This window comes from Juglans regia, chromosome 1 (assembly GCF_001411555.2).
Source record: "Juglans regia cultivar Chandler chromosome 1, Walnut 2.0, whole genome shotgun sequence".
NCBI classification, from domain to species: domain Eukaryota; kingdom Viridiplantae; phylum Streptophyta; class Magnoliopsida; order Fagales; family Juglandaceae; genus Juglans; species Juglans regia.
In genome coordinates, this window is record NC_049901.1 from 35,200,004 (window position 1) to 35,272,092 (window position 72,089).

Consider the following 72,089-nt stretch of genomic DNA (forward strand, 5'->3'; position numbering starts at 1 on the left):
CAGTAACGACATTAAGATCCAAATAAAGGCACCAATGAGAATCTTTAACCTTTGAAGCTCTCAACACGCAGGCACAGCAATGCCCTCTAGCCTCTGACGTTGACCTCAACACCTCCTCTAGTTCAATATCCAGCCTATCACTACGATTGCACTCTACCGTTAGCACATCCTCCAAAAGTGTTGATGCACAGTCGACCTCCTACTCACTCTCCAAGGCCTAGGCCAAAAGCCTTTTCCAAAAAAGACTTCTCCATAGCCAAGGCACACTAATGTTCAGAAACCTTAGCCTTTAGAACGGTGATCTCCTCCTCCTAGACACACAAGTGAGAGCGCAACCGAGAGTATTCAGTCTCCCATTGTTTCTTCTCCTCCATTGCCTAAAAAATGGCTTGTTGGGCGCGTCCATGAAGAATGGGAAGATTGGACTTGCTCCTCCAAACCAAACTGGCAATTAGCAATCCATTGGGCTAAGGAATCTAAACCCTGCGATGAGTGACTAATGTTAGTTAACTAAACATAGAAAATATCACACAAACAGAAAGTAAGGATATGCACTAGAGAAAGAAAATGTTCAAGTTCTCGAGCAATTCAAGCAACCAAAGGGTCAAAGATCTGCCTGCCTACAGGGTGGATGAAGAAGATTGGACAGGAAGGACTAGACTCACCAGGCAAGTATCGAACTCCTGGAAAGCTACACCAGGTAAAGAATGGCATGTCCATTTAGCTGTAGCCACTGGCGAAGCAACTGGAGAGACAGTATTAGGGGATGCCCTTGGGTCTGGCAAGGGTACCATTAGTTGATTCCCCAGAAGCTCAATAGAACCGCGAGCATCCTTGCCATGAGTAACGAAGGGCAAGGACTCACCCACTAGGAAGGAACCCCCTAGAACTTCCTCACCAAGAGTAATGATGGGTAAGGACTCACCCTTGAGGGAGGAAGCCCCTGCAACTTCCTCACCAAAATTAGCAATGGGCACCTCCCCAACAATCTCAAGAGTTTCCCCACCAAAAACATGGCTTGTTCTGACAAGGGTGACCCAACAGCAACCTCGACATCTTTTGCTATGACCTCTAGGGTGACAGGAGTAGGCCCTTCCCCACCAACCTCTAACACCTTAATGGATTCACCTGCCATTGGAGAATAAGACAAAGGCTCAAACCTTTGTCTTGGGCCTCCTTGATTAATTACCCCTCAAGGTGTTCAAGATGTGCCAATGGAGGTGAAGGTTGCATTTCCTGGTTGCCACCAGACGAAGGGACGGCTGGCGACCAAGGATGCCTTGTTCCTCTCTCCAGACTAGCTAGGTCATGACAAACACATGACCCACCACTGATTCCGCCACCTTCAGTGCAAGGTCTCTTTCCTTTAAGGTCAGACGGACTAGGAGCTGACCTTTTTAGTCCTGCCTGGCCTACAACTTGCGATCGACTTGGTGACACCAAGAAGTGATCACAGTTTTAGTGAGGATCATTTCATAATCAACAGAATTTGGATTTTCCTTAACCCATGAATAAATAATATTCAAACACTCTGTCTCATTGTTGGTGAGAGTAACCTCAAAATCATGACTATAAGAAACATGATGCCACGTGACCCTCATTGGAAACTCACGTCAGCCGGCCTCACCAACAGGAAGCTTCTATATAATTCCAGAAACAAGGAAAACTCCTTGTCCCAATTTTTAACATGGGAATACTAGGACTCCAAATATACAACCTTGTAGCCCATCCATTAATGGAAGCTACACTATTTCCCATCATACTGTGTAACGTTGTGGAAATAGAGGAGGAACTTGTGAGTGCTGAGTTCAGGATTCACCTCTCCCCCAGCCTCCAAACAGTAGGACAAAATAATGTTCTAAGCATTTGGTAAGAGCTGCATGGGAGTCATGCCTAAGAAACCCAAAATGTCGCAAACAAGGCCAAAGAAGGGGAGTCTTAACCCCATAAAAAACGTGCCTATGTATAGGCTCACGTGCTCAATAATCACCTAATATTTGAAAATGCCATAGCATGAGATAGGGAGGATCATGCCCTACAAATTGGTGATGTCGTACCAATCCCTCATGAAATCTAACCCCACCTGAGTAGTGGTAAGAGTCCAACAGCTACCCTCAAAGGCAGCTGGTTGCTAAGATCCATCCCCAAGGGACTCGTTCGTGGACCTACGAGAAGACCAATGAGGGAAGTAGGAAGCATTTATAGGAGCCATCTAAGCAAGAGAATGAGATTTGAAAGTGGGAGAGAACGGTTCAAGTAGAACGTGAAGAAAAATGAATGAGATAATTTGAATAGACGCAGAGGATACTTAGAGAAAGAAAAGAAAACATAAGAGCATTGTCATTGGCTTCATCAAAAGCCTAGCCAAATGTAAAATATGATGAATTTCATCAAAAGAGAGTTGCATTGGATTAGCCAAAGAGATAAATGTGAAACTTTGAGCTACAGTAAATGTATAGGTTTTTTCAAATTTGAAGGGCTACTGTTCACTCATCAAATCTATTTTTTATTTTCTTTTAATCTTCAGTAGTCTTTTTTATTCACTTTTAATCTCTAACTGTCTTCTAATAATAATGTAAAAATCAAATTAAATTATTAATTAACATATGATTAGTGTAATTATAAAATATGAAAAAAAATTAATATTATTATTAAAAAAATAATATTATATTATTATTTTGATGAATTCAATAGCTAATTCAATGTGAAGTTATGGACAAAAAAATTTTAAATATATGAAAAATATGTATTATATATTAAAATTTAATAATAAATTTAATAAATCTAATGTTAATACTCTAAGAAGTTCAAGAAAGAAACTCAGACGGCCGATGAATTTCACATTGCATGATGAAGTGAATCATGGGTGATAGGTGAACCGCTAGATAGGAGAAATGCACAATTACTTACGCTACAAGGGCAGGACACGTGTTCAGAAGAAAAGTATCATATTTGAAAGAAAAATGCTGAAGACAGTCGCCCGAGGTAGACGCCGCCCAAGCGGCTGCTGATGTGGAATCAGTGTTTCAAAACGCACCGTATCAATCTTCCGAATTTGATTCAAAATTTTGGTCCTCATCGAAATGCACCGCACCGTTTTGCATCAAGCTCCTCCCTCTGTGTTTTTTCCTTCTCCATTCCCTCCCAGAGCGATTCCACTTGAAGTCGAAGAAGGCGATTCCATCCCTCGAAGCACCTCCGTCGAAGATGGCACGTCCCTCCCCTCAAAGCCACCGCCTTCTCTCCCTCGGTGTCTTGATGGTTCTCTGAGACCCACACTGGTAAGCCCTAAGTTTCGTCGCACCTTAGTTTTCTTTGCCATCGTCTTCAGCAAGGGAGGGAGCACACGGAATGACCTTAACCCTAGCCCCTTCCCCTTTAACTTGAAGGCAAGCATTTCTGAGAACTCTTGCAAATTTTTTTTTTTTTTTTTTGAATTTGTGTTACTGTTCGGATATTGATTAGCTTTTGGTGTGTTTTTGACTGTACGTAGAAGTTCTGCCTTTATTCGACCAAGGACCAAGGAGCCCCACCACCGCACCACCGCACCACCGCACTCCAACTCCAAGGACTGGAAATTGCCGAGTTGACTCAGAACTAGGTAAACCCCTCTTTCTCTCGCAAACTCCTTGGTCCTTCAGCCCCTGCTTTCGATTACTTTTCCTCCGATCTTTCTATCCTCCTCCTTTCATAGTAGTGGGTTTTGATTTTACTTGAGTTTTTACTGTTTCTTGTTGGATTTGGATGTTTCTGGATATGATTTGCCCTCCATTGACAGCCCCAAGTGCACACTACCACATTATGTAGGCCGTGATCCTATACACATTCAATCAATTAAGGCCGTTTAATTTAGCTTTTATGAAAATCTTGAGGTTGGTCAACTTCTCTGTGCCTGAACCCTTGGAACCTGAGTTTAGAAATGTTTTCTAGATAAGCCCAGAAAAATTATTGCCTAACCTTATTCAAGTGCATACTCAATGTATTCTAGGTAAATTATGTCTTATAGAGGTCTCGATTCTTGTTTGGTTGCTTGTACGACATGGGTTGGATGACAAATAACGGGTTTTTATTTTGATTTGCTTTTTTTTTTAGTGTTGGTTTTCTTTCCTAGAAATTGAAACTGCACAAGTTAAGACTAATGATTCCCTTGTTATGGACAAAAAAAACAAAAAACAAAAGATCAGTTGAGAAAATATAGTAGAAATAGACAGTTCAGTATGATGATAGAATTACCATTCTCGATATCTTGAGTGGATCTTTTATAAAGATAGTAGGATGCTAATTTATTTCATCATTATGGTATGTATATTATGTGTAAGCTGTGTCTTTTGTGTTGCTATTAAAAGGTATGACGAATCCGTCTCTATCATGTATATAGTAGAATATGCGAAGTTATATCTGTTTGAAATGTGATCATTATGTTCGCTGGCATGATTTTTGTAAGTTCTAAAGCCTTACTATTAACACTTATTATTTACAAACCTGGAAAAAGGCAACCCCATTTGTCTTTGCCCGATAAGTGGTACTACGTTTTGACAAGTTCTGGAAAAACTTGGTCATTATGTTCTCTGTCATGATTTTTATAAGTTCTAATGTCTCTGGGTGTTGAAAGCATTTCTGTACTATGCTTTCCATGCCCATATATTATAAAAAATAGTATTTGATTTGTTGTTTGCATACAGACACCTTTTGAAGTTCATTCTAATTTCTAATCGAACTCTTTTAAAATATAATCTGCCCAGAAAAAGATAAATATGTATAAACATAGCTTTTGCTTGTATATATAAACATAAAATCTATAAAAGAAAATTTGTATCATTGACTTCTTCAGTTTTTGTTTGTTTGTTAATGCCAATACTAATTCAATGATCTCTGAGGGCAAAATAGATGGCGCGATGAACTCGTTGTTGGACACTTTTGAGGTATTTATTATTTGTGCTATTGTAGTTTAAACTTATGTTTACTTGTTTTGGTTCTAGTCTTTACATGCTTATATCTTTGTCGGTCTTTACTTGCTTGTACCTTTGTTGGTGAACAGGACGATGATGAGAGGAAAAGTTGGGCCTCTTTTCAAGAGTGCATAGCCAAGGCCCTTGAACGGGTTTTAAGGGGACCTTAATCGACGCAGGCCTTGTTGCTACCTATTTTTCAAGCCTTGTTACTGTCCAAATAAAAAATGACAAGTCTTATAACGCTTATGTGACCGAATAAGCATTATTATGGTCATAAGTTTGCTCTAGAAACCTAGCAAACTAATGTAAAAGCTTAATTCCTTCGTAGTTTTCTTTCATTGTCTGCTGATAGTTCTTATTACAAGTGACTTTATGCTCACATTCGCATGTAGAGTCCTTATAATCTGGGCTTCTTGAGTTGGATACATAATATTTTTGCTCTATGTGTATCAATATCAGATTTTAAGTTTCAAGATTTGTGATTAAAGAAGACTGCGTTTGGATTTGGTGAATTTTGCACTTTTGTTCAAAGCTCCAAATCAAAATTGTTGGGAAGAATTCAAATGTTGATGATATAATTTAGATTATGGTGAAACACTGACGTATTTTGGTTGAATATGATATCTTGGAAGCGTTGCATAATTCTGTGTAGAAATTAGAAGAAAAATGCTACTCTCCCGAGGCAATAGGGTAGGATTCTTGTCGTCTTGTTGTGTAGGCTTTATAGTCTCTTAATTTGTTGTGGTTCGTTAAAAGAAAACGTTGTCTTTAAAAGAAAGAAAGAAACGTATTTGTAGCAGTATATGTGGCTTTCATCTTTTTTCTCACGTTTATACCTCCCAAATCAGGTAAAAAAAAAACAAGTAATCCATTTTGGTAAAAACTGTTCAAAGCTTTCTCATACATAGTGCAAAAATCTCAAGTGGGGTTTTTTGAGTCTGATCTATTCTCCAAGATGTTAAATTAATTTTATTGTTTTAATTTTTTCATCATTCATGACTATTCATGTACGTGTATAAATAGATAACTTATCTTCCTCATCCTTGTTAAATGTATTGATCGTAACTGGGTTCTGAATTGTGAGGTCTCTACTACCATGCATTGCCAGCATGGGGTCTCCGCATGCATTTTGCTGCCATGGTACATATCATTGCACTGGTGCCTCTAACAGGTTGGTCATTATGATGCAATTCTTACTAATCAAAACTGCAAACTCAAAACTGAAGAGTCCATTCATCACTAGGAATATGCAATTCTTGCTAATCAAACTTTCCACTCAAAACTGGTGCATTATCACAACAACTCAAAATGTACCTATAACTTGCATATCTTTCTTCCCACAAAAATAAATTACAATTTTCAACTTGTGTCATGCTTTCTTTCTTCCCACAAAAGTAATTACAACAATTAGAATAACTTGCAATCTTTCTTCCCACCAAAAAAGAAAAATTACAATTTGAAACTTGCAAGGCTTTCTTCCCACAAAATGTACCTACAAAAACTATAACTTGCCAAGCTTTCCTTCCCACAAAAATAATTACAACTTCAACTTGTGTCATTCTTTCTTCCCACTAATATTTTTACAAAAACTACAACTTGCAAGAATTCTTCCAAAACTAATTACAAAACATATCACTTGAAAAGCTTTCTTCCCACAAATAATTAGAAGTCATATCTAATGAGAAGTCATATATTTTAATTATCTTTTTTTTTCATGCACATACTTTTCATGCATATACCACAAAATTGAATCATAAGTTATAAAGTTTCAATAAATATAAGCAAAAATTAAAATTCAACCATATCATTACACCGGTTGTGATCCATCCAACCCAAGTTGTAAAGGTTGTGATCCATCCACTCCAAGTTGTATCTGTAAATAATAAATAACAAATATTAATGCGACATCAATATGACTATTAAAAATATCAAAAGTTTAGAAATATTACATGTTTTTGACTCCCAACCATATTTTGGAATCTACTAATTTCAAAAGCTAAGCTGGAACAGTCTAGTGATACATAGATAACAACAAAAATATGGCAAATATAAGTTTATGGCATGTATGTGGCAAATACTTGTCCAAGTAAGGCAGCAATTTTGCAACAAAAATATGTATACCTGCATGTTTTCAGCAGTAAGATCTATCTCGGATGACCCAAATAAATTCCTACAGGTGTTTTGGGCTGGCAAATCTCCTTCATCTCGCTAATAATCAAGTAACAAGTAAAAACTCTATATCAACACAATATTTGCATAAATAAATCAACCCAAATAAACATGTATGTGACAAATATTCTTTTTATTAAAGATATCGAACCTCTTTACGTTTCCCCTTTACATTTGCTTTCTTCGTCCTCGCTTTAACTTTTTGCATGTCTTGCTCCATCCTGGATACTCTCCTCAGAGATGGGAGTCTACCTTTTCCGTGCACAACTCGTGGACTGAGTACTTGTTGCGAACTACTAACTGTACTTGTGTCTTTTGTCGTTAAACCAACATTAGAATCCATTTGGGTCATTGAAGGGGGTTCTTGGCTGCCATGATATAAAACAATCATTGCATATAACTTTTTAGTTGCATCTTCAGTATGCTCTTTTGAACCCGCTGCATGAGTAATCATCCGATAACAAATATTCAACAGACTTGAATATCTGTTAGTATCTTCCCGCTGATATCCTGTGTCATAGGTACTATGGATTAACGTGTATCTCCGTTTGATGTCCTTTCTCCATCGATCTAAAATGTACCTATTTGGCAAATACTTTATCCCGTTACATTTGAATATGGCCAAGACATGCCTACACAGTATCCCCTTCATCTGAAATAATCCACATGAACACTTAACATCGCAGTCTTCCTCATTAAAGTGTACATAATATGTAACATGTTTTGTGAACTCCTCAACATGAATTTCATCTTCTACCAAGTAAGTCTTCTTCACACCATCCCGTCTAAGTAGAGATGGATCCATATCAAGCACACCCATAACTTGCTGTTGAACTTCTCTAAATTTTGCATTCGTGTACAACTCTTGGAATCTCTTTTCGATTGGAGATCTAGATATGCATGGAATTGTAACGCTAAATGAGTTGAAGTCTGAGCTGATTTCATTCTCGATTTTCTTTCTCAAGGCATTGTCAAACTGGTCGACAAACTCTTTCAAATTTGTTTTCGCATGAACATATCCGTCAAAAAATACATTCATACTTTCGCTCCGTTGTATTGTACTCATGCCAGCCCAAAAGTACTCCTTTAGAAATACCGGAACCCAATGTGTGCGCTAAACATACAAACTTTGCAACCAGACATTCTCTTGCAAGTTGTACGTGCTAATTAACTCTTCCCATGATTTCTCAAACTCTTCAATAGTTTGAGTGTCATATATACATTTTATCAGCTGAGTTTTCAGGCCACTTTTGTAGGCACGATGAGAGCCAAGCTTCTCTGGGACTTTTTTTAGTATATGCCAGAGGCAAAATCTATGTCGACTTTTTGAAAATACAATAGAAATTGCATTTTTCATTGCTCTGTCTTGGTCAGTAATAATAGCTGGCGGGGCTATACCATCCATACACTGCAGCCAGGTCTGAAATAACCATGTAAAAGTCTCTGTGTCCTCACTGGAAATTAACCCTGCTCCCAAGAGAATCGACTACCCATGATGGTTTATACCAACAAATGGAGCAAAGGGCATCCTGTATCTGTTTGTCAAGTATGTGGTGTCAAATGTTACCACATTACCAAAATCTTGATAAGCTGCCCTACTGCGTGGATTTGCCCAAAAGACATTCTTTAACCTCCCATCATCATCTAAATCCATCAAGGTAAAGAATTTGGGGTTCTTGTACTGCGTTCTACAAAAATAGTCTCGAAGCGCTCCAGCACCACCTGCTCCAAGTCGTAGATGTCTTGCCTTATCGATGTAATTGTGACAATCTTTTTCCAAAAATGGGAGGTTCTCAAATCCTCCCGCGCCCACAACAAGAGATCCAAAACTCTTGTTCATTCGAATGCCAGTCAGGTCGTTAGTATCTAGTACTCTTTTTACGTTCTCACTAACTTTGCGATTACATCGGAAGAAGCAAGATTTCTGTGGACTCAGCCCGTGATTGTGGGTATTATGAACTGTGGTCAACTGCATCTTTCCCTCAACTTTTAAGGCATTAATCCTTGCCTTACAGTCAGTCTTTCCTGTCGGGCATGGTTTGGCGACATTCATTGTCCTATTTCGAGCTTTTCCCCCACGGGCACAACCAAAAGTGACATATCTGACACTCCCTTCGTCATCCCTTTCACTCATTTGTGTCATGGATCCAAACCCGCATTTCTTAGCATATAGCTTGTAATAGCGCATTAATTTCTCAAAAGAATCAAACTCTATCCCCGCTTTTGGCTCCTCAATCATATCACCACCATCCATTCGGTCTAACGGAGGTGACCCGACTGTGCCATTGTAAGTTTCCCCTAAATCTGGCCTATCCTCTTCACCTTGTTCATGAACCCTAGAGGAGGAACATGGCTCTTCAGTTTCCCTACACCCGGGTGTATCCTCTTGGAATCTTTCCGTCGTTCTAGAGCTTGTAGCCATCGGAGGAGTCGAAGGTCACATCCCATATTGAAATGGGTAACCAGTATTATGCTAAAAATGAAAGCAATTAAACTTCCAGAAAATAGGAAAAAAAACAAAAAAAACTAAACAACAAAGTTGCATCACCATTTGAATGTTGTTTGGACATTGGTATGCATTTGGATAAGTGATAAAAGCCAGTGACCAGACCATGTAGACCCTGGTCCAAGGTAACCGTGCATGTAACTCAGAAAGTTTGGAGCAGTTGTTGGGATATCCTAACATAACAATAATAATGATAATTAGTAAGTACGAGATTGACAAACTCCTAACAAATGTTAATAATCATATAACATACTGCGGTTGGAGGATTTGAGCTACTTGGTGTTGAGAGAGATGGATTTTCTTCCCCTTTTCCCATGCTGACATGTTGCATTAAAAAGACGCATGTTGGTGTGCTAAAAGTTGTTGGTGTTAACTTAACAAAGACGCATGTTGGTGTGCTAAAAGTTTCTTATCAAAATAAAGTTTTCTTCTATGACTTTCTTCAGTGAATAGAATGAAATTTCTCAAATGAATAACAAAACCTGTAAGATTCTTTATAAAGATGTCTAACAAATGCACCAAGAAAATTAGTTCAGCAAAGAATGTGAAATAGTATGCTACAGCTATTATTTTAACAAAACTTTTAGATGCAATCTTACACAATAGATTATAAAGAAGAGTGAACAAATTGCCAATATTGTAAAGTTAAATCATAAAAATGAACTAAAACAATTTTAAAAGAATAAAACAATCAGCTATAGACATGCATAATGAATTCATTAAAACCAAGGCCGGGGTACTACTTATCCTAACAAATACTCTGCTATTATTTTTTTTTTACTTTACTTTCACTCTTTTGTTATCTTACGACACCTTATTTATGAAGGGTTTAAGGATTTCAAGACCAACTAAATGGTTAAATATGGAGTTCTTGTAAGAGAAATACGTAAACATTTTATATAGGCCTGAATTTGTGGTCGTGGAAGTTATTGTGTTTGTCTTTGAACTTAAGTATCTAGTACATGTATTACCGAATATGATACCAATGGTCAGCTCGTTTTATGTAGGCCCAATAGGTGCTAGCTAGTGGAGGTAAGAAGGCTAGACTTCACAAGAACCACAAAGAGGAAGTCAGGAAATCATTTTTAAACTTAAATAAAAAATAAAAAAAGGTATTTGTATTTATTTCATTATAATCAAATACATTGGTTCTTTCTGCTCTAAAGAAAGTTACAATTGACAAGAATAGTCCATCACAAGCTTCTGCCCCTGCCTTACGATTTCCATAGATCCATTACCGAACCGAAATGTTGCTCAAAAAGTTAAGCCGTTGAACCCAAAGAAGGATCGCTGGATCATTTTCCATTGATAGGAACAATGTGAGACACGGTTGCAAGGGGGTCTGTGAATGGAAAAGCAAGCTCGTGGGTTCTCGATTTTCTATTTCCTAATCTTACAACATGAGAACAACACAAACATTCATCAAAAAACAATTTTGAGAAACTGAATCCCATTTTTAGACATGTTTTCAAGCTTGAAAACAGAGCTTGAAAAACTAGCTTCAAAACAAAGCAAATTCATTCAATACATTCAAAGCACAATCTAAAATGTGATTTCTTACCACACGGTGAAGAAGAAGATGAAGACCCACGCGGTAGAGTACTGTGAAGAAGAATACGAAGACCCACAATGTGATTTCTTACCGGTTTATTTACAGATGAAAATGTCGATGATTCAATGCAAAAGAAGACGAAGACGACGATCCCACACAACTGAACTCAGTGTTTTTTCCATTTTTTTTTCCACTTTTCTTCAACAATCAAAGCAAGTACAAAAAGTTTTTTCCTTTTATGCAGCAGAACTCAAAATATTTTGAAAAAAGAAACTTGAAGAAAAAGAAGCTAACAGTAGTGTCTTTCCCGCATTTTTGTTCTTTTTTTTTTAATAATTGATGTGGCATTAAAAAATATTATTTAACTCGGCGACTGCGCGCCGTTTGTAAGGGCCAACTGTAACACCCCGTATTTTAGTGTAATTTTTTTTACTGAAGGGATTTTTATTATTTATTCAAAAATTTATCCTTCTATTTTAAAATTGGTTGGATTTTTTTAGTGAGTTTATTTCTATGATTTTAATTTGTTAAATTGGTGAAAATTATTTTATTGTGTGCTTTCTTGATATTTATTTATTGTTATGCATTTAAATTGCTTTTAATATTTAAATTAATCACTGGGTGATTTAATTATTTCAATTTGACTTTACCATTACGTTTAAATTATTTTATTTAACTTATGGTTTTAAAATCGTTTCCGTTGGATCATTTTCGTGACCCAAGTTATGAGGATTGGACCTCATTTCTTTTCCCCTCTTTTTCTTTCCTCTCCTTTTCTTTTCCTTTTTTTTTTTCTTTTCTCCTTTTTCTTTCGGTTTCTTCTCTCCTGCGCGATCTCTCTCTCTCCTCTCCTCCGCCCGTTTCCTTCTCTCCCTCCCAGCACCGTCGTCCGCCGGCGGTGGTCGACACCGCCCAGCCCCTCCGCTTCCCCTGCCGCCGACGAAGCTACCCCTCCATTTTTAGCCTCCCTTGTGCCGCCGTTAGCCACCACGAGACCCACGAAGCCGCGGCACTCTTTCCGCCGCTGCGCCGCCGTCGTTCCACCACCGGCCACCATCTTCCTACCACTTCATCCCCGACCTCTTGGCAACCCAATGGACCCAACCCCAGCTCCGATCCGTCACCGGTGAAGCACAACCAAGCCCATCTCCGATTTCGGCCTTTGGCCTAAAAACACCCCTTGCGCCGCCACCCACGGCAAACCACCACCACCATTGGCTTCACCGACCTCTCTAGGCCCTACCCTATCATTTTGGGGTCTTCGTTTGTCTCCGTTGAAAAGTGGGTATTTGTGACCCACGGCCACAGTGTATTTTACACTGTGGTGTTGCTCAGACGTCGCCTTTTTCAGTTTCGTGATCCTTCGGAAATCATTATATAGCAATGTAAGTATTTTTTTCAAAGAATTCTCGTGAATTTAATGTATTTTTGCACTAGCACATTACACTGTATTTTAATTGCTGGTTGGTTTTGCCGGACTGAGTCCGAGGAGTAACGGGGTTGATTGGATTGGGTGATGGAGTTGTTAGTATGATTGGTTTAGACTATGAGATTTGTTGGCTGTTCGGGTTTAAATATTGGTGTTTTGTGTATGACGTGGGTTGTGGTGGATATTGGTGATTTTATGAAGTAATGATATACTTTGGGATTATGAGGATTTTTAAGTTTTGAGAAATTAAGATAGATTATTTTAGAAGCTTAGGCTTAAATATGGAAATCCGTAATTGGTTGAAAACTTACGGAAATTGTGTGATTATTTTTTTATAGGTGACGATTATTAGTCGACTCAACATTTTTTGAAGAAATTTCTGAAAAGCTAAGAAGTCCAGGTAAGCGGGGTTTATATACTAGTTTTGCATAAAATAAATGAAAGGAGGTTGACTTTGAGAATAAATGTGTTTATTTTTGAAAGAGATGATCTGAAAACAACCTCAAATGTTTATTCTGCATATGCATAAATTCTATATAAGGGAAAATGTTTTTCTGTCATGACTAGTGTAGACATGAGCAAGTTTTGTGTACTTTATTTCTGAACTATGTAAAAGAGCGAATATGAAAATCTGGAAGTTTTGTTATGAACAAATGAGAATATTTTGTTTATGTTTATCTCGAACATGTGAAATGATCTGAAGCCTTTCAATGTTTTGTTTTGATATGAGGTATCATCTGAGAATCTTGGCATGATGTTCTGATTCTGTATATGATTGTAACCGGATTTTCGATGAAATCCGTTCTGTTTCTGTTAAGGCCCAGCCACGGGTATAATGGTGGTTTATAACCCTACCACGGGGGTGAAACATGGAAAATGGCCCAGCCACGGGTATAATGGTGGTTTATAACCCTACCACGGGGGTGAAACATGGAAAATGGCCCAGCCACGGGTATAATGGTGGTTTATAACCCTACCACGGGGGTTAAACATGGTATTGTCCCGATGTGATATTAAATGAAGATAAGATTATAATGTTTCAGTTTAGAAATGTCAACGGATTCTATTTTTGGAATAAGTTCATTTTTCTGAAAATTTCGCTCTAATGTTTTTGTACAAGTTTTGTTTCTACATTCTGAAAGTAAATGTTCTGTTCGGCTTATCAAATGTTATAAATGCTCATGTTTACATGCTAGTATATGCTCTCTGCTTACTGAGTTGTTGATAACTCACCCCGTTAATCTTCATAATATTTCAGATGACATCGATGGCTCAGCTGAAGATCAGTATTAGAGTCTATGGAGAAGATTAGCATTGTTTTGTTGTTGGGTATCTCATGATATTAGTGTTGGTGTTGGAGGTTAATTATCTTTCTTAAGTTTGTTTCAATGGATTTAGACAGTTTATGGATACTTATGTTAATGTTATATTATTTCTAGTTGTTTTTTGAGACATGAAGAAGAGTTGATTTTATTTGGGTTGTTGGATTGAATATTGGATAGAGGAGTTTATTTGATTTATTTAATTGAAGTATATACGTTCGATTTGAGGTTTGGGAAAATGGATAAATTCTTGAATTTGGAAGTACTCTAGCCTTGTTAGAGTTGATTATCAGGTTTTATGAGTTAACTCTCCGGACTCTCGGGGTCGGGGTGTTACACCAACTGCCCGTAAAAGTATTGTATTTGAAATGGATGATTTGGAGAGAAATTAATTTCCACCGACACACGTGCGAAAAGAATCTGTGAGGTGACTGTTAGGTATAATTATGTTTAATAGGCATGGAAGTCGGAAGAAGCCCTGGGCGACCTGGGAACATTGGTACTGATATATCTGACGTTGAAAGTTAAGCAGAATGGTGATGCTTATCACTTATGCTCGTGTCTGAAGGTCTTGCCTTCCTCTGCTTCCAATTCATGCTTCATCTTGCTCTTCTTTATAGACTTCTCTTGAGAAGTATCATTGGAGTTCCCTTTCTCCTTCTGTTCATATAAACATGTTTTTAAGTGTTCTCTGTACATAGTATCATTCACATTTCTACTACATTTTTTGTGATATCTGACTATTTACGGGCTTATCACAATCTTTATATTTTTCGCCAAAAAAAAAAACCTGGGCGACTAAAGGCCATGGTCATGCAAGGTTCACGTGACAGAGGGCGGTCAACAGATCGAATTCCATTAAACACACATGATGGGTCCAAGGATAAAAGTCAACCACTTGCATCCCCATAATATCTGGGCCAATCCACAAGGATAAAGCCTAGAACGGTGTAACCGATATGAAGATATGTCCTAGCGAGATAGGCGCACAGGACAGACACCATCAAACGATCGAATCCTACTCCAAAACGTAATCCCAAACTAGTTGCTGGGAATCGTATCCACAGGGAAGTCTTACCATATTAGGTCACCTCAACCTTATAAATAACCCACCAGGTACGTGCCATTGAGATAGATTCATTGGCAATTGCAAGAGCATAACTCTTCGCCGACTTAAGTGTCAGAGGCATCCCCCAATGGATCTCTCGAGCTCTCCTTTCTGGGTGCAGGTCGTTAGGGCACGTCATAGGCATACTAAAATTTGCATAAACACTCCTCTTCTTGATTTTCTGTTAAAAGCTTGGTAGAACTACTTATACAAACTGGTTTATAGCCACACACTGGTAGTTGTTTAAGTGTTAACAGCTAGTCATCCCAAAAGCCCTTTAGCTAAGAGTAGTAGATACTCACAAAATTGTGCTCTTGTTTTAGGGTTGAAATATATTTCCTAAGTTGAAAGATTCTAGGGCAATTAGCCTGTGCAAATCTATTATGCAAAGCTTACCAAATTTCTGTAGCCATATCCATGAGCAAGATAGTAGAAGCTATATCTTTGGAAATTGAGTCTAGAACCCAAGATATATTACCATATCATTGCACCTTAACCAAGCAGTAAATAAAGGATCGTCTGCATTTGGTTTTGCAAAATTTCATTCACAAGCGCAGTCTTGTTCTTGACATTGATTGTATGAAAACTATCTCTATTAAGCAACTATGTAACCAATAGAATTCCTGGATTTTCTCCATGATGAAGAAAGTATGGGCTCAACGAATCATCACACACATGCTGAACAATAAGAGAATAAATTGATTCTTGGAAGGAAATGCGGAATCTTGAATCTTGGAAATCTTGATTTCTGTATCAAAAGCAGAAGGTACTGCCATGATACCACGACAAAACTTGAATTGCCATAGCAGCAGATCCAAGAAATCGAAGATACAAAGGAAGCTCGAAGAAGAAAAAGGGGAGAGAGAGAGAGAATTTAGGGATTAGAAAATGAGAATTGCAATTCTGTATGTGTATTAATGTTAACTTCTGTACATGTGCAAGTATTTATAGACAGTAATATACATGTGGCTATACGTGTATAGTTGAGTTATGTTATACATGCAAGAGGTCAACTAGTATTTGACTTTTTCTGAAATCTTCCTACATTCTTTATGAGCTAATGTCACTATTATCAAAATACGACTTTAACTACCTACACCAAGATCCGATAAGAGATTTTTAAGCTAAATAGCCTCAGTTGATTCTTCAAAAATAGCAATATATTCAGCTTTCATGGTGATTTAAACAACACAACATTACTCTTACACTCACAATTGATGGTTCCACCGCCTAATGTCAACACATAACCATAAGTAGATCATCTATAGCCTTCCTCTAACTGGAAATTCATATCTATGTAACCAGCAAATATTAATTTCTCATCCACTTTGAGACAAGATTTAATTTATTGACATCTATTGACCATGCCTGCCTGCTACAAATTAATTAAAACTTGTTTCGGGCCTAGGATATGGGATTGCATACTGTTGGAGTATAGCATCCCATATAGAAAACATGGAGTTAAAATCCAAAGAAGGAAAGGCCAAGGCTAAAGTAGACAATATACTTTAGTTAGAAGGCTAAAATAGACAATATACATTAGTTAGTTATTTGCAATTTTTAGTATAAATAGATGTAAACACAAATGATCAATTCACTTGATTCATTCAATACTTTTCATTTCAAATAGTCTACGTATGATATTTTCTGTTCTTCATACTTTCCATTTTCCAGTTTATGAAACTCTTGACATGGTATCAGATTAGTAAAATTCCGCAACTCTTCTTCTCTACTAGAAATTGATTCTTTCTTGTTACTTCTTCAAGTTTTTCTGCACTACATTGATTTTATTTTGTAGTGATTCTTCTGTTGATTCTTTCGATTTTCTCCTCTTCTTGTTTTTCTTGAAATGGCCTCTATCAGCTCTACAGAGTCTGTCAACTCAGTACCACCAACTAATCTATCAAATTGCCAAAGTCCTCCCATTCCACAAAATAATCCATCAGAAAATTCATCAAGTCCATATTATTTGCATCCGAGTGATAACCCTGGTGCCCTTCTTCTCTCAGAAATTTTCAGTGGTGATAACTATGTTGCTTGGAGCCGCTCGATCATCATTGTTTTATCTGTCAAGAATAAAGTAGCATTCATTGATGGCTCCATTCGACCTCCAAAGATTTCTTAGTCAGTTCTTTACACAGCATGGATGAGGGCCAATAATTTGGTACTTTCTTGGTTGATAAACTCAATTTCCAAAGATATTCGAAATAGCTTGTTGTATGTTGATTCAGCTCTTGATCTTTGGAATAAATTGAAGACACGATACCTAAGAAGTGATGGACCAAGAGTTTTCCATCTTGAAAAATCTTTGAGTTCTATAAACCAAGGTTCTTCATCCATTACTGAGTATTTTAGTATGTTCAAAGCATTATGGGATGAATATGTTAGTTTTCGTCCTTTCCCAACTTGCACTTGTGGAAAAATTGATCAATTTACCATTAAAGACTTGGGACTATTGAAATATTTTCTTGGTCTAGAAATAGCAAGATCTAAAACTGGCATTTCACTTTGCCAACGAAAATATGCCTTGGACATATTACAAGACACTGGTAACCTAGGCTCAAAGCCTGCTGCTTTTCCAATAGAATCAAATCTCAAACTCACTGCTGATGATCCAGAGCTTTATGAAGATCCATTAGAATATAGGAGACTGGTTGGTAGATTGTTATACTTGACAATTACCAGACCAGATCTTGCCTATTCTGTCCAAATGTTAAGTCAGTTTCTAGCAAAACCAGTTGTCAACCATCACAAAGCAGCAATGAGGGTCCTCAGATATCTGAAAGCTACACTAGGGCAGGGTTTGTTTTTCTCATCATCTTCAGAACTTCAGCTCAAAGCCTTCTCTGACAGTGATTGGGCAGGCTGCCTTGACACCAGGAGAAGCATAACAGGTTTTGCAATATTCTTCGACAATTCCCTAATTTCTTTTAAGTCTAAAAAGCAAGCCACAGTTAGTAGATCCTCTGTTGAAGCAGAGTATCAAGCTCTTACAGCTACAACATGTGAGGTACAATGGTTGGTCTATGCCTTGCAGGACTTGTAGATTGATCATCAACAACCCACAACTCCATACACAGATAGCAAATCAGCAATGTCTATTGCCACCAACCCAGTTCAGCATGAAAGAACTAAGCATATACAAATTGACTGTCACTTAGTTCAGGAGAAATTGCAAGAGAAGCTTATAAATCTGTTATGCATTCCCTCTCGGCTACAGTTGGCAGACATACTCACCAAGCCACTGGGTTCATTGTCTTTTCATCACACTCTACGCAAGATGAACATTCTCAATATTCATGTTCATCTTAAGGGGGGTGTTGGAGTATAGCATCCCATATAGAAAATATGGAGTTAAAATCTAAAGAAGGAAAGGCCAAGGCTAAAGTAGACAATATACATTAGTTAGTTATTTTCTATTTTTAGTATAAATAGATGTAAACACAAATGATCAATTCATTTGATTCATTCAATAATTTTCATTTCAGATAGTCTACGTATGATATTTTCTGTTCTTCATACTTTCCATTTTCCAGTTTATGAAACTCTTGACACATACAAAAGACTCCATAGTGATATAATAAGGAGTGGCCATCATTTCTTTGCCTTTTGATGTATTAGGACACTGACCTTCAAAAAGAGTTATGCCATATATGTATAGGAGAAAATATATTTGCAACCGTGAATTGTGCAACCGCCGCTTAATCTTCTTGAAAAAAGTGAATAAAACATGAGACTCACATGAAAAAAATAATAATTTTTTAATAGTAGACCCCACTCTTTTTCAAAGCGATTACGCGACATTTACGCACTTCATGGTTGTATGTAGAATTACTCATGTATAAAAGGGTAAAAGCTTCCTCTTGGAATCTAGGATATTAAATATAGTCGAAATTTATCTATATATATTATAGGCAGTTTTAGATATCTCTAACATTCTATTTTTCAATTTCACTAACTTATGATCTCTGAAGAAATATTCAATCTCAAGAACTAAGTTCTTGAAATCTCGAAAGAGATATTCGCCTCCTCTATGAGATCAAAGAACCTGTACGTATTTACTTCATTGCATTTCAATTTTGCACAATATTATTCGATTAGGAAGCTCCTCCCACCATAACACACTCTTTTAGGAGCTTAACTTAAATGCTAACACTCTTCGGTCTAATTTCATAAATAGAAATACACCAACTTAGGTTTATAAATTTTCTTATATTGCACTAAAATATCCATATAAAATATTAGAGATAGCATTGTTTCAGTTATTTTAGTTAGGTATTTAAATTTCATTTTTTCCCGCCATGTCTAATTGTAAATAAGTTGTATTTCCATTTCATGTAAAAACCACTTGAGTAATGCATTTTTTTTGCTCTATATCTTCTTGGCATCTTCTTGGTATCAATCTTAACATGGTATCAGTTTGAACAAGACGTTCCCGCACAATGTCTTCTTCTTCTGTATCATCTTCCACCTCTAGTCCTTTTGATTCTTCCAATATTTATTATCTTCATCATGGAGATAGTCTAGGATATGTTCTTGTCACTCAAGTTCTCATCGGTGACAACTACCACACTTGGCGTAGGTCCATGCTCATGGCTCTAACTGCCACGAACAAAGTTGATTTTGTTGATGGTTCTATTGCTAAACCACCCAACACTTCTCCTCTTTTTCATTCCTGGACCAGATGTAATAACATGATCCTGTCTTGGCTTCTCAATTCTCTTTCTAAGGAGATTGCTGCCAGTGTGCTATAAGTTGAATCTGCCATGGAAATGTGGTCTGACCTTCAAGAACGATTTTCTCAAGGTAATGGCCCTCAGATTTTCCAATTGCAAAAGTCCATTACTTCTCTTATGTAGAATGACCTCTATGTCAATGCATATTTCACTCAAATGAAGGGTTTGTGGGATGAGTTGATGAACTATAGACTCTTACATGTCTACTCATGTGGAGGTTTGCGTACACTAATGGATATGCACCACAAGAATATGTTATGCATTTATTGATGGGGCAGAATGACTCTTTTTCTCAAGTTCGTGGTTAGATTCTTTTAATTGATCCACTTCCTCCTATCAATAAGGTTTTCTCCCTTATTCTTCAAGAAGAGTGTCGGAGAGATATTGGATTAGTTCTCGTTTCTCATATTCCATCTACTGCACTTTCATCTACAGCAAAACCTGTCCATCAGACTAAGCCTTCCACTAGCAAAGATGGACATATTTGCTCCCATTGCTCTGTTCCTGGGCATACTATTGAAAAGTGTTTCAAGTTACACGGATATCCTCCTGGATATCGCTCCAAAGGGAAATTTTACACTCCCTCGTCCTCATCTCATCAAGTTGCTACTGATTCTCCATCTTCATTTCCACTTACACCACAACAATGTCAACAGCTTCTAGCTCTTCTCAATTCTGAGTCACATGTCTCTCAGATAGTCAATGTGACTTCTCCAGTTGATCAGCTTTCGGGTAAATCCTTTTTCTCTTATGTTTTTCCATCAAAACAGTATCTCCTTTGCATATTACTTCTAAGGATTGGATTATAGATATTGGTGCTACGGATCATATGGTCCATTCCACCTCCTTTTTTACTTCTTTTCATTATGCTCATCATTCGTTTGTTAAAATGCCCAATGGCATTTCTGCACCAGTTACACATATAGGCACCAATCATCTATCTCCACAGCTCATCTTACACAATGTTTAGTGTGTACCTTCTTTTATGTTTAATCTTCTTTTTGTCAGTCAATTAACCAAATCAACATCTTGTTGCTTGGTTTTCTCTGGTAATGCTTACTATATATAGAACCTCACCCATTGGATAACGATTGGGAAGGGTAAAGCCAAAGGGGGATTATACTTACTACACAAATCAGATGATCATGTTGCTTTTCCTTGTGATTCACCTTTCAATTCTGCTTTTGTTTCTCATTCTAATAATTCTGAATTTGATGTTTGGCATAAAAGGTTGGTTCATCCCTCCTTTTCTCGAATAAGATTGTTGTCTTGTATTGTACCTATTGTTTCTATCAATAATAACATTTCATGTTCAATTTGTCCACTTGCTAAACACAAGAGGTTGCCATTTCCTTCCCACAGTGAGCATAGTTCTTCTTGTCCTTTTCGAATGTCCACTGTGATATATGGGGCCCCTTTCAATATCAATCATTGGATGCTTTTAAGTATTTTTTTAGCTATTGTAGATGACTTTTCTCATAGCACTTAGGTTTATTTGATGAAGTCTAAATTTGATGCTCGAGTTCTATTGCAGCATTTCATTAACATGGTTGCCAATCAATTTGATTCTTCCATCAAAACTATTAAGGACAGATAATAGTACTGAGTTTGCTATGCCTTAGTTCTTTTCTTCTAAAGGCATAGATCATCAGTTGTCTTATGTAGCCACCCCTCAACAAAATTCAGTCTTTGAAAGAAAGCACCATCACATTCTCAATGTTGCTCGTGCTCTTCTCTTTCAATCAAATGTTCCATTCGTTGCTTGGTCTAAATGTATCCTTACAACAGTAAACTTGAATAACAAGGTTCCTTTTTCTTTGCTAGCAAATAAAACTCCATATGAATTACTTTTCCAAAAGCCACCCTTCTATTCCCATCTTAAAGTTTTTGGTTCTCTTTGCTATGCATCTACACTAACTCATAACTGATCTAAATTTGCTCCTCGAGCTAGGAGATGCATTTTCACAGGCTATCCGCTTGCCATTAAAGGCTACAAACTTTATGATCTTGATAGTAATATTGTTTGTATTTCTCGAGATGTTATTTTTCATGAACATTTTTTTCCCTTTCAGTCACTAAATCAAAATCTTAATGCCTCACCACATCCTTCTCCTGTTTTTCCTGCACCCATTTCTTATCTATATGTTTCTTGTCCATCTATTCCAAATTGTTCTTCTTTACCTGATCATACAGAATATGTTCTTAATCATACTCCTACAGAATCTATTTCACCTTTTTCTCCTCATACATAACCTATTTCTTCTACTGTTAATCAATCACCATCGTTACCAGATCCTTCCCTTTCTAGAAGATCTTCTCGAGTACATAGGCCATTTGGTTACCTGCAAGATTTTCATTGCCATTTGGCATCCTCACAGGCTTGCTTTTCTCCACCTTCAACTAGGAATTTTGGTCCTTTATCAGATAAGTAATATCCTCTGTCTCATTCACTTGGTTATTCTCATTTGTCTTCTAAACACAAAGTTTTTACCTTAGCTCTTTCCACTTTTGTTGAAGCTAAATTCTATCACCAAGCTGTCAAATTTCCCCATTATAGAGTTACTATGGCTAAAGAAATTCAAGCCTTAGAAACCAATAACACTTGGACATTAACTAATCTTTCCCATGGAAAGAGTCCAATTGGATGCAAATGGGTTTATAGAGTAAAGCTAAAATCTGATGGAACACTCGAGAGGTATAAAGCGAGGTTGGTTACCAAAGGTTTCACACAACAAGAAGAAGTGGATTACTTTGATACTTTTTGTCCAGTTGCCAAAATTGTCACTGTCAAATGTCTTTTTTCTATAGTAGATGCTAAAGGTTGGCATCTAATTCAATTAAATGTAAACAATGTCTTTCTTCATGGAGATTTTTTGGAAGAGGTTTATATGTCTTTGCCCCTGGTTTTGGTGATAAAAATGATACAAGAGTTTGTAGGTTAAACAAGTCCTTGTATGGTTTGAAGCAAACTTCAAGACAATGGTTTGCTAAGTTTTCTTCCACCATTCTTGATCTTGGCTTTAAACAATCCAAATAGATTATTCTCTTTTCACAAGGCTTCAAGGTCTAGTTTCATTGCTTTACTAGTATATGTGGATGACATTCTCATTGCTAGCAATGATATAGCAGCTGTCAACACCTTTAAAACATTTCTTGATCAGAAATTCAAGCTTAAGGACATTGGGTCTTTGAAGTATTTTTTGGGTTTGGAGGTTGCAAGGAATATTTTTGGTATTTTTCTTTCTCAAAGGAAATATGCCTTAGAGATCTTATCAGACATTGGATTCATAGGCTCTAAACCTGTTAAAACTCTCACGGAACAACACCTCAAACTTTCTCGAGTTGATGGTCCTCTTGTAGACGATCCTAGATCCTGTAGGAGATTGGTGGGCAGGCTTCCTTATCTCATTATCACACGGCCAATTATCACTTTTTCTGTCCACACTTTAAGCCAGATCATGGACTTTCCTCGATTGCCTCATCTCCATCCTATAGGAGATAGGATTTTTTTGGTATATTATATATATGATATATGATATACTATATATACTATATATATAATATACCGAAAAAACATAATCGAACCGGACCAAAATTGGTAAAACAGAAAGTACAGGCTTAGGAGTATAACGCTACAGTATTGATTCTTCAAATCTTAAAACCGGTGTCTATCAGTCTGATTCTAAAATATGTCCAAAATCAGACTGAACCAGACCAGTTACACCCCTAGTTACTGCATTTGTCGAGGTCCAAAAGACTATATAGTGAAATAATAATGAAAGCTACAAATTTCTTCAAGATAGTTCTCAATTTGAACATCTGAAACACAAAAAGCCCCGTATAGATTTATTATTAGCCGTCTTGTAAAGTTGTAAGACGGATAATAATAAGTTTATACAAGATTCCAAGCTTGCAAAGAATGGACGGAGAATTATCATGAAAAATGTTCGGCTTTCATTGTTACTTTACTTGTTGAGGTCCGAGAGCCTATTTAGTGAAGTAATAATAAAAGCCAGACAATTCTTCAAGACTATCCACTGGTACAATCTATTCAAAACGGCAAGTCGATATAGACTTTTTATTAGTTGTCTTGTAACCTTGTAAGAGGAATAATAATAAGTTTATACAAACTTCTAGTCTTGCAGTGATCGAATGTAGAATGGTCTTGAAAAATGTCCAGCTTTCATTGCTACTTCACGTGTCGACTTCAAAGAGACTGTGCAGTGAAGTAACAATAAAGCCCCCCATAAGGTTTTACTACTTCACTACAACACAATTTGTCTTTCGTGACGGAGGAAACCATCACAAAAAATAACCAAAACGTCACTAAAGATATTTGGTGACGGTTTGAAACCGTCATCACGACTATAACCTAATGTGCGTCATAGAAACTAATTGGTGACTGTTTACTATTGAACCATCACTAAAAATATTTTTAGTAACGGTTGAAGGTGTTTCATTTGGTAACATTCGAACGTTTCCTTTTTGTGACGGTTGAAATCTGTCATAGAAAGTAACGTTCGAGCGTCAACCCGACCGATTGGCATTCGAATGACAGAAGTTGACGTTCGTTGATTCTAGTTCGCACGTATCATATTTACGTTAAACGTTAACGGACCAATGTTCAAACACAATGGGTTTAACGTTCAGATGTTATTTTCAATGTTAATGAAGATGCGTTCGAAAGCAAGTGGTACGTTTGGAGGTTTGTTCGAACGTTAATTGTTTAAACATTCTAACGTTTTGTTCGTTTTAGGGTGAGTATGTTCGAACGTTGGTTCAAATGTGAACCAATGTTCGAACGTTTTTTATTTACATTTGAATGTTCAGATCAGAAATACTAATTTTATAAAATTAAAAAACATAGAAATTGTATCATATTACACACCATCAATTAACAACTAACAATGTCTTATAAAATTTTAAAATTAAATATTAAAATTAATTATATACACTGATAAAATTTATTTCTTCTTAATTCCTTGCCCACTACGATGTTGTTGCAACGACATAACGCGCTCCATTTGCACCATCATCTCCCGCTGCACTTGCTCTTGGACTTCACTGCGTATTCTTTCCTCATCGTCTCTCTGTTAGTCCTACAAACGCATCTCTAAATGAGATTGATGCTCTATGAGAGACTCTAACTCATATACTCATTTTCGCGCTATGCAGTTTCTAATAAGTGAATTAGGTCAAAAATATGATATACTAATCTAAATGAAAAAAATGTACTCTCAAAGTAAGCTCACTAGCACACAACTTCGAATGTGCTCCTTAATCTAATTCGGAAAATCTCGCCATGAGCACACATAAAATGGAGCATAAGCTCGAACTACTGTGCCAATATAGGAGGAAAGCGTTGATGCACTATCATCCACTCCTCTAGTGGAATTATTAAGAATTGTGATCTTGAGTTTTCTTGCCTTCTATTTTTCTCAAGGGAGATGCCACGTATAGCCACGACCGCAATGAGCAGATGCATCAACTATATGATAATAGTATAATTATAGTTATATAATTATTGAGACAAAAGTATTAATTATGTAATTAATTATCAACGACATTTCCTTATTAATTATCAATGACATTTCTTTATTCGTGTAACCTCGAACCATGCATGCAGTGTATCGAAGTACTCTATTTTCGGGACCACGAGCCAATGCATTCAATTCAGGAGAAACTGATCCGGGATCATGAGCACGTTGTTCCAAAATCTAACAATTGAAATTATATATATTTATTAAAAGTTCCCCAGAGTTAAAAGTTTCAAAATGTAACATATATATAATTTTAGTTCATGCACGTTGTTCAAACCATCTAGGAAATTCTTCCTCATGTCTTGCCTCTATATTCTCTTCATCTTCCTTCCTAAATTTGTTCATGTGCTCATTGTATATAAGTGCAAATTAAGTATATCAACGATATACCTGAAATAATCATCAATCTCCCGACAATTATTTAGCACATACTACTGAACTTTACCCAACTATCTATCAATTAAATCATAACTCGTTTGTGCACCCAATGGTCGTACATTCTGGAAAAACACTGATAGCTCATGAGGAGGCGAAGCCGCAAGATCAGCATTTCGCTCTTGACAATTAAATCCTGTCTGAACACCCCGAAGATATAGAGAGCAAAATATTAACCATTCATCGTGTATATAGGCATCTACTATTGAACCCTTAGCTCTGGCTTTATTCCCAACAATGCGCTTCAGTTGACCTAAATGTCTTTCAACTGGATACATCCAACAGAACTGAACCGGTGCACCCAACAGTACCTCTCGAGGTAAATGTATTGCTAAATGGACCATGACATCAAAAAATGAAAGTGGAAAGATCTGCTCAAATTTATGTAGTATAGTAGTAATGTCTTCTTTCAGTTTCTGCAACATATCTCGATTTACTACCTAAGTGCACAAATCCTTAAAAAACATACCGAGTTCGAATATGGTGACACATACATTAGATGTCAGCTTCCCACAAATTCCCATAGGTAATAACTTCTGCAAAAATACATGACAGTTATGACTTTTCAATCCACTAATTTTCCAGTCATCAGGGCTCACGCATCTACCGATATTTGAAGCATAACCATATGGCAACTTCACACCTTGCAACCATTTGTAGAAGTTCATCCTCTCCTACCTCGTCATCGTAAAACATGCATGTAGCATGACCACCATGTTGCCTTCTACTAGGGAATGTAGATTATGTTTAATTCTCATTCTCTCCATATCATTCTTCGTCTTGATCGTTTCCTTCGTCTTTTTGTTAATGCTCTTTAATGTACCCAGTATATTATCACATATATTCTTTTCTATGTGCATTACATCCAAACTATGTCGCAACATGAAAGGCGACCAATACGGCAAGTAAAAAAAATACTACGCTTTGTCCAATTCAATTCAACTGCGCTTCGTTTTCTCTTGTTTTTTCCCCTACCCTTGCCAAAATTGCACGCTCTAACATGTACCAATTGTTCCACTATCTCTTCCCCAGAAAACTCATTTGATGCAATTATGTCCTCTACTCTCCCATCAAACTTAGCACATTCTCTTTTCCATGCATAATTTGTTGGTAGATAACGTCGATGACCCATGAAACACAACTTCTGAGAATATTTTAACATCTCACTAGTAGTTTTTTTATTCCACGTCGAACACGCTAACGTCCCTTCCCTTTCATACTCTAGCTAGAAAGATTCTCATATGCCGAAAAGTCATTTAACGTCCGCATTACCGCATCATGCATCTAAAAAGATGTCGACATGGATGCATCATAAGTTCTTATGCCTGTTTTCCATAACTCTTTCAGCTCTTCAATCAACGGCTACATGAATATGTCAATGTCATTCCCAGGTGATCTCGAGCTGGGGATAAGTAAAGTTAACAAAAAGTTGGGCGTCTTCATGCACCTCCATGGTGGAAGATTGTACGGAATCAACACTGCAGCCAAGTTTTATAACTTGTACTCATATTCCCAAAATGGTTGAATCCATTGGTTGTGAGTCTCAGGCGCATGTTCCGAGCTTCTACCCCAAACTCTGGGTATTGATTATCGAAGGATTGTCACACAAGTGAGTCAGCTGGGTACCTCATATATGCGTCATCCTTAACTCTTTTCTCCTCATGCCACCTCATATCGTGAATTGTTTTCTTACACATATATAATCTTTGTAACCTAGGTCTCAAGGGAAAATACCGCAACACCTTAACCGGCACGTTTTTCTTATCCTTCCACCTCGACTCTCCGCATATAGGACATGTTTTTTTCTCCTCGTTCTCCTTCCAAAATAAAAGACAATCATTATTGCATGCATGTATGGACTTGTACTCAAATCCTAATATCTTTCTCAACTGTTTTGCTTCATAAAAATTATTCGGCAATGCAGACCATCGGGAAGCACCTCGTTAAATAAGTCTAATACCATGTTTATTGCTTTGGTCGACATTCCACACAATGACTTAATGTGAAGCAACCACACAATAGACGACATTTTGGAATGTTTTGTACAGCTTGGATAAAGCTCGTGCTTTGCTTCTTCCCACATTGCAGTGAAATTTTCACAATTAGTCCCTCGACTACTTGAGGCATTGTCGTCAACCTCATCCATAAACATCCCAGCTCCAATGTCACCCAACATCACCTCCATCTCATCCTAATTATAATCATCGTCCATATATCGCAAATAATTTGGATGATCGACCAATACATCCGCTGACTGTTCATATGACTCACCATGCAGTACCCATCCTGTATACTCTAGATCCATACCATTCACAAATATATGACTTTCAACTTCATCCAACCCTATCACACACAAATTTTTACACACTCGACATGGACATTTAATGTAACCACGACTATCAGTAGAGGCCCGTGCAAAATTAATGAAGGTTTTTACTCCACCCGCATAGGGTACGTAATACTTTCCAAGTCTATCGCCCAGATGCATCCAACTTTTGTCCATTTCTAAAAACATCTATATATTAATAACACGTACATAGAAAATTCACATGCATGTCATGCTCCAATTCTCATTACTTCTTTTATAAGATAGTTGGTTCTATCCTATTCGAGATTATATTATCAATATCGCACAAATCTCGTCACTCTACTACTTTTCACATTAGTAGAAATTTCGACAGCACTTCCCCATAATTCTCCAAGTATACATGTTCACATAGAGGAATTGTGACCCTACAAACAGTATACCCAAAAAACAGTAGAAGAAGACACCAAAACTTTATATTAAACGTGGAGAGTAGGCGTAACAAAAATGTGCAATACAGATAATATGATCTCAAACTGTCCACACTAGACAATTCAGGAATTAGTAGACACATAAGCATACACTAATTCTCAAACGGGTCCAAGGTTTTTTATGCAATGTCACACAATATCTATCAAAAAACACTACGAACAATATCCTCATGTTATTTGAATTAACAATGTCAAACAAATAGTAGTGTTATATTGTTAAACTAGAGAGAAATGGAAGAATATGTTAACAACTTTCCTATCATGAGTAGATAACGAGGGATAATGATCTTGAAGAAATGTCTAAATTTTAGTCTAACTATCACAAACTTTCCGGTCTTGACAACTCTCAAGATTGGAGAGACTACGACAGTCAAGCAATTAGACTAAAACGTAGTCAAGATCATTTACTATTATTATTCCTAAATTTTAATTTTAATTGTTATACTTAATTGAGTAAGTTATTTATTTATATAGACAATAAGTATATAATTTCTAAATAAGCATTTATTTGATCCTTATTTATTTACTCTCTATTTTATTTTAAATAAGTATATTTAATTCCAACTCTCTACTTATTTGGTGAGTTCAAAACTTTTTTCTTGAAGAGTAGTTTATTTTCTTTATATATATATATATATAATAATAATAATATAATGGTTTGAAACCTCATAATGGTAAGAATATTTAATAAGTTATTATTAATTATAGTTATTATATGTATATTATATATACGTATTAAATATTAATTCTTATATTAAATGTTTTTAATTTTAACTTAAATTAAGTTCCTAAACTTATAATTTTTGTGTTAAAGGACAAATTCAAAAAACATCAAATCATATTATATAAAGAAATTCACATAAATCTACAAACTAAGCACAATATATTTCTAACCATATAAACATATTCAATAAAAGTTCACAAACAATAATCACAATATTTCAAATCCATATCACAACATATTCACAATATTTCTAAACATATTAATTCATCAATAAACACCATAAACTCACAAAATATTCACAAAATTCATAAACAATAATCACAATATTTCAAAAGTAAGCATAAACACAAGACAATTTTCCATTTGAATAGTAAGCATAAACACAACACAATTTTTCATATTAATTCATCATATTACATAATTCATATCATAAAGATTTCCTTCTAATTCATCAATATAAACAATTTAATTCCTTCTAATTCATCAATACCCAATTGATACATATTCACTATGTATATATACAATCAAAATTCACAACTTAACTCAAAATACTCTACCCGTATCCAATTCATCAAAGTCCTTCAAAAAACTCACATTATACTCATCCCATATTCATCATTATCCACAATAAAATCACAACAAAATGTATAAATATATTACTAAAGTTTAGAAATATACCTATCGCTCACAATATCCTCCTACAAATCAAAAGCTTTGAACTTTTTTTTTTTTTTTTTTTGAAAATGAACTTTTTCATTATAACATTCATCAAATGTAATCAAGAATACAAGAGGGAATACTGCCTACATCAACAGAGGATGTAGAAGACAAGAGAGCCTTCTTGGCAAGCACATGAGCTGCCTTATTACCCTCTCTTCGAATGTGTAAGACTGACCATGAGTCATAAACATTTAACTGACCCTTAATATCATCAATAATCATACCAGCTGCAGACCAGTTTTCTACTTTGCCGTTAATAGCTTGAGTAACAAGGAGTGAATCCCCTTCTAGTATTATCCTTTTTAGTCCCAGGTGAGAACCAAAACAAGCAGCTTCCATAGCCCCAACAGATTTAGCTAGAAAAGGATCTAGATAGAGTGATCTGAATTGTCTTGATGTTGCCAACACCAACCCATTCCAATCTCTTATAATCAGACCAATACCAATTTTGCTTTTGGACTTGTCAATTGCTGCATCCCAATTGATTTTGAAAACTTCAAGAGGTGGGGGAAGCCAAGGTGATATTGTCTGAGGTTGCTGTCGAGACGTAATAAATTTCTGTGAGTGCATATCCAACAAGTCCTTTAGAATAGACTTGCCATGCTCAGCAACTGAATTTGGGCCCTTAAATTATTTTTGGAAAACATAATCATTCCTTCTCAACCAAATACACTTGCTAACCACTACTAACTCCTCCACAAGCTCCTGGCCCCCAATTGAATCCAGTTCAAGAAACAGAGCCCTAAGGGAGTTAAAGCTGGATGAGCTTTTTTGAATTTGTCTTAAACATTGATGCCAGACATCTTGTGCAGCAGGACATGTCCAAAAAGCATGTATGACTGTTTCTTCTTCTTGTAAGCAAAGAGGGCAGCAAGGATTCTCAAGGATTTTCTTCTTGTGCAGATTGAAGTTGGTTGGTAAAGCCTCATTGCAGGCCCTCCATAGAAAAAAAATTTCTACAGGAGGAATTTTCAATTTCCATAGCTTCGACCATAACTGATTGTGTTGAGAGCTACTTGAAGCTTGTCCATTATCCATATTAGTTAACTCCTTGTGCAAATGGTATGCACTCTTGACTGAAAAAATTCCTTGAGGAGTCCCATTCCAAATAAGTTTATCTTCCCAGTTAGAGTAACTTATGGGAATTTGTTTAATAAGCTCTGCCTCCTCCTGAGAGAAGCATTCCTCCATCACTTGAGTCTTCCATTGCATTGAGTTATGGTCAATAAGTTCACTGATTGTAGCCTCAGGATTCACCCCTCTCACAACACCTTGAATTTTGAAAGAATATGGCCTAGGGATCCATCTGTCCTGCAAAATATTTATGTTGGAGCCATTCCCCACCCTCCATCTAGTGCCTTTCTCCACTAGCTGCCTAGCTGCCATTATACTCCTCCCTATGAATGAAGGTTTACTCCCCACCTTGGCCTTAAAGAAAATGCCATTTGGAAAATATTTAGCCTTTAAAACCTTAGAAGCAAGGGCTTGAGGGTATTGCAACAACCTCCATCCTTGCTTTGCTAACATAGCAAGGTTGAAACTATGTAAATCTCGAAAGTCAAGGCCCCCAATCTTCTTTGCATTTCCCATGGATTCCAAGAGATCCAGTGGATCTTTTTCTCCTTCTCAATCTGACCCCACCAATAATTCCTCAACAGCTTATTAATTTCTTTCAAAAGGGCCCAAGGAAGTTTGAAAACTGCCATGCTGTAGGTAAGCATAGATTGGACAACTGATTTGATAAAGATCTCCTTCCCTACTTGAGAAAGCATCTTGACTTTGTTACTACTCAGTTTTTGCCTGATTCTGTCCAAAATGAGATTGAAAGACTGAGTTCTTGATCTCCCAATTAGGGTTGGAAGGCCTAAGTATTTCTCATATGACTGACTTGACCTCACACCTGCCATGATCAGAATTAGATCCTTGTTCTCATGAGATGTGTTCCTACTGAAATGAATTGAAGTTTTCTCTTTGTTGAGGGGTTGACCAGAGGCATTTTCATATAAAGAGAGGACAAACAACAGCCTACTCCACTCAAGGGAATTTGCTTTGCAAAATAGGAGGCTGTCATCTACAAACAGCAAATGGTCTATGTAAATCCTTCCCCTAGCAATAGGAACACCTGATATGGCCCTTGAATTTTCAGCATGATTAGTAAGGAGCTAAGAACTTCTGCACAGAGAATAAAAAGTTAGTGAGACAAAGGGTCTCCTTGCCTAATTCCTCTAGTTGGCTTGAAATAGTCTTGAGGGAAGCCATTCAATAAAATTGAATAGGAGATAGTCTCCACGCACTTCATCACCAGATGTATCCAATTCTGAGCAAATCCCATCTTTTTCATCACTTCTCTCAAAAATTTTTATTCAATACGGTCATAAGTTTTGCTCATGTCAAGCTTTAAGGCCATGTACCCCTCTTTTCCAGACATTCTGCTATTCATAGTGTGCAAGGCCTCGAATGCTACAATAATATTGTCTGAAATAAGCCTGCCTGGGACAAAAGCTAACTGTGTAACAAAAATGATCTTTGGAAGAATAAATCTTCAGTCTATTTGCTATGGCCTTTGAGACAGTTTTATACATGACATTACACAAACTAATGGGTTGAAAATCAGAAAGTTTTGAGGGGCTATCAATCTTAGGAATCAGGGCAATATTAGTAGCATTAATAGTATCAACATTGCCATCAGAGTTCAGAATAGACAAAACAGCTTCACATATCTCATTTTCCACTAGGCTCCAATGATTTTAATAGAAAGTAGGGGGAAAACCATCTGATCCAGGTGAACTGAGAGGTAGGATTCATGCTAAAAATAGCATCTTCCACCTCTTGCTTAGTGTACTTTCTCAGCAATTTTTCATTCATGTCATCAGTAACTTTCCTCTCTAAATGAAGCAAGGATTCAGAAATACCTTCAGGGTTGGAAGTGGTAAACAAGTTCTGAAAGAAACTTTGGAATTTTGCACTAACTTCATCAGGACTCTTTGCTATAGATCTTGCCTCATCTGCTACTGTTTTTATAGTGTTCTTTTTTCTCCTCTGTGAAGCACACTGGTGGAAAAATTTAGTATTCCTATCCCCTTCTTGAAGCCATCTTTACTTAGCCCTTTGTTTACAACGAGTATCTTCCTCCTCAAGCAGCTAGTCAATATCTTTCTTTGTAGCCTGGATTGGTCCTTTCAGATCTCCCTTATCAGCTTGCTGGAGTGCTGAAAGCTGTTGGAGTTTAGTGTGAAGTTGTTGATTGGTAGAACCCACTAAGGTTTTCCTCCATGTCCTCAAACTTTCTTTGCATCTGTTCAACCCTTCAGTCGCCATCTCCAACTTATTAGATGAGCAAACAATCCTGCAAAACAAACAATCCTTCAAAAAAACACAACACTAACTTGTTAGAGACATATATAAAAAAAAATACAAGACAAATATCATAAATTCAAAAAGATAAAAAAGCAAGAGTTTTTCCTTACCAAAATCAATGGAGCTAGAGTTCCAAAATATTAACCCTCTCTCACTCAACTCTCTCTCACTCTAACTCTTTCTCTCTCTAACCCACCCTCTCTCACTCTAACTCACAACCCTCTCTCTCACTCTAACCCTCTCTCTCTCTAACTCACAACCCTCTCTCTCTCTCGTGCATGTATTCATGCAAAAACTAAATCATTAGATGGAACGTTCAAACGTTTAAGTTGTACGTTTGAACATTAACATATTCCCCACAATTTTCAGGTGAAACGTTCGAACGCAAATAAATTTAAGCAGAATTTTCAGCAGATAATGTTCGAACGTTAAATATACACGTTCGAACATTACTTCCTATGACAAAGCCCAAAATCGAGCGGGAAATTTGCCACAATTTTATTTTCATGTTTGAACGTACAAAAATTTAATGTTCGAACGTTTATAACTTTCCTTGCAAATTTCATCGATTCATGTTCAAACAAAAAATTTTGACGTTCGAACGTTTCAGCTCATCTCAGAGGTTAGGAAATCGAGCGGGAAATTTTCCTCATTTTTCTTCTCGTGTTCAAACGTATTATAATTTAACATTTGAACATAAATCAATTTCCACTCGTATTTCATCAATTCACGTTCGAACATTAAATTGGAACGTTCGAACGTGGAAAGCTCATCATATATCTGAGGAAATCGAGCGGGAAAATGCCACATTTTATTTTACGTTCGAACTCCAAAAATGTACGTTTGAATGTGAATGTATATATTTGGACATATAATCTCTTTTTATAATGTACATTTGAATATAATCTCTTTTTATTTTTGAAAAGTTGAGAAAAATACTAATTGCTCTGATACAAAAAACATATATGTTAATGTTGTTAGTAATATTCTAACTTATAGTCAATAAAATATGGTCTATGAAAAGATTATAAGAATGATTGTATGTCATGTTATAAATGCATACATGAATTTAATTATACTGTGAATTATTTTTTCATTATATATATAGTATTAGTGTATAATATTAGTATACATCTAATAGTATTAGGATAAATACTAATTAGTATACGTAATAATATATACTAATAAATGCTATATATATATATAGTATAGTATATAAAATATTATATATTTATAATACACTATATTCTATGTATATATAGTATATATTATAATATATACTATATAGGCAGCATATTCAACTAGTTGTGAATATGTTGGAGAAAAATATTCTTTATCAGGATGGCTAATAACATATACTAGTATATCAATAATATTTTTAGAAATAATTCTCCGACTCTGTGTGTCTAAATTCTGGGATCTGGTGTCAAAATTTTGAGATCTATTCTTAGAGATTGATGTAAGCACAGACCTGGGTGTATGATAACTAGAAAGTGGATATGTTATAGTATACGTTATAATATATAACATATATTAATCATAAAATATATTCCTAATATATTTTTGGGAATTAAATCACCAAACATTCGAACGTGACTCAAAATAACATTTGAACGTTTCGTGCATATAAGTCCAAAACTGAAACAGGAAATGTCATTCTCAGAATTAAACCGCTATCCACCGTTCCACATTGTCGTCAAATCATTGTCGCCGCCATCAAACCCTGCCACAACCATCACAAAAAGGTAGGCATCCCCCTTTTGTCCTCTTACGTGCTTTGTTTTTTTTTTTTAGAATTAGTAAGATTTTGTATAAACCGAACGTTAATGGTGGTCAGATTTTCCACTCAATTTTTTGGCCACCACAGGTTGCCATTGGCCAAATGGTCACCGTAGAAAAGTTTCTTGAAGTGTATACTTCATTTCTATGGTAGCATCTGGCCACGTAGAACCCAACATACATGATTTTCGAGAATGGCTGAGTCAACTCAACCATTCTGTGTGGAAACGTTCAAACATTTTAACAGAATGTTCGGACGTACGACGTTTCAATTACATAGCTGTTATATCTTCCACGTTCAAACATATATTTTATACATCCGAACATTACTTTTTGACGCATTTACGTTCGAATGTTGAATGTTAACGTTCGAACGTATTACTTTTTAATTTATCCGCCATTTTTCCTTCCAAATTGCAGAAGTCAATATTTTACATTCGAATGTAAATATTTAGTAACATTCGAACGTAACACATTTCAAAATTCTTATTCGTTATGCTTCATAAAAACGTCCGAACGTGTATATTATATTATGTTCGAACGTTAATATACTTTTTATCTAAAGAACATGCATATTTCTTTCGATAAAACGTTCGAACATCAAGTTATATTATATTCGAACGTTAATGCAGACCAATTTAAAATTAATACGAAAAATGCATCAATACTAATAATTTTTTTCTTTTTCTATTTTCAGGATATGGCTTATCCTTTGCATACCAAGAAACGAGGGATGGAAGGAGCCACTGAGGACATTGCTCGGATCGAGGCCCGTATTGTTATGGTAGAGCGAGAGATCCTGATCAATGAGTTCGACGAGCTCAGATGGGAGCAGACGAACCTCAGAGATGTGTTCATCAGTAGAGGCTGGGAAGATATCTGCATATTGAGGGGGAAGGTATACCCCTCAATGGTTCGGAAGTTCTATATGGGGATGTGCTCCATGTCTCAGGACGCATCCTCTCACACTGTGACTGTACGCGGTGTTTCGTTCGAGATTTCACCGGATGTGGTTGCCGAGCTCCTCAGGATTCGCCGAGTAGTTGAGACATCGACTATAGCTAACTCTCAGACTGGTGACACAGCCATTGTTCGCACATCTACATCTGCACACAGCACACTTAATGCAACTGTAGGCACTTCTGCATCATCTACTGGCCCAATTGCCAGAGATGCAGACTGGTCAGAGGCTGAGGGTACTGAACATGAGGCTTGGGATGATGACCAAGATGAGGATTTCTACATCCTCATCGAGAGAGATCGCACGCAGATCGAGAGGAAGAACTCCTTCAACCAAATACATATGCTACATTTCTTCCGCATGTTGCAGCTTATTGTTATAACAAACCTTGATCCTATGGCACATAAGACCACATTTAGCCAGACTCGGGCACAGTTTTGTATATGAGTGGCACGTGAAGATCCCATCGATTTTCCACTGCACATCTTTGAGAGGATCCGTTACGAGGCGAGCATCATCTCCATAGACAACCTCCTATACAGTGTCATCATCAGTCGGCTATTACTTGCTCGAAGAGTGCCACTCCAAGAGGAGCGGGTCACAGATCAGATGAGCCCACTCGACATGAGCACGGATTGACGCAGCATTGCACAGGTGAGGGGGTATCATCGTTGTCAGTCACCCCTGTAGTGGATCTAGTTCCTCCGACGTAGCCTGGACCCAGTTCGGGGAGTAGTAGTCAACAGCCGACGATTACATCTGCGGGAGATGCGCGGCCTGCATGGGTTGGTGCGATGATCTCATAGTTGACTGCACATATTGAACGACAGATCGTGGCTATAGAGAAGTCTGTCGCCGAGATAGCCCATCGTGTAGGTATCCTCAACGAGAAGATTGATAGCTTGACTGAGGAGATACGGAGTACAAATTTCATACGCGTTCGTCTGAGTGTTGTTTATGAAATTCTATCATATTTTGTATTTTACTTTTAATATATGTAAGGAACAATATTATTTAATATATCTATTATTTTTTAATTTCAATTCTCAATCATTTTTAAAGTTAGATTTTTCAACTTTAATACTAAATCACTACACTTCAAATATATATAAACATAAATATATATTTATATATATAAATATATAATTATATTTTCATAAATTGTGTGTATATAAATATATATTACAATTTTTTAGACTTGTTCACAAATTATGCACTATAAAAACCATATAATTTTTAAATTAGAGTCATATATAATTTAAATTTACAATTAACGTTCCAACGTTGGCGCCGAAACATTTCACATTCGCACTTAAGTAGCCACAATGTTCAAACATATATGTGGTGTTCGAACGTAAATTTACTTTCCGTTCGAATGTTTAAAAAAAAAACTCGTTTGTCTTTAATGATAGTTTTCAGAAATCATCACAGAAAATACTTTTTAGTGACGATTTAGAGACTATCACAAATTCTCAACCGTCACTAAAAAATAATTATATTGTAGTGTTATCAACTATCTTGAAAACTTGTAAGAAATATTATAATAAGTCAATTCAAACTTCCTGTGAATTATAAAAATGAAAGCTTTCATTGTTACTGCATTGCACAATGTCTCCAACCTCTAGACGTGATGGAGAATTTTAGCATATAATTATTAAGCTGATTCTTTAGGTGAATCCGGAGGGAAGAGCAACGTCATTTAAGAGTTATAAATTAAATCGTACGAAACTAAATTTTCATCAGACATGTTTATGCGTGTAGAGCGATTAATCTGACTGTCTTGTTAGACCGATCCCTAAACATCGCGTTGTTGATTTGAGACAATTATTGTTTGCAGGAATCGATAAAAACTCGATAACTAAAAAAATGATTAGGTACAAGTTCAAATCATGTACCTGGGAGGTGCAGAATCAGAATCACTTGCCTCTCCTTCTTTTGCAAAATTCTTTCATGTTTATTTGATTGTGGCCCCATGCATGCTTCTTTTATCTTTTACTCATATCACGTAACATTTATATTATATAATTCTTTATCATTGTCTTTATCTTATTCTAATTGTAATTTTAATCACTGATATTCTATTTACTCGAGTAATTAAAACTAGTATGTTAACATTATTAACTAATTAGAATTAGTAATCAAATTATAATGATCAAAATAGTATTATATAGAATTTATTTATTTTTATCATGGGCTAACAATTGCATCATTTTGATTTTATTCTAATTATAATCTTTATAATTAATTGTTACTTCTTTGACTATCAATTCAAGATTTTCTGGTAAAAAATTATAAATTTTTACATATCGATTCTGTTCAAGTTGTTGTTAAGCCTCTAACGAGGAAAGACATCAATGGGTGGCCATTCAAGTTGCTGTTCAAGTTGTTGTACAAATTTTTACATTTATTTGCTGTTTTACAGGTGCCTCAGTCCATCATCAAACTATTACATCAGCTTATGAGTACCTTTTTTTGGGGCCAAAAAAAGGGCAAAGGGAAGAAAAAATAGGTGGTGTGGCATCATATTTGTGTTCCGGTTGAAGAGGGTGGTTTGGGTTTGAGAAGTCTGGATGACATGCAAAAAGCCATTCATATGAGATTTGCTCGGAATTTAATTCAAGGTAATTTGTTGTGGGCTAAATTTTGTAAGGAGAAATATGTGGGTTCTAAGCCTTGGTCTCTTATTGATGCAAGAAAGAGTTCAAGGTTTTGGAAAATGATTGTTCGGAGTCTTCCCGCAGTCCTTAACAATTCTCAATGGCGTGTTAATGAGAGGAATATTTTCTTTTGGCATGATAAATGGCGAGAACGTGGACCTCTTACTGATAATCTATCTATTGTGGGCTGTCCGTTACTTAGAGTCAAGGAATGTAAGCTTGTTAATAGTTGGGATATGGATCTTCTGGTCAGTTTGGTGGGGCAAGAGAATGTAGATGAAATTTTAGAAGTCTTAGTAAGGTGCAAGGGGGGATCGGATATGCTGATTTGGTCTAAAAATGATGGTGGTTGTTTTACTATTAAGTTCGCTTGGGATGTGATTTGCATTAGGGGTGTAGATTTTTAGTGGCATTCTTGGGTTTGGCACAAGCTACTTCATTTGAAAATTTCTATTTCTATGTGGAAGGCATGGAACATGGCATTGAGTGTTGATGATCGCCTTCGTAGAATTGGTGTCCAATTGTTTCACAGGGTGATTGTTATGAGGAGGGTAACTATGAAGACCAAAATCATGTTCTATTTTCTGGGTCCTTTGCTGCAAAGGTTTGGAGGTTTTGTGGTGCTCTATTTGGTTTGCCCCTTGGTAGTACTTGGAAAGAAACGGTTTCGATATGGTCTTTTCGTGCTTCTAATTGTTCACAGGTGGGACACTTCGTAGGAGTTCTACCAGTTTAATTACTTGGAGACTTTGGAGTAGGCAATATGCTGCCCGTATGGAGGGGCATGTTGTACCTTTTCAGGATTTTCGGTCCTATATTCGGCAATAGTTGGCAAGGTTTGGTAGTGAAATGCATAAGGTTTCGATATTGTCTAACTTTGATATGCAAGTTCTTTAGGTGCTGCATCTTTAACTGATTACTCCTCGACTACGTCGATGTAGGTTCGTGGCCTGGATGAAACCTTTGCATGGTTGGTGTAAGTTAAATACAGACAGAAGTAGTCTTGGTAATCCAGGTTCTTCTGGTATTGGTGGTATTATTAGAGATGCCCATGGCAATCTGTTACATGCTTTTGCTTCTTCTATAGGTGTTGGTTCTAACAATAAAGTTGAGTTACTAGCTCTTTTGCAGGGTCTTAAGGCTTGTCACAGGTTGGGGATTAATTTTGTGGAGATTGAACTGGATTCGTTGGTTGTGGTATCATGGTGGAAGCGTCATCAATGTGGAGTGTGGTACTTGGAGGATTTTTGTGAAGAAGTTCTTTCAATTCTTGATTCAATGGTGTTTTCGGTGAAGCAAATTTTTGTAGAAGGTAACTAGGGGTGTAACCGGTCCAGTCCGGTTTTGGACAAAATCTAAGACCGAACCGGTATGTACCAGTTTTGTATTTTTCAAAACCGATTACGCACCGGTTACCCTCATAAACCGGTACTTCCGGTTTTACCGGTTTCCGGTCCAGTCCGGTCCAATTTTTTGATTTTTTTAAAATGTAAATTTCACAAATTGTCATTAAAATTTTGTTTATAAAAATAAAACTTTTAGTATTAATTATAAGTATTAGTATTAGTTGTAATATTTTAGTAAAAACTTTTAGTATTAATTATAAGTATTAGTATTAGTTATAATATTTTAGTAAAAACTTTTAGTATTAATTATAAGTATAACTATAATCTATAGTCTATATTAGATTATTAGTATTATTTATAAACTTATATATTAGTATTAACATTTAATGTAATAATTTATAAATTATAATATGAAATTATTTCATATATATGTATATATATATATATGAAATTATAAATTAACATTTAATGTATAAATTTATAATTATACATTATATATCAAACTTATTTATATTAATATTTAATATATATTTAAGATATTTTGTATAAAACTTATATATAAAAATATTATTTTTTATTTTTTTAATCAACCAGTCCGGTCCGGTCCAAAAAATTTCAAAACCGAAACCGGCCGATTTTTACATTTTAAAAACCGGTTCCGGACCAGTTTTCTAGTTTTCCGGTTTGAGTTTACACCCCTAAAGGTAACATGGTGGCTGATTGGTTGACTAAGAGTGGTGCGGCTAGTCTTAACTTGGCTTGGAACCAAAGTGATGAGTTGCCGCGGGTGATTAGGGGCCTAGTTCATTTGGACAAGTTGGGTATGCCGTCTTTGCGATTGAAATAGTGTTTGATTTGGTTTTTTTAAGTTGGCGTTTGCTTTCTTTGTTTCATTTTTTTCAGGATTTCAAGTTTGTTATATTGGTTTTTTTCCTTTTAATTTAGTGATTTTTTTTGGATGCCTGGGTCTGATTTTTTTATTATTTGTATCCCCCAAGTATTGGCCTGTAACCACGGTTTTACTCCACCAAAAGTAAGGATTTTTTAATAAAATTGGGGTAGCATCCTCTTTTTTTTAAAAAAAAAAATAAATATATATTAAAAAAAAAAAAGGAAAGGCATCAATGCTTCGATACTTCTTTGTTTACGTGATACTAGATTCAAGAAATTTGAAATTAGTATCCTTGGCATGATTCAACCTTCTCTGTTCAGTGGTCCTGTTCACTTTAATTGCTTTCTTGATTTAGCTCTTGCTTTGGATGATCCTAATATTTTGAAAGTTTTAATTTTAAATATTTTAACTTCTGGTTATGAAATGGAAGAAGGTAGCAAACATATTGCCATTGTTTACCACATTTATTATAGGATTTTAAAAACAAATTTGAATCCTAAAGCTATTTTGAAAACTTCAGGAAATAAACTTTGTTAATCCAGAGTTGTACTCTTGATTCTAATATTCAAATTCCAAAAATGATCTATTGGAAAGATATTTCTCTTCTCAATGAATGAACTTTTAAACATGAAGTTCCTCTTATTAGAGTTTCAACTGATAAACTTAATCTTGATTATATTCAGCAATATTTTGATGGCACTGTTAAAATTAGTTTTGACTAACCTCTAGTAAACATTGAAAGAAGAAATATATATGATATATGAAATATGAAGATAAAAGAGTAAAATCACATATTTTTAAGTAGTGTGCAGGAGTGTGGGACTTATGTTTAGAATTTTTTTTTTTTTTTTATCATGAAGTAACTCTTATACTATGTTGACAATAGTCTAATTATAATTTGAGTAATACTACTAGCCATCCCTTTTACCATCATCATTTTATCATCCCATGATGTGATACTAAATGATTGGAGACTATTTATTATGTTTCACTTGTGGGTAGGCCTATGCAAAAAATCGATTGACCTGATCCGACCCAACCCGCACCGAAAAATCAGTTTTAACTGCATCTCGGGTTCGACCCTTACAACCCACCTCTTAAACACACGAAACCCTAGTCAACCACCTCCACTTCTCTTTGCATCGCCTCCGTTCGCCCCCTCTCCACTTCTCTTCGTTGCGATGCTATCATCCACAACCCAAGAGTCTTAAATCTTGGAGCGACGGACGACGCATGGCTAATGCTACAAGTTTTACTACAAGTCTTAAACCACCCGTAGAACTCATTGCTGCACTGAGAGTCACAGAGCATGGGGAAAGTGAGGAGGCCGACGCTTCAATCAACAAGAGCATCGCATTCCGTCTCAAAACTCAATCCAGGTAACCGTTGATTCAGCTTTTTCGACAATCAAACCAAATGCTTTCGTTTAATTTCCTTTAAGCTGCCCCAACAATTAAGGCGCAGAGCTTCACCAATCTGCCATGGCCACTTGTACTCAACCTCCTCTCTCAAGCCCATCTCAGACCCCCTTAATTCCACAGACTCAAAATCTCTTACAGTTTCCTTCCTCCGAAACTTGTGTGGGTTGTCCTTAGATTTGGCCACTTCAGCTTCCAAGAAGCTCAACATGGAGAACATAGAGAATCCCAACTCCATTATGAATCTGTTGAGGACTCATGGTTTGATGCAGAACCACATCATACGCTTAATCTGAACATTTTGTCTTGACGCCGTTCAACAAGAATAAAGCTTGTTTGCCTCAGAGATGCTGATATTTTCAAAGTGCTTGATTCTGTATAAGCTACTCCGAAAAAAAAAAAGAAAATTACAGTTCGAACCCGACTAGAAACCGTCAATATGCGGGTCGGGTCAGGTTAGTCCAAAAACATGGGCGGGTTACTCAAGTTTCAGGCCTACTTGTGGGTCTATCATTTAATGCTACATCAAGGGATTTTGAGAGGATGATGATAAATAGATTTTCCCTTATAATTTTTATAACATTTATATTTCCTTGACTAATTTTTTTTATTTTTTTAATTACAAATAGTATTCTAATTATAATCATAAAAATATTAATTTTAGTTTTTTTATCATGGCATCCACGCTCATATTTTTTAAATTTTATTATAATTGTCTGAGATATAACTAGTATTTTAATTACTTAACTAATTATAGTTAATGATCTCCTTTTAACTTTAATGTAATGCGAAAACATAAATACTAAAATTTTTATTCTTTACAAACGTGATTATGAGAAATGATATTTGTAGTCATAGAGTGCGCAATCGGCGCGCACTTCTTTTCAAAAAAGTGAGTAAATATAAAACTCACATGAACAAACTAATTTTTTAATGATTGACTCCACTCTTTTTTAAAGGGAGTGTAGGGCGCTTGCACCACCCATGATTATATCTAGTAAGACCATTAATTATTCTAACAAATAATATAATAAGTCTCGTGACTTATATACAATATCATTATATACTATAAAGCCCAACATGCATGCTAATTCCAACAGCAATTATTTAGCTCTCGACATGTATTAGATCCCAACATGCAATATTAAATACGTAGTAACACAACTTATAGTGTATATCCACGACATCCATTAATTCCCAACATACATTAAATCCTAAGTAATCAATCCACAATAGAGGATGGCTTAAGCAAATGTGATTACAATTGTCTAATCAAAACTAATAAAATTATATATTCATATTCTAAATTATCATTAAAACTTCAAACATGTTTATTGCCAAGTGTTCGAACAATACCTCAGATGGACATTCGAATACACACTAGTCATTCGAACATTAACTCGAAGGTTCGTTTGAACACGCACCATCCATTCGAACACTAACACACGTAAGGTTTCTCGAACATAACATACCGTTGGTTCGAACCCTCACCAGCCATTCTAACATTAAGTCGTGCATGAAATTCCTCTATGGCACACATAGCTTACGTTCTCTAAGAGCACTCTCATTGAATTAGCTAAAGTTAAAGGATATTTTTAATGAATGTAAGAGAAATTTGACTTTTAGTTATTCCATTCACATAAATCTCTACATTGGAATAGCTATTTTTCATTATATAATAATAAAATAATATAATATGAATTTGATTTTAATTATTCACATCAAATCTCCACATTAGATTATACATTTATTTATTATATAATAATAAATAACTAATAATTTCAAAACTATTTAATTTTTTTAATTATTATTTTATTTTATTTTATCATATTTTACTATTCTACCTATTATATATTAATTAATAATCATATTCTTATTAAATTAATATATCACTAACTCAAATTAATATATCAATTTCAAAAATATTTTAATTTTTTTAATTATGAAATTATTTTATTTTATCATATTTTATTATTCATAGTATTATATATTAATTAGTAATCATATTCTAATTAAATTATGGATTAAAAATAGAAATTAGAAAGACATTGATGGAGACATCGGGAGAGAGAAACAAATGATATAAAATGGATTTGATGAATAAACAGTGATGGAGACATCGGGAGAGAGAAACAAATGATATAAAATGGATTTGATCAAATTTGAAAATAACTTTAGAAGTTACTGTAACTATATTCCAAATATTTGGAATATAGCTATTCCAATGTGATACATTTTATAGTTCAATAACTAAATTCACAATGGATTTACCTTTTAGCTAATCCATTGAGAATGCTCTAACAGGTCAGTAAACTCTCACTCTCTCTCTCTCTCTCTCTCTCTCTCTCTCTCACTCCTTAATCTCTCTAGTAGCTCACACAACTCCCTCCCTCACTGCATATCCATATCATTTCCAAGCAAATCTCACTCTCACTCTTAAAAAATCAAATAGAGTAAACCCAACAAGTTGTTAGAAGAATATTTCACATAAATTAAAAAAATGAACCTTTTACCTCTCTATAGATCTGTCGCATGGTGCTCATTAGAGAATGCCCAACAAGCACTACCTCTCCCAAATCTCTCTCCATCTCGCATGGTCTCTCTCTTTAAGAGATATAGTAGCTCTCTCTCCCTCTTGTTGTTTCTCTCTCTCTCTCCAACCCATTCTATTTGTAAGGAAAGCAACGAATGCTCTCTCTCTCTCTCTCTCTCTCTCTCTAGGAAAGAACTTACTAAAAATGGAGGATGTGACGAGGTGGGAGTTTCATATATATGATTTAAGCATTCGAACTTTGACTTGTCCATTCGAACACGAAAATTTGGTTTTGTGCGCAAGTTTGCCCGCATTTTTGTCAAGGCAATTTCTATTCGAACTGTATGTTAAACGTTCGAATGCATCATTGAATTGGCTGAGATTCGTAGATCCATTCAAACATATATTTTACATAGTCTAAACATCCGTTGAATTGTTTGAACACCAAAATTTTCCTTTATCCTGCCTCTCTACGCGTGCTTTACCTCAAGGCATAACTATTCGAACAATGGTGACTAACGTTCAAACATAATTGCATTATATGGTTTGCTATTCGAACAAAATAGCATCGATCATTTTTTACGTTCAAACCAAGTAAAAGGTATATTACTTTGGAAATTCCTTCCAAATGGACAAAAGTACTGTTCGAATATATGTTTGAACATACCACAACATGATTAATGTAAATGTGATTTGTTATAAAAGGTATGTTACATATATGTGAGTACTATATATTATGTAGTATATGATATATATATCTAACTAATTTATAGTTATATGTATATCAAGTATTATATATCTATATATAGTATGTATTTTAGTAACTATATATAATGCGTAGGAAGATGATATTTAGTATATATACATACTTGATATACACACTTGATATATACTTCCATGATTAAGACAAATATAAAATTTTAGAATCTTAAAAGATGAAATATAATCAGAGTTCATCCACGATAACGAATAGTTAAATTTACTAGTCCTGAGAGATTTGAATTTAGATCTTCTATGCATGATTAGTTTTACTAGGCTCACATCAAGTCATATCCATATATAATGACTTGACTTGCGTGCTATATAAATCATTACTACAAATACATGAGTAAACATGTATATACATGATCTCCAATGAATAAAACATGATGTAAGAAAGATAATGATTCTATTAATTAAAATAATAATGCAGAAGTACTTCTATTGCTTTTCAGAGCAATTCTCTAAAGATCTTCCACTTGTTTCCAAAATTATTTTGATGACAAACTAAATCTTATTTGGAAGATCTTATCGACAAGTTGTCTGTAGAGGATCATATCTTGACTACGGCCTACTGTTTTTATAGTACAGATTTATTGGGGATTCGCTCATCGTGATATATTATATATATATATATATATATATATTTACCTATCACTTAAAAGAGTCTATATTTATACTGTTCATTACTATTCATAAACAATAATGAACAGTATAGAGGATTTTTTTTTCTTCTTATTCGCATGTTTTTTTTTCCTCATATCCTATTACTGTTCATCAACATTAATGAACAGTAAAAAGGTTTTTATTTTTTTTATTTTTTTATTTTTTTTCTCGCATATTTGTTTAATTTTTCTTTTTTTTTTTCTGGTTTGTCCGTGTGAATGCCAATGTGAGACGTAATACCACAATCGTGCGTGGGGAATGAGAGAGAGGAAGAAAGGAAAAGTGGAGAAAAATAGTAGTTTTTAGATTTTAAATTTCAACCCTTCATCTTTAATCTTCAGATTTAATCTAACGGTAGAAGTTTAAATATTGATTTAAATTAACATTAAATAGATAATTAAAAATAAATATTCTATCATACACTTAAAATTAACTTCAATTTATATATATATAAATATATATATCTGCCTATATCTTAAAAGAGGATATCCTATTATTTTTCATCAACAGTAATGAACAGTAAAGAGGCTGTGTGGTTTTTTCTTTCGCATATCCCTATATTGTTCATGACTGTTCATCAACAGTAATGAACAGTAAAGAGGCTGTGTAGTTTTTTTTTTGCATATCCCTATATTGTTGATGACTGTTCATCAATAGTAATGAACAGTAAAGAGGTTTTTTTTCATGTTTGTTTGGTTTTTCTGTTTCTTTTTGGGTTCGTCTATGTGAATTCCAATGTGCGTCGTAATACCACAATCGTGCGCGGGGAATGAGAGAGAGGGAGAAAGGAAAAGTGGAGAAAAATATTGGTTTATAGGTTTTAAATTACAACTCTTCATCTTTAATCTTCAGATTTAATCTAACGATAGAAGTTTAAATATTGATTTAAACTAACATAAAATAGATAATTAAAATATAAATATTCTATCATACACTAAAAGTTAACTTCAATTTATAAAATACTAATTTTTCATCATTAAATAAAAGATAACGTTTTACTGAATATTTTTAAGAGAATAATATTATATCATATACTAAAAATCAACTTTAATTTATAAAATACTAATTTTTCATCATTAAATAAATGATTAAATTTTACTGTACATTTTTAAGAAAAAAAAAACTATCTAATTAATTTGAATTTTTAATATAATTTAAATTTCATAATAAATGATGAACATAAATAAATAATAATTTTATTCTTATACATTGGATTATTTTAATATTCGAAGTTATATTTTATTTTTTTCTTCAATTTGGCAGATGTGGCAAACGTGCTTTGCACGTTTACCACCGCTAGTGTATATATATATATATAAAGAACTGCTACGTATAAGCGTTAGTGGGAGTCACCGTGCAATCGGCATTTGACGTGGCATGTGTTAGTGAAAAATAAGAAAAAACGACAGCGTTTTACTACTACTTTGTTTCACTGAATCACTGCAGAAAAGTTTCAATTTCAGTACCTGAGCAACTCTCCTCTCTCCCTACCGCAGATCACAAACCAATCTGTAGTGGACCCAAGGATATCCTCTCTCCCTCCCTCAATTTGCAAACCCATATGCGATGTATTTTCATTTCTACAGCTCCGCAGCCAATCTTCTCCTTCTCTCTCTTTGAGCTTTAGCAAATGGATCAGTACTAAGCAGTCCTGAACGCCCGTAAAATTATCAATTACCAATCAGACTTCTTTCTTCTTTTGAAGTTTTCATTTCATTTGGCTCTTTCCTTTTATTTGTCTCTTCATTCATAAATCTTCCATTTAAATATTCTAATGTGCTCCATTTTTTTTTCTTTTTTGTCAAAAAGCTTCCTCATTCCTGCAGGGACTGTGATTTATTCCTATTGATTTTTCTTTTGGTTTGGGATTTATTTTTCAATATTTGTTTTTCACACAACCATTTTATTCTTATAAGAAATTGGAACAAATCAGACTAGTGTTTCCAATTCTCATTGATTTGTAGCCATTTCCACACAATCAAATAGTTTAATTCCTGAGCAACGAGTGAAATCGGACCTGAAAGGGGAGAGAAAATTATAACATAATATAACGTCTGGTGGATGAGAAAATATTGACAAGGATCAGACTGTCGCCGTGCGCATTCCACCTCCCAAAAGCAACGACAGGATCTGATTCTCTACTATGCTACGACACCGCTACCTGGCGCACTTGCAGTTTAATTACCCATCTCCGACCATCAATCTCACCTTTTTCACCTTGGCCCAATGTGCAAAACGAAGAAAAGCACAGATGTGATCAAACCCCAGAGGAACGCACATTCCAAATCTCGCAAATCCTTCAAGTCTTCCCCCTCTTTGATCCCACCAGACCCCACCTCCAACAATTTCTCCAGCAACACCAACTTCAGCACCACTGGTTCCAACTACAATAACTATTGGTCCAAATCTTCCGCCTCAAGCCGAGCCTCTCTCTCGAGCCTCAAGGACTCTCTCCCAAAGAACCCTCACGTCTACCAGTTCTTCGAAATCCGCACCGCCACCAACAGCTTCCTCGCCAAGCGATTCTCCTCGTCTTCCTCGTCCGCCTCGTGGCATTGCTCTCTTCGCGACAAGGACTCCATCGTCTTCCAGCGCAAGCTTCGCCATCTTATCGAGTTATTGGAGCAACGAGACTATTTTGTGTTTTGTCCACATCATGTCGAAAAACACAGAGGAAGGGGGAGAGGGGTCGAAGAAACACACAAAAGAAATGCTTCGAAAAACACAAAGGAGTCGAAACACAGAGAGAAGGAGGGGAGAGCTGGGGAAAATGGGGTAAACTAAAAAAAAGGAAAACGGCATCGTTTTGTGTTTTGTCCACATCAGCGCTGTTTGCGCAGCGCTTGCACTAGCCGACTGCCTCCAACATTTTACTATATATATGGTCTCCATGGTGTACTCAGATTTAATGTTGGATTTCTTTACTGTTTTCCAACCAAATGCTCCACGATCTTGTGTAAAGAAATATCTAGAAGTTCTTTATTGAATGGTAGATCAATGGCTGTTTAGAAGTAATTTAGAACTTGTTATTCCTTATTTTTGAAAGTTACTAATGAATGGCAGGCATTACGTACTACAAGTGGACATAGTGAGTTGTAAGTGAGACTTTATAATCACTCTATTGAGGTGCAAGGGACTTTTCATCAACAACAAAATGTGAACTATGATAATACTTATAATATTAGTCCTTTAGTGAAGCCTATCACCGTTTGCACGTAACTTTCTCTTGTACATAGTTTCTTCTAGTTGGGAAATTTGTCCACTCACTACAACAAATTTGAGATTTTGGGACGAAATTATCTAGGGACAAATTTTTTTTCATCCCTAAAAGTCATTTTTTAGGACGAAATTTAAATTTCGTCCCAAAAAATTGATGAATTTAGAAAATCGTTCGAACATCAAAATAACCGATCGAACAGTATTTTCTGCGACGAATTAAATCGTCTCAAAAAAATTTTCCCGTTCGAATGTGAAAAAGTACGTTCGAACAGTAAAATTTGGCGGATAATTACTTTATTATGGCGGGGAAAGTTCAAAAACGTTCGAACGAGAATTTTTTGTGTTCGAACGGAAAATATTTGGTGTCAAATCCTGGCAGGAAGGTTTCTAAACCGTTCGAACGGAATATATTTAGTTAGAACATATTCAAGCACCACATTTATACATTCGAAGGTATAATATTAATCTCGGTACAAAACTCAAAATATAAAAAATATCTATCATATATAAAAATTCATTAATTAATTTTATGTAATTAATTTTAAAATATTTTAATGATTTCTTTTACGTTAAATAAGATTTTTAGTTAAATAAATATTATCAACCACATATATATTAATCAACCAAATAAAGCAAATTATCAAAATGCCATATATATTGTTCATAATTACAACAAAAGAAAATATAAATAAAGATAAAAACTATTGTGATGCGAGGTCTCTACACACATCCTCGACTGCAGCTAATTGTGTCTCTACCTGTGTCAGTCGAGTACTAACTGTGACCTGAGTTGCATTATTGGCATTAATCGCTGTACGTAACTCATCAACCTCTGTATGTAACCCAGAGACGGTAGCCATAATCTCTGTACGCAACTCAGACATGGCAGTATGCACTGCATCAATCACTGCTGATGTGTGTATGTCGATCTCAGCACGCAATATGTCAGCCATCTCCTCACGAATATATGTGCGTGATGTCTCAGCCGGTGTAGATGTCTCACCAGCCGATACTCCAGTATCTCCCGGCTGCGCATCTCTCTGAATCTCAGCCCTGTCAGGAACAGCCCCACGAAAATGAAATCTAGAGTGTCACGTGCTCCGTGATAGGGTGGTGCTGTTGATCGGTGCCATCGGAAATCGGGAACGCTCGGTAGGTTCGGACACAACCCCGGCATGTAGCAAAAATCGAGTGATGAGGATCCCAAATGGCAGTATATCTGTCGTAATGAACCGTGCCTCTGATCGGATCCTCTCAAATATATAACCAACAAGGTCGATCGGGATGCCACGAGCGACCCGTATCATAAATCTCGCTCGATCCATGCCGACCTTGGTCTTGTGCTGCCGTGGGTCAATATTGTTGACAATGATCAAATTCATAATCTTGAAGAAAGAAGATAAATCTGCCTGCCTAATACTCTTGGAGCCATCGTACACTGGAGCATCTGGACCAACAATCAAGTCTCTGACCTCGTGATCAGCAAGTGTATCGATCTCATCTGTGTAATCTGGTCCCTCGTCCTGAGACATAGCTGCATCACCTGAAGGACCAGACTCTCTAGGCGGCAGGTTTGGATAGGCATCAAGAAGCCTAGGAATACCCAGATATGCAGCGAGTCCATCCGCTAAAAATATAACAGGAGCTCCTCAGACACAGATCCTATATGCCCCTCCATCGTCTGGGCTAGCAGCACCGAGCTCTTTATAGAACTCAGTAACAATCTCAATAAAGGAAACAAGCTCCATTCCTTCTTCTCGCTGATCTAAGATTGGTGCCCAACCACGATCATTGAATACTGATGGGAGGGAATGACCCTCCCATATAAGAGCGACAAAATCAGATAGTTTTACCTGTCGCTCAAGTAAAACGGTCCACTCTCGAACTGTTTGGATGGAAGGTTCTCCTGATCTACCACGTTTACGGCCCCGATAAGACATTATTATGATCCTAAAATTTTAAAAATAATATATACATTCAAGATTAGTGATAAAATCTAATTACGACTAAAAGATTTACAAAATTATATACTAATAGTAATTTAATAAATTAATTGATAGAACATATAATCAATTAAACGATGAAAACAATTTAATAAGCTAATAAAATGTTAATAGATTTAATTTAATAATTAGCGTTCGAACGTCTAAATATATGGTCGAATGGACAATTAATAACGTTCGAACATACAGGTTTAGCCGTTCGAACGGACTGGTTAATACCGTTCGAACGTAAAATAGATCTAACTCGGCCATGGCTGAGTCAACTCAGCGGCCATGAAAATACTCAAAAATTAATCGATTCCGTGGTTTCTTCGACTAAAAATAAAGTACTCTTCATTTCTAAATATCCTACGATAGATTTATGATGTTCTACGGTAATTATTAATGAAAAAATGTAATTTAAAAAAAAAAACAAATAAAACCATAAAATTATAAAATAAACAGTAAAATGAGTTTGAAAATACATACCTTTACTTGGGAGGAAAAGTGTTTGACGTATGTGCTGATCACGACGGCAGACGGCGGTGAATGTAGTGCGTTCAAACGTTTTCTCGCTTTTTCAAACGGTGGGGACGGCGGCGTGAGAGAAATCGCTGCCCGTGATAACTTATACGTGCATAACCGTTCGAACATTAATAGTTAAAGTTCGAACGGTAATATAAAACCGTTCGACCGTTACTATTTCACGTTCGAACTGAAGTTTTGTAAGTTTATTAAAAAATATATTAAATGTATACTATATTTATATTCCTATAAATTATTATAATATATATACTATTATAGTAGATTATATATACTGTAATATATATGTAATATTATAATATATATTATAATAGTAGAATACTTTAAATGAAAGCATAATAACTTATAAAATATTTTCTTATAGTATAATAGTACTATATCATAATACTTTACTATCAAAGTGTTATATATGAGATATTAATATATATATATATAGTACCAAATAATAGCATGTAGTACTATATGGTATGAGTTTATACTTAACTAATATATGCATATTATATATTCCATTATACTTTACCTACTAAAGTTATATATGATATTATACAACATATATACATAGAGTATAGCTTACTAATATACTATCATCTTATAAATTTCTCTACACTTTATTATGTGACCTTAGTATATTTGAGGTTATATATATGTGAGTATATATTACTAATACATATGATCTTAATAATATATATGATAGTATAGGTCACTATATATATGATAATATATATTACTATATATACTATATATACTATATATTTAGTATAGATTACTATATATATGATAGTATATATTACATTATATATGATAGTATATATAACTAATACATATGATGTTACAGTACTTTTCATTTAATGATGAAAAAAGTTATATTTAAACATAAAGGATATGTGTTCGAACGGTACTCGTAAACCGTTCGAATACATATGTTAACGTTTGAACGTAAAATCAATGTTTCGAACGGACAAGGCAAATGGCGGGAAAACATCCCGCCAATTAAAGACAGCTGGATTACCGTTCGAACGTAATTTGTTATAGTTCGAACGGATTATTGCAGTGGTGGGAAAATATCCCGCCAATTAAACTATAGTATCATCTAATATGTCTACATATATTAATGTTGTTCTTTTATTCAAAGGTATAATGAAAAAAAAATATAAATAAACATTTACAATACCGTTTGAACAGTTAGAAATTAAAGTTCGAACGATTAATTTTTGAGCGGGAATAAATCAATAACGTTCGAACATACTTTCTATACGTTCGAACGTGAAAATTAGGAGGGAATTTTCTCCCGCTTAATATTTTCAAGTTCGAACAGTTAGTAAATAACCGTTCGAACATGAAATGTTCTTCAAAAACCCGACAGAACCTCACAATTCTGTTTCTCTCCTCCTGCGCTATCACTCCGTGTGGTCGCCTGAAGATTACCCCTTCGCATATCAGAGGTATTCTTTCTCAAACTAGTCCTTAAGCTCAAAAAAAAACTTTCATCCCACTCCATTATTCTCGGATTAATACTTGTAGGATAGTTTGTGATTATTCTCGGATTAGAGCCGGATTATTCTCGGATATTTCATTTTCATCATCAAAAATTCAGGTATTTCTTTTAAAATAGAAATGTATGGTTTGAACTTAATATTTTGCAATGTTAGAAAGTTGTATGCTTTGAGATTGTTGTTTGTGTTTGTTAGAGTTTGTAATTAATGGAGTTTTCGGCGTTGTTGAAGACGACTGGAATCTGGATGAATACGTTCGAACGAGTTAGGATTACCGTTCGAATGTATTCATTTTGTTCGAACATAGATTCTTATCGTTCGAACGGGTAATGACATTACATCAATAACGTATACAGAATACAAATAGTTTGGGATAGTTATAAATTATACGTACTACTACCATTTAATATTGGTAATTCTAAATAAATAAAATTAATATTCAAATTAAAATACTACTAAATCTTTAAATTAAAATAGAAATAGTTAAGATTTAATAATACTTAAATACTTAAATATAAATTAATAAAATTAATATTCAAATTAAAATACTACTAAATCTTTAAATTAAAATAGAAATAGTTAAGATTTAATAATGTTTAAATACTTAAAGATAAATTAATAAAATTAATATTCAAATTAAAATACTACTAAATCTTTAAATTAAAATAGAAATAGTTAAGATGTAATAATACTTAAATACTTAATTATAAATTAATAAAATTAATATTCAAATTAAAATACTATCAAAGGTATAAATTAAAATATAAATAGTTAAGCTATAATAATACTTAAATACTTAATTATAAATTAATAAAATTAATATTCAAATTAAAATACTACTAAATCTTTAAATTAAAATATAAATAGTTAAGATTTAATAATACTTAAATACTTAATTATAAATTAATAAAATTAATATTCAAATTAAAATACTACTAAATCTTTAAATTAAAATACTTAATTATAAACAGGTAAAACTAATATTTAAATTAAAATCTAGAATAAATCTTGAAATAATACCTACTAATTATGTTTTTGTTGTATTGTTGTATAAATAATATGTTGTTATTGTTTGACATATATTAGCATATTTTGTATTGTTTATTCATCAAAATAAACCTTAGACCCGTTCACTGTCCACTCTGGACAATTCGAGAGTTATCAACCCGGATGAATGCTTGATTGATAACTCTTGAATTGTCCAGAGTGGACAGTTTGGGATTGTAAGATCATTCTCGCAAACTATAGAACTATATCTTTTGTCGTCCAACATTATGATTTTGGTAGATTCATCCATTGTTTTCTGGATATGCAGTTTCGGTGATGGTGCAATGACGTGTTAATCGTCAGTGCACACAACCAAACGAGCATATTTGGAGAACTATGGGGAGATGCTGCCGAAATTTTGTTGGACGTGACAGATAATAGATCATAGGTTGGCGACTATGATCTTACAATCCTGAACGGGATAGGACCAACTACCCGGTGAAAGGTGGCATACTCATTAATTGGTACATGATACATGGTTGTTTGCTGATGCATTACAATACTATTTGTAATGAATATAGTCGGCATGGATAAGAGTTGGATGAGAGTTAGCGATCGATTGGGTCAGAATTACAATGTATATGCTGAAGGTGTTACGAAATTCTTAGAGTTTGCATTGGGTACATGTGATAGTGATGGGCGTATCAGATGCCCATGCAGAGAATGTAGGAATTTGCGTTCTCATCAGATAGACTTGGTGAGAGAGCATCTGTTTGTCAAAGGTATTGATAAGGGTTATACTGATTGGGTCTTACACGGCGAACCATATCCAACTTCATTTGAGGCTCCACATGAAGAAGAAGAGATTGATGAAGATGTACAACCAGAGATTGTTGGAGATAATTACGATGAGGATATGGAGGAAATGTTAGGTGACATCGGTGCGGGAATGTTTATGGATGAAGGTGACACGGACACATCAAACTCAAATGATGGGGGCCATAACACTTTTGCACGCTTGTGGAATGATTCACAGCGTGAGCTATATACAGGATGCAGAAGACATAGTAAGTTGTCGTTTACCGTAAGATTGCTTCACATAAAATCAATGTGTCGATTATCTATTAAGGCAGTCAATATGTTACTTGAGCTGTTTAAAGAGGCACTGCCGACAGACAATACTTTACCTCGTAACTTCTATGAAGCAAAAAAGTTGAAACGAGGACTCGGATTTGATTACAATGTAATACATGCATGTAAGAATGACTGCATATTATTTTGGCGAGAGAATGAGCAGTTGAACGAGTGTCCTATATGCCACGAGTCAAGATGGACATCGGACAAGGCAAATGTTCCGGGAAAGGTCGTACGCCACTTTCCATTGATACCTAGATTACAACGATTATTTATGTCATGCGCAACGGCTATAGATATGACATGGCACTCATCAGATAGAGTAAGGAACGATAATATTTTGTCACATCCTGCTAACTCCCAAGTGTGGAAGGAATTTGATCAGGAACACCCATGGTTTGCTGAAGAACCGCGTAACGTAAGACTTGAGTTGGCAACAGATGGATTTAATCCTTTTGGGAACATGAGTACTAGTCATAGTACTTGGCCAGTTGTACTTATGCCATATAATTTACCACCGTGGAAGTGTGTGAAAATATTTTATGATGAGTTTGCTCATCCCAGGTCCGAGGTCACCGGGAAATGATATAGACATACACTTACAGCCATTGATTGCAGAATTGAAAGATTTGTGGGAGAATGGGGTTGTCACATTTGATTCGTCAACAGGCAAGTCGTTCAAGATGCATGCTGCGGTGTTGTGGACAATAAATGATTTTCCAGCTTATGGGAATTTGTCATGTTGGAGTACTAAGGGGAAAATGGCATGTCCAACTTGTAACAAATATACCAAATCTGAATGGCTTACGTATGGGAGGAAATTATGTTTCATGGGTCATCGTCGAATTTTACCTGGTGACCATAGATGGCGTGGAAATTCTAAAATGTTTGATGGAACTGTTGAATGGGGCCAACCTCCACCATATTTGTCTGGCGAAGATGTACTTGCACAATTTATAGATGTTGGTTGTAATGAATTTGGTAAAAAACAACGAAAGAGAAAACGAGCTATGAATGAGTTGAATTAGACAAAGAAGAGTATATTTTTCGAACTCCCGTACTGGTCGAAGTTAAAATTGCGACATAGCCTTGATGTTATGCATATTGAAAAAAATATTTGCGAATCCATATTGGGAACATTGATGTCAATTGAAGGAAAAACAAAGGATACAATAAACTCAAGGAAGGATTTGAAGCGGTTGGGAATAAGACGGGAAATGCAGTTGCAAGAAAATGGTTCGTCTGTCTACATGCCGATTGGGTGGTATACATTGTCAAGGAATGAAAATATTACATTTTGTGAGTGGCTAATGAAGATCAAATTACCGGACGGTTATGCCTCGAATCTAACAAGGTGTGTGAGAACAAATGATTGGAAAATAACTAGATTAAAAAGTCATGATTGTCATGTTTTCTTACAGCATATCTTGCCTATTGGTATCCGTGGGTACTTAACCAGAGATGTGCGCGTGGCTTTGACTGAGTTGGGTGCATTTTTTAAAGACTTATGTGCTAGGACGTTGAATGTAGAAGCTTTGGATCGAATGGAACGAGAAATTGTCATAATATTGTGTAAGCTATAAAGTATTTATCCACCGTCATTCTTTGATGTCATGGTTCACCTAGCCGTTCATTTGCCACGTGAGGCTCGACTTGCAGGACCAGTTCAATATAGATGGATGTATCCCTTTGAACGATTTCTTGGAAAGTTGAAACGTACAGTGGGTAACAAGGCCCGTCCAAAAGGATCAATTGCAGAAGCATATATTGACGATGAGTGGCATACCTTCTGTTCCAAATATTTCCACGGAGTTGACACTCGGTTTGATCGGCCAGAAAGAAATTTTGACGTTGACCGAGCAAGACAACGGAATATATTTTCTGTGTTTTCCCAACAAGTTCGTCCAATTGGTGCAGTGCGTGGTTATGACTTGTGTGGAAGAGAGTTCGAGAAAGCTCAGTGGTACGTGCTGAACAATTGCCCTGAGATAGAGAATTACTTGAAGTAAGTTATAACTTTTTCTTAATTTAAATTGCCTCATTACTTTTAAAAAAATACAAAATATAAAATAATTGTGGTAATCATCAATTTCAGTGATCATATTAACGTGCTCAAGGAACTAGGAGTAAATGATATAAACCAGAAACATGAAGAGGAGTTCCCGAGATGGTTTGAAGAACAGGTAATGAAATTACATATGCGTTACTCAATAACAAATGAAAAAATATTAATTTCAACTTTGATATAGTATATGCTTTACTCAATATATAGGTTGTACAATTGCATACGAATAAACCAAATGATATATCTGATGAACTGTATGCATTGGCGCGTGGCCCATCGAGACGCGCTGCTCGATATTCTGCATGTATTTCTCGGGGAAGTAGGTATCACACACTGGATCGAGATTGTTATAGGAAAACCCAAAATAGTGGTGTCCTAGTCGAAGGAAGTCATGATGGAGAAAATATTGATTTCTATGGGGTTATTATCGATATAATTGGAATGAAATATTTGGGAGAGCTTGCGGTGTATCTGTTTAAGTGTGATTGGTGGGATTTAAGCAATCCTCGTACTGGAATCCGTGATGATGAATATTTTTTGAGTGTTAATACATCAAAAAAATGGTATGAAGATGATCTTTTTATTTTGGCTCCTCAAGTATCTCAAGTATTCTACTTAGATGACCCGAAGTTAGGAAATCAATGGCGAGTAGTTCAAAAATATTCTCCAAGAAATATATATGATGTTATCCCTCAGGCGGAAGGACAAGATGAAGAAGAAGATGACTCTTCTACTCAAGAAGCATACCAAGAGAGTCAACCCGCCTTAAATTTGTTTGTGGATTTGAGCCAGTATGAGATGATTCCATTAAATAGAGAAGATATTGAGGCTGAAATTGTTGATGCGACAGTTGAGGAAAATGTTGAATCATCTGAAGTATCTACAGATGATGAGAGCGAATTGTCAAATGAAACTGATACAGATTCTGATTGACCAATTATGTGTTAACATTACACTTGATGACAAATATTTTACTTATTGAATGTATCAGTAGTTTGAAATTATGCCGCCAAAGAGGAAGGAAGTTCGCAACCCATCTCCACCTGTTCCTAGCTCTCCTTCAGACTCACCATTAGAGATTGATTCTACAGAACAAGGTAAAAATCTAATACTCATAAAAGTTATTAATTAAGGTCCTATAATAGAAATATAAATGAAATTGATTACAATGTTATATTTTATAGAATCTACAGTACAATCTCGTCAAGGTCGAGGCACCACTAGAGGGGTGACGTTGGAAAAATATCGGAAGATGGGTAAGATCAAGGTTAACATTCCTGACGAACATACTGGGGGCGAAGGACAACCAGCAGCTTGGCTTGCATCACATGTGGGTGCTCTTACACGAACTTATGCACCTTTGGCAACGACTTCATGGAAGAAAGTTCCCCAAGATGTTAAAGAGCTTATCAAGAAGCGTTGTTTGGTAATGTTTAAAACATTGATTTAGTAGAATAAATTTCTATACTTTACTTAAATTTAGAATATTATAAATGATAATATGTTTGTGACTATTTTTTTAAGGATGATTTCGAATTAAATTTTGGTCGGAGAGATGAGCGTAAGACTGTGGAAGAGCTTATGGGTAATGCATTCCGCAAATATAAGGCGAGGTGTCATGAGCATTATAATAAGTTTGAGAAGAAGGAAGATGCACGCCAACATCCTTTCCAGGATGTCCGACCTTCTGAGTGGGAAAAACTTTGTGACATGTTTGAGGATCCATCATATCAGGTATAATGAAATTTAATTATTTTACTTGTCCTATCTGTCATTTCGCTTCATAATATTTTCAATTTCTTTGTAGGAGCGAAGTTCTATAAACAAAACAAATAGATCAAAATTGAAGATTAATCATCATGCAGGCTCAAGATCTTTCCATCGCCTTTCTAAGAAATTGGTATTGCTATTTTTTTTATTGGATATAGTTAATTATTTGGATGAATCATAATGACTTTATATCTTAACACATTTATTGTAGCAAGATTCAGATACTAATTATGATTTGACAAAATTATATGCTGCATCGCACACTGATCGTAATGGAGAGTGGACTCATCCTGATGCCCGTGAAAATTATGTAAGTTTTATAACATGTTTTAATTAAATATATTAAAATATTTATGACGATATTAATTTTTTATCTTATATATGGCTAGGATAAAATGGTTGCCCTACGTGCTGAATTTGCGTCAGATCAAAATTCCTCAACAAGTGATATTGAGATTTTTACACAAGTCCTGGGTCAACGTTCAGGATATTTGAGGGGTTTGGGTCGTTGTGTAAAGCCTGGTCCCTCTTCCTCTTCTTCTGGGAATGCATCTATGACTTCTATAGCGCTAGAGAATGCGAATTCCAGAATCAAAAAATTGACTGCAAGACAGCATGAATTAGAGACTCAATTGGCAAAACAAGCAGATATGGAGATGCGCCTCAAACAACATGAAGAACAACAAGAAGAGTTCAGAAGACAGATGCAACTCCAAATGCAGCAGCTTATGCAACAGTACAGGCCTCCAAACAACTGATGGATTTTGGGATTATCTATTTATGTACGAACAATACCTGTCTCGACTGTTATTTATTTAGTTTGCGCTTATTTTAACACTTTTATGAGTGTTAAACAGTTTCTAATGTATTTTTTCAAATAGTATGAATATCTATTTGGTTTTCTATTATTGATTTAAATTAAAGAGATATCGTTCGAACTCTTTGTAACGACAATAGCGTTCGAATGTAAACGTAATGTTCGAACGAAATTTATGTTTGTAGAGTTCGAACGATCACACAACGTTCGAACGTAAATAATTTCAGTCTTGTTCGAACATATCCTATACCGCTCGAACCCATATACCGTTCGACCTGACCATTTAACGTTCGAACACAAAGACAATTCATAACGTTTGAACGAATTCATGTGTGTTCGAACATATTTCCAAATCGTTCAAACACGTTACTACTGTTCGAACCTAAAATTTTTTCCGTTCGAACTATTTTTTGGGACGAATTTAAATCGTGACAAAAAAAAATTTTCGTTCGAACGTGTTCGAACTGTTTCCTTCAATTTCCTCCCAAAAGAAATTTTTTGGGATGAAATGGTGATTTTCGTCCCAAAATACCTTTTGGCACAGTGATATTGGAATGACTTTGGGATGAATTTTTTTCGTCCCAAAAATTTTTTCTGGCCGAAATTGGGGTCTTTTGGGATGAAAATTTTCATCCCAAAATACCCTTTCTGTTGTAGTGACTAATTGTACGTTAATAATGCATGCATTCGTACAGGGAGTTTTCAATGAAGATGTCTACATGGTCCAATACTCAAACATGTTTGGCATCTCCATAAAGTTCTATGTCTTAAACAAACCCAATAGACTCCTTGCACTAATTGGCCGGCCTAAAGGCGACGTACGAGTCTAACACTTCTATTTTTATATTCAACAATGATCCGACTTCACTTTTCTCTTAGTTTATTTTGGTGACATCCTTGTCATAGTCTATTTTTTCTTGGTGTTGAGGTTTTATATAATTTGGTTTGACTTTTTCTTTCTTAAAAATGATACATTTGATAATTATTACTAAATACTGATATGAACTAAAAAAAACCAACCATCACTTCTCTTATGTCATTCACCACCTCCCACTTTCAATTTTCTAGTGATGCATTTTTGGATCCAACACTTTACCAACACTTTACCAACAATATGTTGTAAGCTCTCTACAATATCCAGCATTTATGCACATTGATAGATAATTTGTTGTGAGCAAAGTTTCTTAATACTTTTTTTGTTTCTTAATACCTCACTCAGACCATTGTCAATCATTGGAGTGCTATGAACACATTTTGTATTACACGAAAACTACAATGAACCATTGTCTTCTTCTTATAAAATTTCATCCTTTGCCATCCAAGCATTTTTCAATTTATGACCAACACTGATCAGTTGGTGGATACTGCCTCTTTCAAGCATATTTTTTCATGTAGCTCCCTCAAGCAACATACCATCTCTAAATTCACGACCAATCCAAATGCAAGGCCATTGTTAATGCATCAGAGACCCTGATCTGGATTTTCTCTTTACTCAGTGAACTATGCATCTCTTCTCCACCTTCACTGATACTTTGGTGCGATATCATTTGTGTTAAATGTCTTGCATCCAATCTTCTCTTTCATGAACGAACAACACATATCGAGATCAATGTTCACTCTATGTCATGTGAACCAGTTGCTTCTGAATCTTTGATTGTTCAATTTATTTCTTCCCAAGACCAAGTAGATGATATCTTCACAAAACGTCTTCTTATTGCGTAATCTCCATTGCTAAACCATAGTACTCTCAATGTCTAAGAAGTACCCTTGCAAATGCAAGGGAGCATATTGAGACACTTATCAACAAACAATCAAATATGAACAAAGCTAAGACTCCAACATCGGCTCAAACTCAAGAGTTACTATAACTGACTCTCCAACTTTGAAAATTTCTTTAGAATTATTGTAGCTCAAAATCTAAGTAAAGGTTTTTAGCTAGTTCAATACAGGTGATTTATACAAAATTTGGCTATATTTTTTATTTCACTGGCATTTGATTAGTCCAATGCCAGTGCTCTTATGCAAAATTTAAAACCTGAATAAAAAAACTGCATTTTTAATAAAGTGGTACTATCACTTGGGTTGGTTGGGTAATGTGTTATAAAATCATTGCATGAATATCATTGTTCATAGCAATAACGCAAACCGATCAAATGAAGAGAGATCATGAACAACGATGTAGTAAAGTTGTAAATCTATGGTACTTAGCATGCATCTTGTAACAAATGAATAAATTATATAGGCTTGGGAAAGTCAAGTCATTCAAAGCTCGTTTACATTCCAATAAGTGCATATTTGGAATTGCGATGAATAATATAACTTTTAGTTTAAGACTTATAGACTTATAAATGTAAAGCTTAAGTAATAAATTCTACTATTAAAATATTATTTACTATTTGGTAACAAGTATTACATTTTTTTGGAAACAATATAAAAAATTACTTTTTGAGATAGAAATGACATAAAAGGTCATTTAAAAGTTGTAGTGTTGTGTTTGTGATAAGATCAAGGAGCAAAATTATAATTATTTAAAAGTTGTATAGATATGTTCGACCATTTATAGTGTTTTTTAAGATTAAAACTACATTCCGTATTATAAAAAAAAAAAACACATTTAAAGAAAAGTATCAAAATGATAATAACTTATATAAATCATTTTAAGAAATCAAAAAATAATTTTTAAAAAATAATAATAACTTATACAAATAGTAACCGACATTGCCATATTATGGCTATATATATGACTTCATTGTGGACCATGCTACATTTATATTGTCTATATGTAATATTGGAGCATGATTACAAGACCGGAATCTATGTAAGTTGAGAATTGGACCACAAGAACGTGGTAGTTGGGTGCATGGCTACAAAATCCAAGCTTACCTTCGTTTTCCATGCTTCCATTATAGGTATATATATAAACTCAAAATATTCATAATATTTAAATTTATGTAAGATGATCCAAATCTAATTAAATAATACTACATGTAATCATGGAGTGTGTAAGCACCATACAATTAATTTTAAAAAAATATAAAATTTATTATTAAAAAATTAATTTTTTTTATATATATATTTCTTATTTATTTATTTATTTTAAATAAATTATACGTTACTTACAAGACCGGATACAATTATGCAAGAATTTGAGAAATTACTCGCACAGATTAAACTTACCGTACGTGTTAGGCTGGCTATTATTGACCTACTGACTAGTTGGTACATGTTAGGCTCACATTTCAAAATGCCTCCTCTGTCAGGGCTCCATCAGACCAAGCTTCTTACCAAGTGCTAGGCTAGCCTAGCACCACTTTGGGGACCATCCACGAAGGGTTGTTTATCTACGATTACGATCTCAGACTTTGTTTATCTACGATGTTTGAAAGAAGTTTCTATATTCTCTTATCTAATCTCAATTTATTTTTATCTTAAATATCATTTAAATATAAATAATTTTAAATTAATCATTACAATTTTTTAAAAATAAATTTTACAACTTTATCAAATTTTTAAATAAAAAATAAAAAGTAATTAAACAATTTCAAATTTTAAAATAAAAATTATATTAAAAAATTATATTTTAATAATATTTTAATTTTATAATATTTTATATTTAATCATTTTTCTTTTTTTTTTAAATTTAATAAATATTTAATTTAAATTATTTTATTATTATTTATAAATTATCTTATTATTATTTATAAAATTATCATTTTATTTCTTTTCAAATATGTGTTATATAGATTGCGTTTGGATGTTGAAGTGAGTTGAATTAAAATGATAAAATATTGTTAGAATATTATTTTTTAATATTATTATTATTTTAAGATTTAAAAAAATTGAATTATTTATTATATTTTATATTAAAATTTAAAAAAATTATGATGATGAATTGAGATAAATTGATAAATTTAGTAACTAAACGAAACCATAACGATGCTTCCGTATCAAATAATTCCAGTAGCCAAAAGCAATCATCAAACCCAAAAGCTACATATGCCAGCCATCTTCTACGCTACTTCTATACTTCAAAAGAGTATCGCTGTATATACGTCTTGAGTGAAAATCTGCACTGACATTGATAACAGTCTCTGCCCGTATTTTTGTCGTTATTTTTGTTTGCTGATATCACTTGCTTTATTTGTGGTCCAAAAAGGTACAATAATTTTGATTCTATATCACACGTTTTTAAATAAAATAAAGACAATTGAAAATATATAAGTAGCACTGTTTTAGATATATACGAAAATTGAGAGGTCCGCATGATCAGTAAATTATTATAAGAAAAATGTATATTTGTGACGAATTATTTATTATAAAAATAATTATTTAAAATAAAAATAAATTTATTTTAACAAAAAATATAATTTTTACAAGAAATAATTAATCACAAATAATTAATTTTCTTATAATAAGTATAGATTTCCAAATTGACTAATAGTGTTCAAACATGATCACGAAATTAATATATTAAAACAATCAACAAATTGGTTTCGATTCCGCAAAGGGAACATTAGGGTGGATCGAAGAATCATTCGATTATTTAGGCGTCGAATGGAACTTAAGACTCACAATTTTTTCAACTCAATATTTATTTACATGTGAAACTTACAATATTTTTTAACTTTTTATAAATATATTTAAACTCATTTTAGGTGGCATTCACAAAATTTACTCGACCATCTCAACTTATTACTATTCTTAAAAAACTCAACTCATTTTAACTCAGTTCAACATCCGAACGAAGCCTAATATTATTATTTTCAAACCATTTTTTTTTTTTTTTGGTCCTTAGGTGGTTGTTATTACGATAATAATTCTAAACTATATATAGACTAGTTGCACTACTTATTATAATATATATATATATATATATATATATTTATATATACTTCGTCAAATCTAACTCAATTTTGTGTCTTCAGGATTGTATTAGCTAGGAAATAGAGATTTTTATAGTAGAGCTTTTAATTTTTGAGTTTTATTATAAAATATATCATTAAAAAGTTATTTACTGTTTAGTAAATATGTTTTTTTTTTTTTTTTTAAATTTGTAGCATCTTTCAGTTTGGTACTGTTTAAAAAAGTGGACTTTCAACTTTTTTTTAAGTGTTGGAAAGCATTTTCTTTTTTTAAAAAATTTATAAGCATGTTTGGAATTGCGATAAAAAATATAAGTTACACATTTAGGACTTATAGCTTATAACTTAATAATAAGTTCTATTTGACTCGAAAAAAAATAATAAGTTCTATTATTAAAAATTTATTTACTATTTGGTAACCATATGTTTAAAGTACTTTTAAATATATTAAATCTGTCCTAAAACAAATTAAGAAAATAATTTTTTAAGTTGAGATGACATAAAAGATCATTTGTATAAGTATTTTCACCCATTGGCAATTTTTTTTTTTTAGGATTCAAACATAGTTTTTAATTTATTTGCTATTAAAAAATATTTTAATATGTAATATTCAAACATCCTAATTTTTCTATTAGAGAGCTCTTAAGGCTATTTAAAAATTGAGTAATGCTAATTACAAGTTTCAAATAGACAAGTCTCACACAAACTATTTGTAAAAAAGTGAGTCATACTAAAAGGTAATAGTTTTTTTACATTTCTTTAAGGTGGGGTTTCCTTTTTTACAAAGACATGCACAAGACTTGTCAATTTGAAACTTGTACAAATTATTACGTTTTTTTATAATACTATATTGAATTAGCTATCTTTCGTTTACGTTACTATTTTTTTTTCACTTCATTATTTATTTATCTATGGGATATATATAAATTAGAAGAGGACAACTACGTAATCTATTATTTAGTTGTGTTACAGTACCAATTATATTTGTTAGATATTTTAGCTAAAAATTGTTTTAGCCAACTTTTACAAAACTAAAAATATAGGTGAGTTTTGATCGATATTCTTGAAATTAACTTTAGCTATCTGCGCGTGTATATATATATATATTGCAAAAGCCAATACCGACGTTCCAATAATTAATTAACACGTGCATCTCAAAAAGGAAAGAATCTATAAATGAAGACAAAAAGTGGTGACATAAAAGTTAAAGAGTTACAAAAACTTATATATATATATATATATATATATATATATATATATCTATATGTGTGTGTGTGACTGGTAGTAGAAACGCACAAAAGGAGCAACCAGCATGTCGAATCAATCGTATAAAGATGATTGGTATATATATATATATATATATATAGACCCAACCATAAGCAGCATCTATTAATTAGCCAAAACAAGAAAACCTCCTCTCTTTTTTTTTTTTTATCCGAAATTTAAGTTCCAGATAAATTTAATTATTACTACGTTGATCACGGAGTGAATTAGGGTTATAAGACCTTCAAACGAGTTACCCGATCGAGCCCCAAGAGCTCATGATCATCACCAATTTCGTGGCAATTTATAATATGCATGCATGCACATTCACAACCAGCCTGCAAAAAAGGAAACTGTACGTTTATCTTGATTTATTAATGCACTTCAATGATACATACATGATATATATTGGATATTCAAAATTAGTAGTAATAATTTATTATATTCGTTTCTTAATTTAATATTATTATATATTATATATATATATTGACACTCAATCTTGGGCAGTAAAAATTAATTACTTCATATATATATATATATATATATATATATATAGCGCATGTATACTATGCATGCATGCAATGATCTATATATTTTGCTTAATTAACGTGGAAGGAAATTCAGGCAGGAGCTAGCTAGCGAGATTTCTCCATCGCTGGCTTATTCGGTACTGGAGCCCCATAGAGAAAAACTGAACCACGCGATGAAGTCATACATGCATGTACATACATACATACATACATACATACAGACTATTTATATATAGGACAACGTGCTTTAATCTATGGTCCACAATTAGCGCTAGTACTGTTTTCGATTCGTCGTATTAAGTTAGTCTTAAATACGTTGAAATGTCTTAAAAAAAATATATCTATTATATTCTCTCTCTCTCGGCTCTCAACTTCCATTCTCTTGCTGTTGAAAGTTTGATGCACATAATTATATATGGTTTGATGTCTGGTCCACATCCTAATTAATAGAGCAACTTAAGATAAAGTAAGGTCTATTTACAATTAATGGTAAACAACATATTATAAATTATTTGATCAAATTTAATATTGTAGGACGATGTTGCTCAGATCGAAGGATATATATTCCTCTCTAAATAATGATGCATGTTCGTTAATAGTTCTCTCTAATTTTTTTTTTCTTTCTGATTTTTTTTTGTTCGGTTTTTTCTATCTAAATGATCATTATATGTTCGTTTGCTTAAATTTATTTTGAGCACGCTTCATGCATGTAAGGCGCCCAGAGTATTTGAGGGCGGGCGGACGAGCCAACTCGATCATTGCTAGATCATGTTACATTACCCTTTGCCAGGCCATGAGTGCCCATGAACAGCTGAAAAGGGGTGGCATGCATACTCTACCACCCAGCATTAATGGCCACAGATTTGGTAAGATAGATGCACGTACAATGGCAGGGTCCAGGGATATATATGAATACCATGTATTGGACATTGCATGTTATAAATTATGGAGTACTGCACTGTTTGATTTAATGTTCTTGTTTTCTAGTGAAGCATAGTACGTACTACGTACGTACATGATTTAAGAACAGTATGGAAACCGATGCCAACACGGAGCGAGTCTAGTGCATGTGTGATCTGAGCCACGTACAGTCTTATTTATACTCATAAAATTACAGAAATACATGACACACTACTAATTCCATGCATGCTGCAGTAATTTATAACGGGCTAAAAATTAACCTAAAAACTAACCCATGCACATTCGATCTTTTATTGGAAATTAAGCAGAATTTTAGCCACATGTTGCCAAAATCATTCACAACTTATTCGTAGAACCCAGTCGTGGTTCTCAGCTTATAATCCACTCATCTTCCAAATTCAGAAGAGATGTCAATGTCTTGAGATCCAAAGCATCATTTGGTTGGGAATTAGGTTCAGTCTGCGGCCTCCAATTCTCACGCATGGCTTGATCATGTCCAGAAACAAGAAAATCTTCACAACAACTAGGCATGATATAATTGTTCTTGGCGTGGTGATCCATTTCTCCATCCACCATATTCTCACATTCATTTAACTCTTTATCTTGGTGGCTATCTAAACATGAGAGCTTGTGATCAGACATCAAAAGATCATTCACAACATAATCCATGAGAAAATTCTCATCGGAATTATCCTCTTGCTGTGCTAAAGAACTTCGGATTTGATCACTGCCCCAATCAGGGATGACTAGAGTACTAGCATTTTTCTCCATTTCAATGTCAAGTTGCTTTGGGATAAAAGCATTTGAGCACCTCATCTCTTTCGTCCGAACCACCGAGTGATCATCATGAGTTTCCTGTCCTGTTCCTTGAATGAACTCCGACCTACTTCCCTCATCATCATCTGTGATCAATTGTTTATTATAAGAATCTTGCAGAATCTTGTAACCATCTTGCATTATTCTCCTGCTTAAATGTGTGTTCCAATAATTCTTTATTTCATTGTCAGTTCGCCCAGGTATTCTCCCGGCGATCAATGACCACCTGTAGCACCCAGCAATATATAATTCAGCATTAATATTTATTTTGTAAGCACATTGATCAATTTATTGAGCGTATAAATCGGACGTTTTAAAGAAAAGAAACACGAGAGCAAAAGATCATAGCAGCAGCTAGCAGCAACATCAACAAACCTTCTTAATAATAATAATAATAATATATTAATTATGGGTATTAATATTATATTTGGGATTGGTTTCTTTCTCAAATAACTGTGTTGTTAAGTCGTATATATTTCCTTTTCACTGATCTCCAGATCAAGCTGATTCATGATCACAGTCCACGTGTCAAATTTCACTTTCGATCACTTTCAACTAATTGCCTCTCTCACTTGCCACAGAAACCGGTAATAATTACTTTCCTAGGAGGACATTGAATAATTTATCCCTTCAAATTAAATATTTTCTTTTCACCGTCCGTTTGGATTAAAAGATTAGATGAGAAAAATTAAAATAATTTTAAGTGAATTGAATAAAATATTATTATTTTTATATTATTATTATTTTAAGATTTAAAAAAATTAAATTATTTATTATATTTTATGTAAAAATTTAAAAAAATTATAATAATAAAATGAAATAAGTTAGAGGTTAGTTTTCAATCTAAACGGAACTTTAGAATAAAAAATGTAAGTGAAAATGTACTTTAATTTAGCGGAAAAAACGACATTGTTTAATATTAATTAAGAGGCTAGCTCTTAATTTATTACGCATTTTGTGCTCATTAATATACTATGCATTCACTCGGTCCGTTTAATTCTCGAGAGGAAAATATTATTTTGTCGACATCTGGAAATAATTAAAGAACTTTTGCAGCAGAAGTTAAAAAGGAAGAGTACTAGCTAGGACAAAGAGATCTAGAAGAAGATTTCCGATACTGGCCTGTTACCCAGGAGCTTATGCAGTCTGATAATGAGCTCTTCTTCTTCCACAGAAATGTTGCCTCTCTTGATATCTGGCCTTAGATAATTCAACCATCGCAGCCGGCAACTCTTCCCGCATCGCTTCAGCCCTACAAGGTTTAACATGATTTATCAACGTGATCTAAACTACAAAAGGGAAAACAAAAATGAAGAATGCACGAGAGTGATCAGGTGAGAAGCATTCAGTTCTTTGAGTATTTTTCAAGATAATTACGCACCAGCTCTTTCAGGAACGTCTCTCCATTTTCCTTCGCCATGGGCTTTAACATAGTTGATAAGGATGTTATCTTCCCGAGCAGACCATGCTCCCCTGTTTAGACCTTCTTTCGTGCAGCATGGCCTCCTTCCCATTTCTGCTGTCTTTCTCTCTCTGTATTGTAGGCTTCACTCTCTGATCTATCACTCTTTCTGACGCTGTTTTTCTGTCCTGGTTTTCCTTAATACTCTGGATACGAATAGCTATCAAAACCTTGTTATATATATATTATACTCATGGTACAAAAGCTTACCACAGATTTTGAAGACGACAACGATGTGCTTTCATGAAACCCCACACATGGGAACTCATTGGCTTATATAAACACGCAAATCGATTGTTGTAAATTTAGTAAATGTATTTAATTAACATAAAAATATAAATACATATATATATATAAATACATATATATATATAAATATATATATATATATATATAAATAGATCCCAAAATGTATGCACACTTGTATACAAGATCCACCCCTATTTCATGCTTTATATTAACAAGAACTTCTTTATTTTTTATTTTTTTACGGTGGGACCAATCCACGGCAGAGCTCTTAGGACTTACTTACGAAACCTAAATTCCAAAGACTAGCACAGTAACCCATCACCACCTTGGTCTCCCATTTAACTACGAGTTCTCTTTCTCCTATGTGTGTGTATATATATATATGATCGTACTACAAGGTGCGCACTTAATGCAAATTGTACTTTCTTTTCTTTTCTTTTCTTTTCTTTTTCAATCATTTTTTAACCATCAATTAGTCCTCATCATGTCTCGAGGGTGAGGCCCAGATTTGCCTCAAGCGAAATACAGGCAGAGAGTTTTCTCGACAGTACCTCGACCTAGCTTTCAAACAAAAATCAGACAGAGAGTTTGTTCGATGCGTGTTCAACATTCAGCTCGAGCCAATATCACAAAAAAATGAGAATTAAGGTTTTAGCTTTGTAATCTTAAAAATATGCTTATTTTGTACAATATGACAGTTTGAACAATGAAAAATTGTTCTAAAAGTATATCTTGTGATTCATCAATATACTAAAATCCTCTACAATTCTGTAGAAGTAGAACCACATAAATTTGTGTGATCATTGATTATTTCATTATTTCTTGTTAGCTTATATATATCCCTCATTTTAAAATATAATTACGTAAAATGTTACGAAAATTATGGAATCCATGTTTGAACTTTCCCATAAAGAATTGTTAAAAAAAAAAAAAAAAAGTCGTGGGTATATTATTCCTCGCAATCCAACTTGTCAAGATTCGTAGCTAGCTCTCACGTCAAAAACATTCATACCGTAAATAATTGTATGTTTTGTTCGTGGGCGGCCTGCAGCAAAGCTAGCTAGTAGAAAAATTACAAGTACTCCATAATAGAACATGATTCATGAGCTAATAAGACTGATGACCGGGGGATACGTGCTGAACTTATGGTACTTCACGTGGGAATTTTAAAATTTTGTCTCTGCAACTAATTTTCTTTTGCCGACTCCTTTCTAATTGATCATAATTTATTACTTGTTTAGTCTTTGGAGAAATGATATTTATGAGAGTAAAGCGTGTAAGTATTATATAATTCATTTAACTCTTTTTTTTTTATATATTTTTGCCCGTTCGTTCCTGCAGCATTGATTCTAAAGCTAAAGAGAAAGAAATAGCACCGCAAACGTCGCAATCATAGTTCATTGTGAGTTTTTCTGATCATAAAATAATAATTCATTGTGAATTTTCATCTACCCCTCAATACTTGTATGAAATGCATGCAATCTGCATGAGTTTACCTACCAGTCACCTGCTCCCCCAACAACTCGTTAACTTTTATAAAATTTTTTATTTTATCTCGTATCATTTGATGTAATTATTAAAAAAAAAAAGTGTTAGATCTTCCGCTGAGAGCTTCCATT

The 72,089-nt window shown here is 34.6% G+C and overlaps 4 protein-coding genes across 4 annotated transcripts; 1 reads left to right on the top strand and 3 right to left on the bottom strand.

Moving 5' to 3' along the window:
* Positions 1-6,759: 6,759 nt before the first annotated feature.
* On the bottom strand, positions 6,760-8,160 carry LOC109008366 (protein FAR-RED ELONGATED HYPOCOTYL 3-like). Its single transcript, XM_018988439.1, has 3 exons — positions 7,273-8,160; positions 7,074-7,160; positions 6,760-6,825 (listed from the first exon to the last, which is right to left on the bottom strand). The coding sequence occupies exons 1-3, from the start codon at positions 8,158-8,160 to the stop codon at positions 6,760-6,762; spliced, it is 1,041 nt and encodes a 346-aa protein (XP_018843984.1).
* Positions 8,161-8,607: 447 nt separating this feature from the next.
* Positions 8,608-9,543, bottom strand: LOC109008374 (protein FAR1-RELATED SEQUENCE 5-like). The gene has a single exon (XM_018988450.1). The coding sequence runs from the start codon at positions 9,541-9,543 to the stop codon at positions 8,608-8,610; it is 936 nt and encodes a 311-aa protein (XP_018843995.1).
* A 7,641-nt stretch (positions 9,544-17,184) lies between these two features.
* On the top strand, positions 17,185-18,084 carry LOC109008386 (uncharacterized mitochondrial protein AtMg00810-like). The gene has a single exon (XM_018988459.1). The coding sequence runs from the start codon at positions 17,185-17,187 to the stop codon at positions 18,082-18,084; it is 900 nt and encodes a 299-aa protein (XP_018844004.1).
* A 49,997-nt stretch (positions 18,085-68,081) lies between these two features.
* On the bottom strand, positions 68,082-70,466 carry LOC109008746 (transcription factor MYB1-like). The gene is made up of 3 exons (XM_018988964.2): positions 70,141-70,466; positions 69,882-70,011; positions 68,082-68,985 (listed from the first exon to the last, which is right to left on the bottom strand). The coding sequence occupies exons 1-3, from the start codon at positions 70,271-70,273 to the stop codon at positions 68,313-68,315; spliced, it is 936 nt and encodes a 311-aa protein (XP_018844509.1). The 5' UTR covers positions 70,274-70,466; the 3' UTR covers positions 68,082-68,312.
* Between the last annotated feature and the right edge of the window lie 1,623 nt (positions 70,467-72,089).

Coding starts and splice junctions, on each gene's coding strand:
- LOC109008386 (XM_018988459.1), top strand. CDS start 17,185: ATGAGGGCCAATAATTTGGTACTTTCTTGGTTGATAAACTCAATTTCC.
- LOC109008366 (XM_018988439.1), bottom strand. CDS start 8,160: ATGAATGTATTTTTTGACGGATATGTTCATGCGAAAACAAATTTGAAA. Junction 7,161..7,272: donor TAAAGGGGAAACGTAAAGAG/GTTCGATATCTT, acceptor CTTGATTATTAG/CGAGATGAAGGAGATTTGCC. Junction 6,826..7,073: donor TTACTGCTGAAAACATGCAG/GTATACATATTT, acceptor TATTATTTACAG/ATACAACTTGGAGTGGATGG.
- LOC109008746 (XM_018988964.2), bottom strand. CDS start 70,273: ATGGGAAGGAGGCCATGCTGCACGAAAGAAGGTCTAAACAGGGGAGCA. Junction 70,012..70,140: donor AGACGTTCCTGAAAGAGCTG/GTGCGTAATTAT, acceptor TAAACCTTGTAG/GGCTGAAGCGATGCGGGAAG. Junction 68,986..69,881: donor CATAAGCTCCTGGGTAACAG/GCCAGTATCGGA, acceptor TGGGTGCTACAG/GTGGTCATTGATCGCCGGGA.
- LOC109008374 (XM_018988450.1), bottom strand. CDS start 9,543: ATGGCTACAAGCTCTAGAACGACGGAAAGATTCCAAGAGGATACACCC.